Source organism: Telmatherina bonti, assembly GCF_933228915.1.
Source record: "Telmatherina bonti genome assembly, chromosome: 14".
Lineage (NCBI taxonomy): Eukaryota > Metazoa > Chordata > Actinopteri > Atheriniformes > Telmatherinidae > Telmatherina > Telmatherina bonti.
The window spans coordinates 34,728,757-34,780,788 of record NC_136612.1 but is presented as its reverse complement, the minus strand read 5'-3'; the positions used below and the strand labels follow the sequence as shown (position 1 = coordinate 34,780,788).

The following is a 52,032-nucleotide window of genomic DNA, read 5'->3' as shown; positions in this document are numbered from 1 at the left end:
AACACAAGTATTCCATTCTAAAACCTGCAATGAAGTGAGAGAGTTTCTGCAGGGAACAACATTTTCAGACCCATTTTAAATCTAATACCTGGAAAATAGAGATTTTCAGGAAGAGAACTTTTATTTTATTGAAATCCCATTTTTAAAATCTAATCCGAACCCCAAATGTAGCAATAATTGAACCAATATCTGTCAGTAAAACACACACAGTTTCAAGTGAGGGTTCCACTCCCTTTTCTTTAAAACATCCTGGAAATCAACATGTGGACCTCAAGCTGACAGTATATTAAGATTATTAATCCCAGTGATAAGAGACCACAGAGTGTCTAAGATGTTGCTTATTATAGTGTCCAAGGTAAGTTACAATATAACAATCAATATGAATTTAGAGCTAAATTGTGGATTGAAATAAGACAATTCCCAGCTGGGTTATCTCTTGGTGAGCCGCGGTCTGGTTCATAAAAACTGATCTTCTTCGGTGGCTTTCCCGCTCTTTTGGCCGTCTCTTTTTTATTATTTTCACATGCATTCATCCTGGAAAATAAAGAAGACATTTTCATTATTTAAACTGCTTTCACTGCATGTCAAATCCACATTTTCCATGCACATACAATTTATGGAAGTGTCTAGAGGCCGCTGTAAACGCTCGCCATCTAAAATTTACCCAAACTGCGTTTAACAAAGATGCTGCTTCCCTTCTTTTTCCTCCTGCAAGATTCATTTCCTCCATTCCTTCTGCCAAAGACTCCACACGTTAAGCAAACAAAAAAAGAAGAAACGTACCACACGACCTGACGTCGTTAAGTCGCCTCACTACGTTGTGAAGTAACCAATCATGATACAGCATTAGCCACCGAGTAGCTCTCTTAACCAATGACCATGCAGCATTTGTGACTGATGGCTCTCTCCTAAATACTAAAGTTGGGTTGCATTACAGGGTTCAAAGTTCCGGGGTTTTGTGCCAAATGCAGTCAATATGATATAATATATTATAATATAATATATTTTTTATGAGGTTGATGAAACAAAATATGAATTACATGCAATCTACTTCAAATTCTTTGTGGAAAACTGTTGGTTAATATAAAAGCAGATGCTATTTGCAGTAATTTTAATCAATTCATTCTGCATACAATCCAATAAATTTGGATACAATCCAATACAATTCACTGCTAGCTTAGCAGCAAACAGATATGAGGAGAAAAGGGAGTTCTTTTGGTTTGGCGCTGTTGTCATTTCTCCTTTACGAGGGGGGACGGTGGCGCATGACGAGGCACGTGCAGCCTGTCCAGACAGCTTAGCTTCCACGTGTACAAGCTTTAAACACAGAAAATAAAAGCACTCACTGTTCTTCGGCATAGTGCTTCATGATCAACATTCATATAAAGTAGGTCATTTAAATAAAGCTCACGTCATGAAAGCCCAGCACTCATGTACTTGATAAAACACGCTGACTTTTCTTCCCAAGTCTTCACTGCAGCTTGTCTTCACTCCTACTGATCCAGCAGCTCTGTCTGAATACCCATGATGCACTTCACGGTAGGGCTGCACCATTCATCGCAGTTTCATCCTCATCACGGTTTTGGTGGCCACCATTAAATAAACCTGATGGTCAAGAATATTTCCATTCAGAAGGCCAGCTCTGCTGCATGCGTCTCTGATCAACTACCCCTGGCTGCAGTGTGCAGAGCGAGGCGTGTCTCAACGTGGGCGGGGTTAAACGCCTTCAGCTCCGCCCACTGGATGTGATTCTTCTTCCTCGCCGCAGTCGCCGTCTTCTTCTTCACATTTTACATGTTTTCCTTTCACTTCAGAATCCACTAGGAATCATTTGGTGCAGAAATGATGGATGTTCACAGCTTAAAGCTGTGTGTGTGTGTGTGTGTGTGTGTGTGTGTGTGTGTGTGTGTGTGTGGGGGGGGGGCAATAAATCCAGTGTTTGCCGTTTCTGTTCCTTGAAAAAAAAGTCTATATTATGTGTGTTGCATTCCAATGCTCCAGTCATTCCAATCTGTGAGAGCCTTTCAAATGTGCCTGTGGGACGGTGGTTAGATGTCCAGCATGGGGTGAGGGCTTTTACTGCTACTTTTACTGGCCTGAGACCATGCACTCCTTGCTCAACTCAGCTCAAATACAGTTTGAAGGCCACAGAAATGATGACACAATATCTTGGTGGAACCTGGGTGTAATATAGGATCTATTTTATATTGTGATATAATTTTACATATAATACCAGTAAAGCATTGATCAATAACTAATGTTACAGTCAGCAGTTTTGTTCAGTCTGCCTTTCTTCTTCCTGTAGCCGTGTAGAAATGGGAGCATTTAAAAAAACTTCTTAAAGCAAGAGTGTTCACATCCTAAAATGAAAATAACTAATCATGTCCCAAATGATAAAAGATGTACATGGCGAGCCTTACTTTAATCATCTCAGGATACACTCCCGCATCGGGTAGGTGGCGGTTTTACATGTGGTCACGTGGAAAATGGGAAGAAAAAGACGGCCATGGTGGCGGCGAAGAAGAGTCAGAAAGTCAAAATAACATCATTTCCCACTTAAATCCGGTAGGTGGCGCTATTAAACGTGGAAAAAAGGCAAAGAAGAAGAAAGCAGTTGCGGCGAGGAAGAAGAATCCCATCCAGTGGGCGGAGCTCAACGCGTTTAACCCCGCCCACATTGAGACACGCCTTGGTCTGCAGGAAGCTGCGTTCAGGACGCAGCTGGTTAACATGTCTGCCAGCTGCATGTGATGAAGCTGCTTAGTAAAGACTTTTCCTGCTAAAAGCCACACCTGACACACCTGAAGCCGTTTCTCACCTTTCAGGCTGGCGTGGAAGCTGAGCCACGTCAGCTTTGCGTGTTTAAGCTCCATCCCGCAGCAAACGCAGCTTTTCTGCATGTTTTACTGTCCTGGAAGAAGCGCAGCTTCCTTCTCCACGCGGCTGTTTGCGCCAATGAGGAAGAAGAGGCGCAGCTGCTGCACATACCTGCTGATCAGCAGCACACCTGTTCTAATCAAGACACAGCACCAGGCCTCAACAGCCAATCAGGCTTCATCACTGCTTCCTGCATCAGTCGTCCATTTCATTCCATTCAAAGGAGAAATGAATGAAAATGAGAAGAAAAACACAACAATCAGCTTGTTTTTCATTGCGTTCATGTAAAGGAGAAACTTTGTGCCACCAGGAATCTGAATTCTTTCTATCTGAATATGAATTGTTCAATGTGAATCTGAACACGCCTGTTTGAAGAATTGCTTTAAAAACTGAATCTGAATGACTGGATTGGAAACTGAATCTTTCTTCTTTTTTATCTTTATTCAACTGAAACTTTTCTTTCCTGAATTCATTCTCATCATTCAGTTTCAGTTCAGATTCAGATGTGAAATCCAGACTTTTGTGCCGCACATCCGGGACCTGACATGAGGCCAAACTAGTGGATGGCAGATGGCGGAACCTCAGTTTGAGAGGCTGACATCCAAAAGCAGCCAACAGCAAATGCTCTTTATGTTTCAGTAACATTGCTGATAAAATAAGAAGAAGTTGTGTCCTTGTAGTTGTTTTAGCTTTAGCATAGCCCGCCCTGGGTGTTAATCCATTTCCATGTGAGTGATCAGCGATGGATCTATCCATCTATTTGGAGAAAACAGGATTTGCTCTTCTGTATCAGCAGCACTTGCAGTTGTCAAACGGTCAAGCCGGTGGAAACGGGTCAGACACTTGTTTTCTGCTAGAAAGCTCCAGATGCATTCCACTTTATTAGTCAGAATTCATCAAGTTATGGTCTCATTTATTTCTAGAAGAAAGAAAGAAAGAAAGAAAGACAGAAAGACGGGGACAGACGTGCTTTTGGATTTGCCAGCATGACAGAAGTGACTGAGCAGTATCGTCCTCAGTTCTTCCCAATATTTTCTAAATTCTTCTCAAAGTTGAAGCTCTTGGTGAGCGAGCTCTGTCACATCTTCCAGCTCAGTATGATCTCTTTACTGTAGTGCTACAACATGGCATGCTTCTTCCACTTCTTCCACATATGAACCAGCAGCAAATATTTGAATGCAAGCTTGAAAAATCCAAGCAAATAAAGAATGAAAGCTTTCCTGGGATATATTCTGGAAGCCGAGAGCAGCTGTGCTGCTTCTCTTTAGAAAAGAGCTGTTCTGTCCTCAGCACAGTCAAGCCAGCAATGAAGCCAAGCTGATGTCAGATGGAGGAACATTCATCACTGATCAATACAAAAGGCTGAAATTGTCACATGTCTGACAAGTAACTTTTACAAATCACTCCTTCACATCCAAATCTATGTGTCCAATCCAATGAAAGGGAATGATGTCTTTCTCTATTCCTGCTACATTGTCCCACATTTTTCCATCATGTCCAGAAAAGAAATTCACCCAAATGATTCAGAAAATATTGGACTAAAAATTCCACATATCAAGTCAGCTGGAAAGTCCAACATGTGATGGACTGGCGACCTGTCCAGGTGGACCTGCCTCTCGCCCAGTGCTTGCTGGGAGAGACTCCAGCTTCCCCGCCACCCTTAATGGGACCAAGCGCTTGGGAAAATCAACCAATGAATGGAAAGTGAAACATTTGGAGATGAAACAAGTTTGATGGAAAAATCTCCCAGAAATCCCATTTTAATGTGAAATATGCAGCTGAACATGTGAGAAAGAGGAAAAGCCCAAATCTAAACAGCATGAGCCAAACAAACATGTGAATGTTGGAAGAATGCACATTTAAAGACATGCATTTGGGGAGGGGGGTGCTGTTGTGTTCCTCATGCTTAGTGACACCCCCATTCTGTGGAGCAGGACGGGGAAAATGTTTGTGCCATCCATTTGTCATCTCTCAGTGTGGCTGAACACATTCTGTGTGACTGTTCCAACCTGGAGTCATTATTGATCCGGATCAGTGCAGACTAGATATTTATTGTGCACAATCACGCCTCACTTATTGACAGGAGCATCATTTTTATTGCTAGATGAGCGTTCATCTTCATCTCAACTCCACTCAAACCAGCGTGATTTCTAAAGGACTTGAACACAACGGCAGCTGCAACAAAGTGCTGAACAAAGAAGTAAAACATGGAGAAAGTGCAGAGTGAAAAGAGTGGAAAGTGAGTCCATGGCAGGAAGAAAAGGAATTCTTCTTCTTTCTTCTAGTTTTTCAGCCATTGCAGCCATCAGTCTTTATTGGGCCCTTGTCAGGGGGCCGGTGACATGCAGGGGCCTGGGGCCCCGCTACAGCTTTGTTCCGTTGGTCCCAGCTCTCTGCAGCTCTTCACTCGCTCCCCCGTGTGCTTCTGGGACTGTTCTTGTCATCATTGTGACCCCATGGGGTGAGATGCTGCGTGGAGGCCCAGATGGAGGGAGATTATCAGTGCTTTTCTAATAATTGCTCCCACAGCTGATTTCTTCACACCAAGCTGCTTACCTACTGCAGATTCCCTCTTCCCATCCAGCTGCAGGTCCACCACTGGCTTTCTGCTGTCCTTTGGCAGCTCTTTGCTCTTGGCCACAGTGGAGTTTGGAGTCTGACTGGTGGAGCTTGTGGACAGCTGTCTTTTATACTGGGAACCAGTTCAAACAGGTGCCATTAATCCAGGTAAGGAGTGGAGGAAGAGGAGCCTCTTAAAGAAGACGTTCCAGGTGTGTGAGAGGCAGAAATCTTGCTGCTTTGTAGGAGAACAAATCCTTATTTTCCAGAGGAATTTACCAATGAATTCCTTCCAAATCCTACAATGGGATTTCCTGGATTCTGTCTCTCATAGTTGAAGTGGAGCCATGATGAAGATTCCAGGCCTCTTCATGGTTTTCACTGGGAGAACTTGCACAGTTGCTGGCTGATGGAATCTTTTCCTGCTGTCTGAAGGAAAGACTAATTGCTGTTCTGATCAGATGGAATCAAGTGAGATGATGAAGTACAAGGGCTGCTTCCAGCTTGTCTGGAGCTGCGTCTGCTTCATGTATTGATCATATTGATACAAATGCCAGTGAATTGTGTCCATCCAGTGGCTTTTAGTGATCCCAGCTTAGCCGCCACAGGAAGGAAACTAAAGTCCAGACGTTTGTGGCTCAGATCATCATGCAGAGATCTTCCATGGATTTCAATGAAGATCCATTTCTAGAGGACATAAAGCATAGAAAGTGGGAACAAATTGATGCTCTGAATGATCCCAACATTGCAGTGAATCAGTGGAGAGAAATGCCAGAAAAGATGGCTGATAAACATGCAGCTAGAAAAAGCATGGAGAGAAAAGAAGATTTGCTCCGTGGCTTGATGATGAAATAAAAACCTGGATGATCCAGCAGGATGTGACAAAACGGGCGGCTGGAAAAAAACTAGCGCTCACTTAGAAACAAGGCCGGTAAAATGCAGAAAGAGAAGAAAAAAAGCTGCTTCCAAAACAAATGACATGAAGTAAGGCATGATGGGAAGAAGCTCTGGCAGACCTTCAGTCATAGTTTGTGGAGGATTCCTGATAATATTCCCTCTTTCACTGAAGCAGAAGGAAGTTTCAAAGTAAAGCAGCCGACACTGCAGATTCTTTCCAGAAGGTTTTTATTGAGAAGGTAAAGAGCATTAGATCCAGTATGAAGGATTTCACTCTGAAAGGAAAGTGAACTGATTGAAAAACATCTTCTAGCAGATAGAAAGTGGAACGTCCCATTTGGGCCAATAGAAGTGGAAGAGGTGGAAAAGCTCCTGCAGACACTTCAAACTGATGAAGAGTCTGGACGGATGATCTTGATGGGAAATGAACTGGACGTATCGCGGATTCCATTTCTCAACCTGTGTGTCATATTTCCAAGCTCAGTTTGAAAGAAAGGATTTTTCCTCAGACATGGAAAGAAGCTAAAGTTTTACTGGGACCTAAAAATAATCCCAAACCTTTCCAGGGTCTCTCCAACTCGTCCACATGAGTGGGCCAGAAAACTCCCGAGCCAATCAGAAGTCAGGAGCTGTTTGGAAAAAGGTGAATCCTAAAAGGGCCCTGCCATGATGTTCCAGCTCGGACTTGTTTTCTGACAAGTCTCTGCAGCCCAAAGCACAGAGATGCTAGCTCCTTCCAGAGCCCATAGGAAGAAGACATCCTGGCAGTTTGCAAGCGCTTTTATCACACCTGCTTCCACATCATCATCACTGGACATTTGGAGTCCCTTTCCATCATCTTTGACAGACATTTTGTCGTTTTTTAGCCTTCCTCTCAGCAACACATCATATGTTGACCTGATGGTTTACTAATGATGTCAGCACCTTTAAGCCTGCTGAGCTCCCATGCTATCTGACTGAACTTTCTAACCCTCCGCTCTTACAAAGTCAGCATGAAGAAATGGAAGAAGTGGCTTCTTAACAGAGTAAAACAAATTCTGCAAGCCAACACAATATAACTCATTAACTATCAACACATGTAGCTCACATAGTAATCAATTACTGAAACCGGAGCTTCTTTGTTTTTTTTTCCTTTTTGTCACTCACTTGTCCTGCTAGTTCCATATGAGAAATGTATTGCTTCGCGCAGCTGTTCAATTCAATTCAATTCAATTCAATTCAATTCAATTCAATTCAATTCAATTCAATTCAATTCAATTCAATTCAATTCAATTCAACTCAATTCAATTAAATTAAATTTAATTCAACTTTATTTATATAACGTCAATTCACAGCAATGCCATCTCAAGACGCTTTACAGACAAAGAAAACATAATGAAGCCAATTCATAACAGCCTATATAAGGAAACCAACAGATTGAGTTGAGTCCAACTCAATCTCCCATCCTGAGCAAGCACACTGGCGACAGTAGGAAGGAAAAAAGTCCCTTTTAACAGGAAGGAAACCTCCGGCAGCCACAGGGAGAGTGTACAGACTTCTAATCCTGGATATGAATTTAAACCAAATCTAAAACACTAGAAATTTAAAAAGATCATCCCACTCCACCTGATTAAAGGCTTTCTCAGCATAAAGTAAAATTATAATCTCTCCATTAATGTGGGTGGATGGAGATGGGCAGTATAGAGTATTACACAGGCGTCTAACAGTGAAAAAAGAACAGAGACCTTTTATAAATCCTGTCTGACTGGGGGAAATGGTTGTTGGTATTACCTTCTCAACAACGTGCCAACAATAGCAACAATTTTAGCATCAATGTCGAGGAGAGAAACAGGGTGATGTAAGCTACAGCCAACCAGGACAGATATAACTGCTTCACGCATGGACAGTGGCATGGCATTGAAGGCCAAAGACTCCTCAAACACTGACAGTCGTATAAAGGAAAGTAGTTTTCATTTTTTGTTTGGATTGCTGATGTTATTTCTGTAACTAAAGTGTTGGGGGGGGGGGGCGGGGGAGGGTTAGTGGGTAACATCTTTTCAGGAACATCTGGGCTTATTTCAGCAGGACAACATGAAGCCACATCCTGCAGATGTTCCAGCTGCTTCACAGTAAAAGATTGGGGTCCTGGACTGTCCGGCCTGCAGTCCAGACCTCTCCCTGTGAAAATGTGGCGCATTATGAAGCCCAGAATTCCTGAACAGAGAGCCGGACTGTTGAGCAGCTGAAGTTGGACATCAAGCCAGAATGAGAAGGAATTCCACCAACAAAGCTTCAACAATCAGTGTGGTCAGTTCCCAGATGCTGACTGAGTTTTAAAAGGAAAGGTGATGTAACACAGAGGTAAACATGATCCTGCTGCAGCTTTACTGGGTCCTGTTGCTGCAGGAAATTCCACATGACTCAATATTAGTAAAATGTTGATCAGTTTGAACATTAATATCTGGACTTTGTCGTGTTTTCAGTAGAATAAAACTTTAAAGGGATATAAAACCATTATATTCTGTGTTTATGTTTTAAGGTCTGAAGTTCATCAGAACTGAGGTTGTACCTGATACGATGAGTTGAAACTTCTGAGACAATAAATAGACATAAAGTTGATTATTAACTGTGATTCAGTTGCTGTTTTATGCTGATATCACTGCTGTTATCAAGGGATTTTTCCTTCCTCAGAACTGAGGAATAAACTGTGTGATGAACGCTGGTAACGTCTGCCAGACTGTTTATGACAAGTCGTTTCCAGCTGAGGGGTCTCCATGAGGATAAAACTGATGCCCAAACAAGGATGTGGATGTTGGGATTCTGGTTGCTACTGGTTTTCTGCTGCTGGGATAGTGGTGGTGCTGGTTGGAGGTTCCACTCAGCTGGTGTTAATGGTAGACGCCGTTCAGCTGCTGCTGATTGGCTCAGCCTACTGAAGAGCCAATCAGCAGTTGGCAGATGGTTGTCTTATCCAGGTGAAGGACTCCATGTCCAGTCAGAAAGAAGATCTGGTTGTTTGGTCTGCTGCACTGCCGACACCTCCGTTTGTTGGGACGCCTCTGAGGACTTTGGACTCTTTCTGTCCTGCTGTCTGGTCCGTCCTGCTTCCTGCCTGATTACCTGCAAACCTTAACAGAGGACTCTGGACTCTCCATGTGCCAAACTGGTTTGAGAGACCAAAACCAGAACTAAAGGCTTCCAGAGCTCCAGTTCCAGGTCCAGGATCAGTTTTCTGTCTCTTGGTGGAAACCTCCAGCAGTGCTGAACAGTTCAGCTCCAACAGGACCGTGAATTCCTCCATCTGAAGGTAAAACTGAAGACTTTCACCTGCTTTCATTGATCAGACTGAGGTTCCAGAATAATCCAGAACCACAGGGAGGACAGGAGGTCCAGCAGAACCGCAGGTAGGACAGGAGGTCCAGCAGAACCGCAGGGAGGACAGGAGGTCCAGCAGAACCGCAGGGAGGGCAGGAGGTCCAGCAGAACCGCAGGTAGGACAGGAGGTCCAGCAGAACCGCAGGTAGGACAGGAGGTCCAGCAGAACCACAGGGAGGACAGGAGGTCCAGCAGAACCGCAGGTAGGACAGGAGGTCCAGCAGAACCGCAGGTAGGACAGGAGGTCCAGCAGAACCGCAGGTAGGACAGGAGGTCCAGCAGAACCGCAGGTAGGACAGGAGGTCCAGCAGAACCGCAGGGAGGACAGGAGGTCCAGCAGAACCGCAGGTAGGACAGGAGGTCCAGCAGAACCGCAGGTAGGACAGGAGGTCCAGCAGAACCGCAGGGAGGACAGGAGGTCCAGCAGGGAGGACAGGAGGGAACAAAGACCAGAAGAATCAGAGAGAAGCAGGAAGTCCAGAAAAACAAGTGGATCAACAGCAGCAAAGTAAATGTGAGAAGCTGAAAAGTCGGTCATGTCAGAATCTTCCTATAATGTCTGATTATGTGGAAAAGATGAAGAGTTTATCTGAACGTTTGGAATCCGGCTTTCCTACATGCAGGTACAGGTAGAGACACATTTCCTCCTGAAGTCTCCGTTCAGACTAAACCTCTGACAATATTTTACACTTGGCATCAGATATCGACTGGTTCTGCTTCAAAGTAGGAATTTCTTCTTCTATGGAGGAGTAAGAGCCTCCTTATTAAAATATGTCATGAAATAATCACTTAAATGTCTCATTAATTCATTAAAATAGGAATTAAACACATAAATGTCTCAAACTGTTTAAAATACATTCATCTTATGAAAAAAACTTCATAATTATTTTGCTATTTTATAGTTTCATGTTCTGGTGTTCAGTTCATCATGAATTCATTTTATCTGTCAGTCCATCAAAGTGGGCGGGGCTAGCACTAATCTAGTCCAATCAGAAGCTTTGGTAGAGACGTGGAGAGAAACATGGAGGATGTGCATTATGGAGAGGAGACAGACAGACGGACCAGGTCTCTATACTGGTCACATATGCCAGCATCAAACTGTTGAGTGGACTCAGTGTTTTTCATGGTGTGTGTGTGTGTGTGTGTGTGTGTGTGTGTGTATTGGAAGTGTGCTTCGTCTGCATTTCTCTAGTATGTGAAGTTTCTGAAGTATTTCATTTGCCACACTGGACCAGATGACTGAACAGTAATGCAAGTTGGAAAAGATGAATGATGGGTAAAAATGTTGCTTTTCTTCTAAGTGCTGTTATTATTCCTTCCTTTCTCTCTGTAATTTATCATCATGTTTGTTCCACCTTCATCTGGAATCTATTATAATAATAGCAAGAAGTTTGGTTCCTTGTACTTGTTCGATGGCGATGTGGTTTATTTTCAGGTTTAGTTTTGGATTCAAGCTGATTGAATGTTTTCAGCTGATGATCATCTTTTGGTTTTTGTTGTGTTAAGAACTGGTTGATTTTCTCCAACTCACTGAGTCACAACATTCACCACATTATTTATGACTCTGTTCACTTCAATAATAATAATAATAATAATAATAAAGCAAGTCTATAAATGTATGGCTGTATTTTGAGGCGATGTGGTGTGAAAATGCTCCCAAACTGCTGCGGAGCTTTGCTTTGTAGGTGATTCTCCTCTCTAGGCAGTGCTGTCAGTCAGTCTCCTGCAGGCATTGATCCTGCACGTTGCTTCTGATCACGCAGGACACTTCCGCTTTTTCCCGACACATTTGCAGTGACTCAGATTGCTCCCCGAGGCATCACATGACTTCAGAGAAACTGGAACTCCTTGCTTTTTGGTCATGTGATTATTTTAAAAAAGCAGTCTGGACCTGGAAGCGGGCTCCATTTGGCCACGCCCCCTTTGCTTGATGCAGGTTTCAGACGTGACATGACGAGTTAAAGCTCCCCTCTGCATCTCAGGTGAATGTTTCCAGAGTTTTCCAGCTTTCCAGGGGAGCCGGGCTGTCTGTAGACCCCCTCAGGTTCCTGCTGAACTGAGTCACATGTGCAGTTTAACGGCAACACTGCTGACAGAAACACACCCATCTGCTGTTTGGCTCCACAACCTCTTCATTTTACACACCTGCATTTTAAACACACACCTTGAACCTTGGAGTTCAACAAATCTTCTCTTTTATACGGGATTTTTCTTGAAACCACGCCTGTGTCTGCTTCGCCCTGAGCAGTAAACAGCGTGACCTTCGTCAGGACTCAGCTGCTGTTAGATTGTAGAGAGAAGAGCTGACAGAGTTCAACACCTGCAGTGGAAACAAGACAGAAAGTCCAGCAGCGACTCATCTAAACTGACTGAACCACAACCACTGTTGAAGCTGGATTTCATTTGTTTTGTTTGATTCAAACTTTATTATTTCAGTTTGCAGAAGATTATCGATGAATCATCTCTTCTTCTTTAAGTCGAGCTGCTGCAGGAAGATCTCAGTGTGTGCAGCTGTGATGGAGTGTGTGAAAACCATGAAGACGAGGGCTGACTAACAGGAAGTAGTTTACCGGATCAGAACCTACAGGGTGTGATTCTGCTGCTCCTTCAGTCAGACTTTCCATCCAAACTACAATCACTTCAAACCAATCAGCTGAACCTGCTGGTGTGTGTTGTGTTGCCTCCCTGGAGACCCGGAGTGGACCACGTCTGCTACACACACATCCTCTCCTGGTTTCTGTTCTCGGGCTTCCAATAAACAATCAGGCTGATGCTGATCACACTGTGTATGCTGGTCTGCAGCGCCATCAGCTGTCCTGATGGAAGTCCTGCAGCTGAAGGCAGCTTCCTCTTCCTCACTGCATCCATCTGACTCTGATATGAAGCAGAAACTCTGAGCCAATCAGAGGAGGAGATGATGGAGAGGAGGGCTTCAGCTGAATGATGTGTGTTTCCTCTGCAGGTGGAGGTAGAAAGTGTGTGTGAGCCAATGTGTGTTTCCTCTGCAGGTGGAGGTAGAAAGTGTGTGTGAGCCAATGTGTGTTTCCTCTGCAGGTGGAGGTAGAAAGTGTGTGTGAGCCAATGTGTGTTTCCTCTGCAGGTGGAGGTAGAAAGTGTGTGTGAGCCAATGTGTGTTTCCTCTGCAGGTGGAGGTAGAAAGTGTGTGTGAGCCAATGTGTGTTTCCTCTGCAGGTGGAGGTAGAAAGTGTGTGTGAGCCGATGTGTGTTTCCTCTGCAGGTGGAGGTAGAAAGTGTGTGTGAGCCGATGTGTGTTTCCTCTGCAGGTGGAGGTAGAAAGTGTGTGTGAGCCGATGTGTGTTTCCTCTGCAGGTGGAGGTAGAAAGTGTGTGTGTGTGAGCCGATGTGTGTTTCCTCTGCAGGTGGAGGTAGAAAGTGTGTGTGTGAGCCAATGTGTGTTTCCTCTGCAGGTGGAGGTAGAAAGTGTGTGTGTGAGCCAATGTGTGTTTCCTCTGCAGGTGGAGGTAGAAAGTGTGTGTGTGAGCCAATGTGTGTTTCCTCTGCAGGTGGAGGTAGAAAGTGTGTGTGAGCCGATGTGTGTTTCCTCTGCAGGTGGAGGTAGAAAGTGCGTGTGAGCCGATGTGTGTTTCCTCTGCAGGTGGAGGTAGAAAGTGCGTGTGAGCCGATGTGTGTTTCCTCTGCAGGTGGAGGTAGAAAGTGTGTGTGAGCCAATGTGTGTTTCCTCTGCAGGTGGAGGTAGAAAGTGTGTGTGTGAGCCAATGTGTGTTTCCTCTGCAGGTGGAGGTAGAAAGTGTGTGTGAGCCGATGTGTGTTTCCTCTGCAGGTGGAGGTAGAAAGTGTGTGTGTGAGCCAATGTGTGTTTCCTCTGCAGGTGGAGGTAGAAAGTGTGTGTGAGCCAATGTGAATCCAGCATCATGGATCAGGACAGAGAGGAGGGAGTCCCTCCCTCTAAAACCACTCAGAGGTCAGATATCCATCTCTAACTCTCCATGACTCTTCTCAGAAATCACAAAAACTCACATCAGCAAACATCTGGATTCACAGGAACCAGCCTGGACCTGGACCTGGACCTAAAGCCAGACCTGCATCTGGACCTGGACCTGGACCTGGACCTAAACTCGGACCTGGACCTGGACCTGGACCTGAGCCCAGCTGTGTGTCCATGAAGAGCGACCGGTCGATGGAGAAACCTATTTATTTCAGCTCAGACCAGCAGTGAGTATCAGAGTCCAGTGGAGGTTCTGGATCAGGTTCCAGATGAAAACCAGTTTCTGTTGAATCATTTCTGGACGTCTGAGACGAATCTGCAGCATCATGTTTGTCATGTGATGGATCTGATTTGTCCTCCAGAGTCTTCATCAAACTAAATGTTCAATTTCAGGATTCAGCTGTGAAACCATGAAACCATCTTTATTCACAGGAATCAACCTGGACCAGGACCAGAACCTAGACCTGGATCAGGACCTGGATCAGCACCCAGCTGTTTGTCCTTTAAGAGCAACAGGTCGAAGGATCATCCTCTTCAGTTTAAATCAGATCCAGAGAGGTGAGCTGTGTGTAAATGTTGCATCAGTTTGGTTTTATTCCAGCTTGTGTTTCACATCAATAATACCAGAGTATTATTCCGGATATACGGATCTATATATTAGTCCGGATATCTTCAGTATTTCCAGGTGAAATATCCAGATAAAGCTCTTATAATAAGCAGTTTTATGGGATGTTTCCTGTGAGCTGAGAATAAGCAGGAAGACTCTGTCTCAGTGCAGGAAACAGCATCTCCAGAATTCAGCTTTCTCATCTGTGGAACGTAGAAGCAAACGTCAGTTTTTCCTCCTCACATTCTGGACCTTTCCACAAGTTCTGCACATTCCCTGAAGCTCACTTACTAAGTGACCTGCAGTCACAACAAAGCAAACTTTTACTTGGTGAAAAACTCCAACATCAAACACATTTCTACTGGGAGCTGCCCAGTCTAACCAGTCTCATCCAAGCACATCCTGGCTGTGGCTGCCTTGCTCCAGGGCACCTCAGCACAGAGAGCACATCTCTCTGATACTGATTCCATCTTCCAGACCTGTAGTGTGCAGAAACAAAGCAAAACTAGAGCGTAGGGGTCTGGACCAAGAAGGCCACCGTATCTCTACAGGACTGCTTTGAGAGCACAGACTGGGAGGTTTTCTCTCAAGGATCTGGCTTGGAGGAGCACACCTCTGCTGCTTTGGATGACATCAGCTTTTCCACAGTGGAGCTACTGCCCACTAAAACAGTCCAGATCTTCCCAAAGCAGAAAGCTGCTTTAATGAGAGTGGGAGCTTCATGATGAAGGTGAGAGAGGCTGCTTGTAGGCCAGGAGATATGCTGACCTTTATGACCTCCCAGAAGAGCCTGGCAAAGAGTGTCAGAGAGGCAAAAGGCAGGTACAGGCAGCGGACTGAGGGGGACTTTGGAAACAAGGACCCCCGGGGCATGTGGAAGGGCATCAAACCCTTCATGACTGGAAGGACAACACCAACCTGGCCAGGTATGAGAGGGACCTTCCTGACACACTTCATGCTTTGGATGTTCTGATAAACAGCATTATGGGATGGAAATGGTGGGAGCTTCCACTCCAAACAGGACAGACAGTCATTTGTCCTTCAGAAGCATCAGGTGAGATCCACACTAAGGATTAACATCAATAAAGCAACTGGACCAGATGGACTTTCAGGCTGTGTGCTGAAAACCTGTGCTGACCAGCTAGCGGGGGTCTTTACCTCCATCTTTAACCTCTCCCTGCAACAAGCTGCACTTCCCTCCTGCTTCATATCCACCACCATTATTCCTGTGTCTAAACAGCCCTCCATCACATGCCTTCATGATGATTGTCCTGTTGGCCTCATCCTGCTCATTATGAAACGCTTTGAGAGGCTCATACTGGCTCACATCAACAGCAGCATCCCTGCAGACCTGGACAGTCCTCAGTTTGCATACAGAGCAAACAGATCTACAGAGGATGCATCTCCATCACACTCCACACAGCCCAGAAGCACCTGGACCAGCAGACAGCTACATCAGGATGCTCTTTGTGGATTCCAGCTCCGCCTCCAAGACTGTAATCTCCCATAAACTGCTCCAGAAACTCATCAGCCTTGGTCTCCTCACCTCACTCTGCATATGGATCATGGACTTCCTCACCAACAGGCCACAGGGGTGTGTTCTGGGTCTGGCCCTCTTCATCCAGGACTTGAAGCCCTCCATCCATTCCTCCAACACCATAGTAAAGTCTGCAGATGATAGCACAGTGGTTGGAGGCATCAGCAACAACGATGAGACCTCCTACAGCAGGAGGTCCAGCACCTGGTCGAGTGGTGTGCAGACAACAATCTGGCTCTCAACACGACCAGAACCAAAGAGCTTCTTGTGGATTTTAGAAGGACCAGTAGGACCATTCAGCACCCACTGTTCATCAAGGGAGAGGAGCTGGAAAGACCTGAATCTGTTCAGTTTCTTGGGAGCCACATAAGCAAAGACCTAACATGGTGGATTAACAGCTCCCATCTGGTGCAGAGAGCTCAGCAAAGACTCTTCTTCCTGAGGAAGCTGAAGCAAGCCGGTCTAGCAGCTCATCTCCTCACCAACAACAGAAAGCATCCTTTGTCAGGGCTGTACTGTGTGCTATGCAAGCTGCACGCCACAAAACAGATCTGTCCCGTGTGGTGAAGGCAGCACAGAGGATCATAGGAGCTGCACTCTGACCACAGAGGACGGCATGGTCCATCTTCAGAGACAAGACCCACCCTGCACACACTCACTTTGTTCCCCTTCCATCAAGGAAAAGATTTAGACATTTAAAACCCACAACCTCCAGATTGGCAAACAGCTTTTCCCCACAGAGCTGTTTCCTCCATCAAGCCTCTCCCCCCTCACTCCCCCACTCTCCCTCTTCATCCTCACTGAACTGCCAACATCATACTTGATCTGCTCCGTCTTCCTCTGGCCCACCTCAGCTTTTATTCCTCTCTTTTATTCTGATTTTCATTCTTCTATTGCTGTGTTTTACATTTAATGTCCATTTCATTCAATATGCATGTTGCTGTTTTTATTGCCGAGTGCCAACAAAATGCTGTTGCCATGGTGACGTTGATGCAATGACAATAAAGGTCCTGATGTCCTTACAGAGTGGAGCAGCAGAGCTCAGAGCTTCCCAGTGGTCAGTCTGCCCAGCAGCATCAGACACAGCTGGACTCCATATTTCTGGTGTGTACATGTACAACAACTACTTCTCCATCTCTTCTGTTCACACTCATCTCCACGCTGCACTTTGTAGACCAGTGGATTGTCAGCGTGTCCAACATGGATCTGATGTTTGGCTCCATGCTTTCAGTCTGACTGTGTCCTTCATGTGGTTTTCTCTTCCAGCTGCTGGAGGACAACATCATCACTTTTGTGAAGAAGGAGCTGAAGAAGATCCAGAAGCTTCTGAGTCCAGATTACCCAGAATGCTCAGTGTTGGAGGGTGAGGATGAAGAGCAGAGGAAGAGCAGCAGAGAGGCATTAGTGAAGATCACAGTGGACTTCCTGAGGAGAATGAAGCAGGAGGAGCTGGCTGAGCGTCTGCAGAGCAGTAAGAGGATTTCTCTAAAGATTGAAGCTGCTGATAAATGAAACATTTACTGACGTCTCAACACGTGGAACATCACATGTTCACATCCTCCTTCTTCAGAGGCTTGAAATCTTTACTGACTCGTCTGATTTCTGCTTTTCATTCAGAACTTCTGGCTTCAGTTTGTGGCCGGAAACTAAAATCTTCTCTGAAGAAGAAGTTCCAGTGTGTGTTTGAGGGGATCGCTAAAGCAGGAAAGCAAACCCTTCTGAATGAGATCTACACAGAGCTCTACATCACAGAGGGAGGGGCTGCAGAGGTCAATGATGAACATGAGGTCAGACAGATTGAAGCAGCATCCAGGAAAGCAGACAGACCAGAAACAACCATCAGACTAGAAGACATCTTTAAACCCCCACCTGGAAGAGATGAACCAATCAGAACAGTGATGACAAAGGGAGTGGCTGGCATCGGGAAAACTGTCTTAACACAGAAGTTCACTCTGGACTGGGCTGAAGACGAAGCCAACCAGGACATCCAGTTGACATTTCCACTGACTTTCAGAGAGCTGAATGTGCTGAAAGAGAGAAAGTTCAGCTTGGTGGGACTTGTTCATCACTTCTTTACTGAAACTAAAGAAGCAGGAATCTGCAGCTTTGAAGACTTCCAGGTCGTCTTCATCTTTGACGGTCTGGATGAGTGTCGACTTCCTCTGGACTTCCACAACAATGAGATCCTGACTGATGTTACAGAGTCCACCTCAGTGGATGTGCTGCTGACTAACCTCATCAGGGGGAAACTGCTTCCATCTGCTCGCCTCTGGATAACCACACGACCTGCAGCAGCCAATCAGATCCCTCCTGACTGTGTTGGCATGGCGACAGAGGTCAGAGGGTTCACTGACCCACAGAAGGAGGAGTACTTCAGGAAGAGGTTCAGAGATGAGGAGCAGGCCAGCAGGATCATCTCCCACATGAAGACATCACGAAGCCTCCACATCATGTGCCACATCCCGGTCTTCTGCTGGATCCTTGCTACAGTTCTGGAGGATGAGCTGAAAACCAGAGAGGGAGGAGAGCTGCCCAAGACCCTGACTGAGATGTACACCCGCTTCCTGCTGGTTCAGACCAAAGTCAAGAAGGTCAAGTATGATGGAGGAGCTGAGACAGATCCAGTCTGGAGTCCAGAGAGCAGGAAGATGATGATGTCTCTGGGAAAACTGGCTTTTGATCAGCTGCAGAAAGGAAACCTGATCTTCTATGAAGAAGACCTGAAAGAGTGTGGCATCGATATCACAGAAGCCTCGGTGTACTCAGGAGTCTTCACACAGATCTTTAAAGAGGAGAAAGGACTGTACCAGCAGGAAGAGAAGGTGTTCAGCTTCATCCATCTGAGTCTTCAGGAGTTCCTGGCTGCTCTTCATGTCCGTCGGACCTTCATCAAGTCTGGAGTCAATCTGTTCAGACAGAAGAGGTTTAAATCAATAAAACATGATCTAAAACGTCTCCATCAGAGTGCTGTAGACGAGGCCTTACAGAGTCCAAATGGACACCTGGACTTGTTCCTCCGCTTCCTCCTGGGTCTTTCACTGGAGACCAATCAGAGACTCCTACGAGGCCTGATGACACAGACAGGAAGGAGCTCACAGACCAATCAGGAAACAGTTCAGTACATCAAGAAGAAGCTCAGTGAGAATGTGTCTGCAGAGAGAAGCATCAATCTGTTCCACTGTCTGAATGAACTGAATGATGGTTCTCTAGTGGAGGAGGTCCAACAGTCCCTGAGATCAGGACGTCTCTCCACAGATAAACTGTCTCCTGCTCAGTGGTCAGCTCTGATCTTCATCTTACTGTCATCAGAAGAAGATCTGGATGTGTTTGACCTGCAGAAATACTCTCCTTCAGAGGAGGTTCTTCTGAGGCTGCTGCCAGTGGTCAAAGCCTCCAACAAAGCTCTGTAAGTACATATATAGCAGGATGTGGAGAAACATACTGATGCTGCTTTTAATGGACATCATGGAACACATTACTGCTGGTCTATTTCCTCTCCAGACTGAGCAGCTGTTCCCTCTCAGATGGAGGATGTTCAGCTCTGTCCTCAGTTCTCAGCTCCCAGTCCTCCAGACTGAAGGAACTGGACCTGGACCTGAACATCCAGGACTTGGAAATGAAGCAGCTGTCTGTTGGTCTGCAGAGTCCACATTGTAACCTGGAAACTCTCAGGTTGGTTTTACTTCTTCAGCTTCATAAAGTCTTTGTGATCCAATAATGTGAAACATTTCTGGACTATTTAGAAATGAACAGAATGGAATTTCTCCAGATGAACACATTAGCATGAAAAAGGTTCTTGTTATGTCAGTTCATTCAGCCTTACCTGATTTAGCTCATGTAGCTACTAACCGACTGGAAGATGGACAGAACAAGTCCAACATATCAACACTTATTCATTTAAAGGAAATACTACCCAAAGCCCAAAATGTTGGCTGGTCTCTGGAATAAACTTAAAGCAATATTAGTCTTATATATGAAGAAAAGAATAGATGAGTGTTTGGCTTCATGTTCCTGTTTTTTCCTCCCAGAAGAAATTTTCATCATTTTTCTTTGTTGCATGAGTCTCTCAGCTCATCATCAGCATTTAATGTGGCATCATTTTAAGACAAATCTTCTTCATTTTCAGACTGAGCAGCTGTGTCCTCTCAGGTGAAGGGGTTGAGGTTCTGTCTTCAGTTCTCAGATCCCAGTCCTCCAGGCAGACAAGGCTCAACGTCCACGTTTCAAGGTTCCTTTCACACTCATTTGCATGTAAACATGAAACTAAATGTGTTCTCAGGACCAGCAGTGTAGAAAATCCTAAAATAACACCTACAATAGTTTAGTCCAGTGTTTGTCAGTCCTGGTCCTCCAGTACCACTGCCCTGCATGTCTTAGACGTGTTCCTACTCCAACACACCTGATTCAGATTCCTCAACTTCCTCATCAAGTTCTTTGCAGCCTGTAAATGAGCCGTTCATTTCATTCAGGTGTGTTAAAGTAGGGCTGCCTCTAAAACATGCAGGGCAGTGGAACTGGAGGAGCAGGACTGGAAACACTGGTTTAGATTTACACTGGTTCCCATCCATGTGACCCCACTCCACATCACCATGACAACCATGTAACACCAACCATCCACCCAGTGATGATTCCCCGTCTAAACTACATTTATGGCTCCTACAAATACCATCCTAGTGGGAGAATTTGGGCTTATTTGCAGACAAAAGTCTTCAGATCATTACTTGGTCAGTCTTCTCTATATATGACTCAGTTGCTTCAGCCTCAACATGCTGCCAAAGTCAGACCTCATCTGATCTTTTAATGCTCCCTTATACTTCTTCCAGGACTTGACAAGACCTGTCTTTCCAGGCAGAAGCCCCCACTATAAGTCCCTGGAAGTACAGGCAGTATGTTTCAGTTATAAAAATGGAAATGCAAATATAATAATTCATAAAGATCTTCAGTGATAACAAGAAAAGCAAGCCTTGTGTGGAGAACTTTATATTTGCTGCTTTGTTCGCTGCCTGTCTAGCTTCACATAGTCACGTGTTGTGAGGACAGCACACTGATGTCAGTTTGTTTTGGTTCATATTCACCTCCTATGTCTGTTTCTTTATTTTGTTTTTTCATTGTACTTGAAAAAAAGTTAAAAAAATAGATTTATTTATGTACCAGATTTAAAACAAAACAGTGAAACATTTAAGATCCTAAACAGTAAAACCACAATGAAACTCTGCAGAGTTCAACCTGATTTTCTCTACAGGTGGCCTTTGAGGAGACGTTCAACATGAGTCCTGATCTTGTCATCTTCTTCTCACATGTCTTATTTGCATTTTTCTCTGAAACTTTCTCGCCAGGCTGAGTGTGTGTGGTCTCTCAGAGAGAAGCTGTGAAGATCTGTTCTCAGCTCCCAGTCCTCCAGTCTGACAGAACTGGACCTGAGTAACAACAACCTGCAGGATTCAGGAGTGAAGAAGTTGTCTGGTGGACTGAAGAGTCCAAACTGCAAACTGGAAACTCTCAGGTCAGGATTCATCACACTGAGTGTTTAAAGGAGTTTTTATTCATGACTTACATGATACCTGCAGAAGCTGTTTGTATGAATATCTACGGTGGCCCTGAAGTGTCATTGCAGTACAAAAACCACAACACTCCACAATAAGCAGCAACACAAAGGGAGCAATGTGAGACGAGTCCAGTTCTTCATTCAGCTTTACTTTCACTGCAAGTCTCTCTAGGTTTTTGTGTTTTCTGTTAAATTCAATTCAATTAAATTTAATTCAACTTTATTTATATGGCATCAAATCACAGCAATGCCATCTCAAGATGCTTTACAGACAGGAAAAAGAAAACATAATGAAAGCCAATTCATAACAGCCTATATAAGGAAACCAACAGATTGAGTTGGACTCAACTCAATCTCCCATCCTGAGCAAGCACACTGGCGACAGTGGGAAGGAAAAAACTCTCCTTTAACAGGAAGGAAACCTCCGGCAGAACCCGGCTCAAGGACAGGCAGCCATCTGCCTCTGCTGTGTGGGGGGAAGAGGACAGAAAGACAACAGGAACTGCTACTCCCGGCCAGGGAGACCTGCTGAGACGGGAGACATACATGTTAATGATGCAACACAGTTATTGGGGGGGATAGATAGAGAGAGATAAAGAGAAAGAAGCTCAGTGTATCAGGAAATGTCCCTCAGCAGTCTAAACCTATAGCAGCATAACTAAGGGATGCTAACCATCCCTAGCTATAGGACTTATCAAAAAGATAAGTCTTCAGCCAAGTCTTAAAGGTGGGGAGGGTGTCTGCTTCCCTAACACTAACTGGGAGCTTATTCCATAAGAGAGGGGCCTGATAACCAAAGGCTCTGCCTCCTGCTCGGCTCTTTGAGACTCTAAGAACCACAAGTAAGCCTGCAGTCTGCGAATGAAGAACTCCGCTTGGTATAGGATAAGTATATCTGAGTATCATCTGCATAACAATGAAAGTTTATTCCATGCTGTCTAATAATGTTGCCTCAAGGGAGCATATATAGTGTGAAGAGTATTGGTCCAAGTACAGAACCTTGAGGAGCTCCATGACTTACTGTAGTTTGTGAGGAGGACTTGTCATTTCCATGAACAAACTGAAGTCTATCAGATAAATATGATTTAAACCAGCTTAACGCTGTACCTGTAATTCCAACCACCTGTTCTAGTCTTTGTAACAGAATGTTATGATCGACTGTATCAAATGCAGCACTAAGATCAAGCAAGATAAGTACGGACAGAAGTCCTTTGTCTGAGGCCATAAGAAGGTCATTAGTAACTTTCACCAATGTCGTCTCAGTTCTGTGATGAGCTCTAAATCCTGACTGAAACTCCTTGCATAAATTATTTCTGCTCAGGTGGGCATGTAGCTGAGCTGAAACTTTTCTCCAGAATTTTGGACATCAACGGGAGATTAGATATAGGTCTATAATTTGCTATCACCTCTGAATCCAGAGATTGCTTTTTAAGTAAAGGCTTGATTCCAGCAGTTTTAAATGATTGTGGTACATATCCTGTCACTAAAGACATATTGATAAGATTTAATAGAGTTGTATCAACTAAAGGGAAAATGTCCTTAAAGAGGCTCGTTGGGAGAGGGTCTAAGATACAGGTGGATGGTTTAGATGAAGCTATTTTAGTTAATTCATGTTTTCTGCAGCCTGTCAGGATGTCTGATCACAGAGGAAGGCTGTGCTTCTCTGGCCTCGGCTCTGACCTCTAACCCATCCCATCTGAAACATCTGGACCTGAGCTACAACCATCCAGGAGAGTCAGGAGTGAAGCTGCTGATGGCTGCACTGAAGGATCCACACAGACTCAGGTATGGAGAGGCTGCTGCAGCCACATCATGTCTGATAGAGGAGGAAGATCTGTACATGTTTCTCTGTCCTTCACTCAGTCAGATGGAGTGTTAGATGAACTATTACACACAGAATTTGTTTTTTCCTTCTACTCACAGCAGAAACATAAAATATCCATAGATGGTCTTCAAGAAGAACATCTGCAGGAGCAAGGAACAAGAGAGAAAGGAAGGAGAAAGAACATCAGATAGAAACTATTAAACATGATCAAGTTTAAAATAAAATCAAGTTTCTAATGAAACAGCAGATTTGGACTTTTAAATAAGAAATCTAGAAATGCAGGTGAGAACAGGAGGGTCTTTCACCTGGATGTTCCAGCTGATCTGAGGCTTTCTGGGAGTTTCTTCCAGACATGTGGAGCATAGAAGCTGAATGAAGCTTCTCCATCTGCTTGTGAAGGAAAAAAGAAAAAAAAAACGCCTGCACTAAATAAATATCTACATGCCTACATACCGTTACATTTAATCTGAAGCTGAGTCTCCAATGGAAAACCTTTGCTCAGGTGTAGCAGCACTCCACCTTAACTATTAGTTCCATCCAGTTAATAGATGTTGTGACGCTGTGAGCAGAGTCCCGGCTGCTCTTACTGCATCAGTGTTTCCTGGAACGACTGAGGTTCCACCTGCATGTGTTTATTACATTACATGTGACGGCTATCAGTCACACACTAATGTATAATACAAAATCTTACTTTGTCAGAAAACTTACTTCAAAGTAATCCCACCTGCCCTGTTTCCACCAGTCTGCAGACTGGAACAGGAATATGCTGCACAATACTCTGCCATCTTCTTGTTTGGCTGCTAGCTAGGAATGCTATCAGATTAGCTTCCGGTCCAATATGGCGGCTGCATTTCTCCCTCTCCAGTAGCTAATGCAGCGTCTACAATATATTATGTCTATGCTGCTCACAACACCAGCGCCTTTTAAAGATGTCCTCTGCACCGATACGCCACCACGTCCTCCAAAGCCAAGACGCTTTCATTAGCTGGACAGCGTCAGTGGAGACGGTTACAGGACAAAGTGTAAAATGTGTCAGCGAGTGTTTGCATGGCGCATGGTGGGCTGTCTGATGTCACACATCATGCATCAGGAAGGCAACGCTGCAGACACGTAAGAACACAGAAGTGACCCGGTTCTGACTGATCCAGTGTGGGACATGACGTCCTTTTAGCAGAAGATGTCAGAACATGGTGGAGCTGCTGCAGGAGACTGTTGTGCTTTGATTGTTTACCATGTTGAGTTTTTACAGTTGATTAAATGATCATTTATTTAATATACAGTAGTATTCACCCATCTAAATATTATATATGTCCATTTTAACTATAAGTCAGACTCATGGATTAACAGTTAATAAATAAATGCTGTTCAGAGAAAACTTTTCTATTTTTAATAGAACTTTCATTTTAATAATTTCATTAAGTTCTCAGATTGTTTGGATTCTAGTTTAAAAGTTCATTGTTGCTCCCTCCACACAAGCAGACCTGCTTTAGTTGCTGCTGCTGCTAGGGATGCACCGATACCAGTACCAGTATTGGTATTGGTGCATCCCTCAATACCAAGCGTGTGTACTCGTACCTGGTATTAATAAAAGTGTACCGATACCACAACCGATACTGGTATCTGTATCGGTACCAGTATCAAGCTAGCACAGATGTGTTTGATAACATGTTCCAGATGTGTTTTAAAAGAAATAAATGCCTTCAATGTTAAAATGTGACATTTTTTGTTCCACTAAAACAGTGATCCTCACTATTAATTCAACAAGAGCTGCACTCAATAAACTAAGAAGAGGAGAACCGCCACACCCCCCCAGAAAAACAGCGTTCCCACGCTACGTATCCTGCTATGTTGCCAAATCGGTAACATTCAGCTTTTTAGCAAGGAATGGTTATCCTAAATGTTGCACGGAGTAATGGCATTCTTATGCAACAGTATCTGGTGAAAATACAATAATGCCTCCAGAATGTGGGCGTTTCTTTTTCATTATATATACGGAGCTACCGACGGAGCAGCTCTTTGGTGGAGTTCGCTGCAGCTGAAATCAGCCAGAACTGGCAACTCTGACAGGGTCAGTTAGGGCCGTTAGGACAGCAGAGTTTCTGCAAGCAGCCTGCAGCTCTTGTTTGTGGAGAGAACTGCAGCGTTGAGGATCATTATGACTTGTTTAGATGCATTTTCAGAAAGCCAGAGGCTGCTTCACGAGTCAGTGAGCCGCATGCGATGAGGAACACGGCACTAAAAGCTGGATCTTTGTTTCAAAACCACACATTTATAGTTGTATTTAGGTAAAATATGCCAAATCAGAATAAAACTTGTTGAAACTGTGAGACCTGTAATGTCATTATATTTGTACTGGTGAGGTAACTTCAGAAAGGATGGGTCATTTATTACAACCTCATGAAATCTTACACAGTTATAACAGCAGTAATAACCATAGTCACAATAATGTTCACATAAACACATCTGGTATCGGTAAATATTCAAAGTTCAGATATCTGTATCGGATCGGAACTCCCAAAAAGTGGATCAGTGCATCCCTAGCTGCTGCCAAATGCTCCATCATGCAGCTTCTCAGTAACCAGCTTCACTGATTCTGCAGTTTTTTCTTCTATATTTCCCTGTTATATATTAAATATGGAAGCATGTTATTACGGCTTTATGGAGCCTAATTAACAGCACTTTATAGACACAACATAAAAGCCAGCACTGCTGTGGGAGGGGGGCCGTGGTGGTCATGGCCCCGAGGAGCTGCGGTGGCCGTCCCTTATGTTCACTTCTGAAAGTTGGCAACGCTCGTAGATGTGAAGAGAGACGTTAAAACTGTGTCACTGACCAGTCTACTGGTGCACCGGGGTGTGGACTGGCCCCCGCTGGGTGGTCAGCTGGGGGTCCCAGTCCTCTGTGGGCGCTGTGTGGGCCCCCTACCTGTGGGGTAGGGAGGTTTAGGGGCCTGTGTCCTGTCCACCCTGGGTGCCTGGTACCCGGCAGGGTCTACATCTGCCGGTCTTGGCCCCCTGGGGCTTGTGCCCACTGACTGTGGGGGGGCTCTGGCCGGGGCCTCCCTCTGACCCCTCGTGGCCGGGCGCCGGGCTGACTTCAGGGTGGGGGGCTGGGGTCTGTGGTCGGGGTGGCTACCGTTGGGTCTCGGGGTCCTCCTGGCCTGCCTCTGACCTTTGTGCAGGCGGGGTCACATTGGCATGATGACTCTTGTGCGAACACGTTTCACTCCGTGTGTTCTGCATGTGACACAGTCACTGAGTCGTCCTGCAGGTTTACTCACTAACACACATTTTCCCTTCATTTACTTCTGTGTGTGTTTCTGCTTTTAGTTGAAATCCATTTTTCCACTTTGTTCATCTCTGGTGCTCCTCCAGTTGCTGACTTTGTCTTCCTGGGGGGGCCATGAGATGCCCTTTATGTCTCTGTACAGGTGCAGCAGATGGTCTAGAAGCTGTGATTGGATTGCAGTGTTTCCTTCCTGGTGTATTTCTGTCTCCTCTTTGTCTTCTGTTTACTTTCCTTTCTGTTCTCTTTCTATCCTTGTTCTGTCTTCTTCTCCGCTCAGGTCCAGCTGTACCATGGAAACTCAGTAAAACCAACATTTATTCTACATAAACTAATAAAATAAAAACTTAAATGATGAAGGGGATCTTTATATCTATGAAGCTCCTCTTTGCTCAGCAGAACACAGCAGCCAGACCATCATTCTGCTGCTTTCATGCTGGACAAGTTAAAAAAAACTGTCAGTGAATGAGGCCGTCAGAAAAATGAACTTCTGAACGTGACTTTTTCTTTTCTTTTTTATAAAATCTATAGAATGAAAAGCTGCATGACAAGCTCCTGCTTCTCACCGACAGAAAGATCCATCAAAGCTTGATCAGTTCCTAAATGTGTGATCTGGTTTTTCTGCTCTTCTTTCCAGAATTAGTGAGTTTTTTCTCCAACCTTTCTTCCATCGGTCGGCCTCTGCTGCAGCCTCAGTCCATCATGCTGCTTTTTATTTCCACAGCCTGTATTGTTGCCTGTTGGACACATTTCACTTCAGATTCCTTCTTCTAAAGTATTTCCATCATGTTTCTGTCACTACTTTATCCTCTTAACCTGTTTGCAGGTTTATTCCTGTCAGCTAACTGATCTTTCCATCAATGTGTGCCATTATTTCAGAGCCTGCATATGAGCTCCCGTCTCGTTCACACCAGACCCTCTTCACCCCCGTTCAGTCAGTTTCTTCTCTATACATGTGCTCCCAGAAATGACAAGCTGTCACTTATTTATTAACCTTTATTTGAACTGGTTAGTCACTGAGGTTTCCCTCATTTACAGGGACGATGAGTTTACAGCAACACATCATAAACACAGAACAATAAAATCAAAACAAATCCAGATGACTTCACAAAGATAAATATAAATAAAAGTTTGAAGTCAATGACGTGGTTGTATAAAACTAATAAAAATACTTCACAACAACAAGACCATGATGAATTTAAAAAGTCAGACATGAAACATCTAAAATCAGTAAAAGATGGGATGATCTCCAGTCCCAGAGATTACTGAAGTGTTCCATGTATCTGGAGCGTTAAAAGAGAAGGCCCAACTCAAACAAACGGGACTTTAAAGAGGTCAGGCTACTGGAACGACTGGGATCAAACCCACAGCTCCTCTCTGGTAGGGATGAAATGTATGGAGGCAGTTTTCCAGTCAGAGCCTTAAAAATAAAAAATAGCAGTGTTTCCTGCATCTGTCACTGAGAGAGGAGCAGCCAGCCTTCTGATAGAAGAGGCAGTGGTGGGTGTCATAGCTCTCCCCGGTAAGAAATCTGAGAGCAGAGAGGTAGATGGAGTCCAGAGGTTTGAGGGTTGTTGCTGCTGCATGTCTATAGATGATGTCGCCGTAATCCAACCCTGATAAAAAGACAGGCAACTGTTTTCTTCCTGCCAGTTAGGGATAGGTATGATTTGTTCCCATACAGGAAGCCGTAGAGTGTCGTAGAGCGGAGACAAGAGCATTGACATGGTACCTAAAGGTTCATTTTTCATCTCTCCAGAGGCCGACATACTTCTATTCAGTGACTCGCTGAATGCGAGAGCCATCCCTGCTAGATAAAAATAAAAATGTGTTGCTGCCGTCCATGTTTCTGGAACGGGAAAATAACATCAATTTAGTCTTTTTGTCATTTAAAACCAGCTTTAAGCTGATAAGAGCCTCCTGAAGAATATTAAAAGAAAGCTGGAGTTTCTCTGTGGCCATCGAGTCAGCAGTACAATACAGGATAGTGTCATCTGCATATCAGCGGGCATGACAGTCACTAAGAGAAGGAATTATATTGTTAATGTCACAAGTTGTGACTTCCAGTTGATCCCCGGGCCACACCAACACACACACGAATGACAGTGGAATTTAAAAACAAAGGAGTTTATTCACTCTCTTACTTAAAGCTAAAACGTGAATTTAAAAAGGATAAAAGAAATAAAATAGCCCAACCCAATAAATGGAGGGGACAGGGCACCCGGTCCTTATGAGTCCCTTGTAAGCCCCTGTCCACAATCCTCCTAGAAGGCGAACCAGCATCTTGTGAATGTGTGTGGCGGCGTGCGACGGCGCTAAGTCCTTCCTCCTTCTGCATCAAGCGGAGGATCTCTTTGCTCTGCGGTGTCCGCGTTGCTTGGCCCCGCTGTGCCAAGAGTCTGAAGTCCTGCCAAGAGAAACCCGGAGTGAGATAATCGGCAACTGTTTGTCTCTTTTCTTAACGCATCCACACTATGTCCTAAGGGTTTGGTTCGTCCCTTTACTTATCCTGAAGGAGGCGTTTCCGTTTCTCCATTGCCGGTTGTCCGCGCTCCAAGGGATCTCTTTCCGCTGATCGGTCTCACCTGTTGCTGAATCAGTCCTTTTTATTGTCCACCAATCCACCATAATTGGGAAAGGGGAAACGTAACAGGGCGGAGCTGCACTCCATTGTTCATAATCCATGGCCAAAAAGTCCATAAAAACAAACACTTAAACCACAGAAAAACATGCATTAAAAACACAAAGATAAAAACATGCGTTGGCCACAAACATCTAAAATACAAAGGCAGCTCCTATCGGCCCGAGACAGAAACGGTGAAAAGGTCCCGATACAGACCCTGGTGGTACACCTTTAGTTACAGGTACGATGTCAGAACTTAAAATTAGTAGTGTGACAAAGAAGCCTTGTGACACACCCTGCAGACCGACACCAAACACACACACACACACACACCTGTACCTAGCTGACGGTGGTCCTGAGGACCATCACGCCACCAGAGACACACCCACGGTACCGGTTAGCAGCCGCATTCCCGACGTTCCACCTACTGTTAGCAGATCATTAGGGGAGCACACCCAGTTGTCTCCTTACTAATACTGGGAATAAGCTGCTGGACAGTTACTTACCGTGCATCTCCAGGCCTGCTGGTAGTTTGTGAAAACCGAGGCAACGCTCGGGCCGCGTTTAAGACGTCAACCTGTCGCAATGCGGCAGTGACGTCACCGTCACGTGATGCACTGAAACGCCGTATCACATGAATAATCCTGTTTATTTTGACCTGTGTTATGATGATTCTACTGATGTTGGGAATGTTTAAATGTGTTTCCTTTGTGGAATGTTTTGGTATGCATATTTGTTATGGAGAACAAACGGTGTTTCAGAAAAAGCCTACTATCTGTGGTAACTGGGAAGCTTCCTGTTAGGGGAGGAGCTTGATGTTTATAAGGAGCTCATTTCTGAGCTGGCAGGGTGGCGAGTAGGTTGGAATGTGTATTGTGAAGCTGGCATCTAGAGAACTATTGGTGAGATCTTGTACATATTGTAAATATTGTACATACTGGGACGGGACACTGTATATATTGCTGCACTTTGGAGGAGTTAGGGCTGGAAGATTAATCAGATTTTAATCTCAGTGACGATCTGGGTTTCCAACGATGATAAAAATAAAAGGGTGTGATTTCTTTCCTCTCTGCAGTTTCCTCTCCTGCTGTCTTCAGCTGCTAATCGAGCGTCTCTGGCGTTGCAGCGCTGTGCTGTAAACTCCTCCCACAGCCGCTTTGCTTTCATTCAGACACTGTTGCCAACTTGGAGACTTTCTCTCTAAATCTGGAGACTTTCAAACCCCCTTGGTGACTTTTTTGTTCAAAGCGACAAATCTAGCGACTTTTACTGGAGTTATTGGAGACTTTTCTGGTGTTTTGGCGACTGACTTGAAGGCTCATATTGTTCTGCAGTTGCTGTAAGGAAGGAGCAGCGGGAGCCTCTCCCGTCCTAAAGCACCCGGCGGCCAGTCTCCCAGTCGCCTCCGGCTGCAGGTGCAATGTAGAATAATGGCAGTAGGTTGTGGAAGTTCACTACAACATAGTTTATATTTATCTATTGAGTTTACATCAGTATTTGAACTTTGTCAAGACAAAGCTTCATGTTGTTTGTTTTCTAAAAGATGTGGAATCCTAAAGACATTGTTTAAAAGCCTGTTTAATGTTAAATAAATTCATCTTGTTAAAGATAATGGAGAATTGTGTTAAATAATCCAGATCTCAGTTTCAGTCCAAATAATTGTGATGATTATTTTGACCATAATGGAGCAGCCCTAGGAGGAGTTGTAAATAAAGCACCTCAACGGAGCGATGACTGCACCATCATCCTTGTTAAGAGCACAGAACCGCGTGACAACCAGACTTTACACATTGACGCCTCGATGATAAGTAGTCAGAGAACCAATCACAGCCACTCGTATGGAAACCTAGATTGCGTAATCTATTCAGCAGAATATTGTGATCAACTGCAGATCCGGAGTGGGACTCATTTTCAGCCCTGGAGTTTTATGCCTCAGACCAGCCCACTATGACCTTTTAAAACCAACCAATGATAACCTTACATGTTAAGTCTACACTTGCACACTGCTCTGCAACCCCTTTTAATCCAGTCTAGTTTTCTAAAATATCTCCAATTTAGTGCAAGTAAGGATTGTTTCATAATTCAGATTTATTTCAACTCAGATGTTGTTGAACATCTCCAACACATCTTTTAGAACAAAATCAGAATCTACATTCTGTTCAATAAATGTTCATAGATGTCCAAACCTTAAAGATAAAGTCATACATAAAATATTAAACATTAAATAGAAGATAATAGAAAGAGTTTTACTTTCTAATAACACTATAAACTCTTTTTTCACTGTAAGTAAACAGTTTCATCACAACTTCACAAAAATAAAAAGCAGAGTTAAAGGGGAAATCTCCAACTCTATTCTTTACATCAGAATTTCCTTTTCTGAATATTAAATATCAAGCAAATTAGTGTCCATGGAGATCTAATCCTTATGAATAAAGAATAAAAACTGCTCTGTTCTCTGCAGGTTTGTTATTAACAGTCTAATGATGCTTGGTGATAAACAAATGATAAATAAATAAATAGGAAAACCAGCGGCCCTTGCTGCCCAAACATAAGTCCGGCCCACCAGGAATTATCCCGGTCCTCCCGATCAGACACACACAATGCTTTTGATAAGTCAACAAATAAAGCAGCACAATAGTTTGTTCTGATCTAAAGCTGTGATTCTATCAGTAGTGATGAAGGTGATGGCTGAAGCAGTGCTGTGGTTGGGTCTAAATGAGAGACATGTCATGTCCATGTTAGCATGCTCTGACCCCCCTCCTCCTTTCAGGGTGGAGCCTGCTGGAGAAGCATGGTTGAGACCAGGTCTGAGGAAGTGTAAGTGTGTTTTTCACTGGATTCATCACATTCAACCATCTTCACACTGTCCCATCACTCATTCATCAGTCACATCAAAGTGTCAATAGATCAATAAGTGCAGCTGGATTGTGTTTGTTCTCTCCATCAGATTCCTGTCCACTCACCATCGACGTCAACACAGTGAGCAGAGAACTCAAACTGTCTGACAACAACAGGAAGGTGATGTGGGTGGAGTTTCAGTCATATCCTGATCATCCAGACAGATTTATTTATCCTCAGCTGCTGTGTGAAAATGTTCTGACTGGTCGCTGCTACTGGGAGGTGGAGTGGAGAGGAGACGTTCATATAGCAGTGAGTTACAGAGAAATCAGCAGGAGGTCTGTGTTTGGATGTAATGATCAGTCCTGGAGTCTGATCTGCTCTGATGTTAGAGGCTACTCTGTCTGTCACAATAACAGAGAAACACCCATCTCCTCCTCCTCCTCCTCCTCCTCCTCCTCCTCCTCCTCCTCCTCCTCCTCCTCTGTCTCTAACAGAGTAGCAGTGTATGTGGACTGTCCTGCTGGCTCTCTGTCCTTCTACAGAGTCTCCTCTGACTCCCTGATCCACCTCCACACCTTCATCACCACATTCACTCATCCTCTCTATGCTGGGTTTGGGTTCTGGTCCTGGTCTGGTTCCTGGTCTGGTTCCTGGTCTGGTTCCTGGGTGTCTCTGTGTGGAGTGTAAAGACTCTGCTGGCAGCAGAGAAGCTGATGAACAGATGCTTCAGGCTGTACATGTCTGTCTCTTTCACTCAGAAACATCTTTTCAGATTCAGTTTGTGTGTGAAACTCTTCTAAATGATTCTTGGAAACTTCTTCCTCTTCAGTCCTTTAAAGATGGAAGCTGAGCTTCTTCCAGGATCCACATGTTGTTTTTCTGTCTGTTTCCAGTCAAAGCTTCACACTGAGTATCAGGATGTTGTGTTCAGCTCATGTCGGCTGCAGTTACATGTTGAATTAAAGATGCATTATTGATTTGTGTCACATTCTCCAAATGTTTCCTTTTATCTCAATAAAAACTCTCACAATCATTTCAGTCTTTATTTCTTCTAGTTTGCTCTTAATATCAGAAAGTGAAATGATTTCAGAGCATTTCATTCTAATGTTTGATGCTTCCTGGAATTACTTTCACTTTCATTTCTTCCTTTTTCTCAAATTCTACCTAAAGAAAGAAAAGAAAGGTTAGACGTCGTCATTAGCTTGGAAGTCAAACAAGCCAAAGTCCGTCCCACTTCTGGGACGTCCGTCTGTCCAGTTAGGACCTAACACTGATTGTGGATCAGTTCCACCTGATCAAACTGATCCACAATCTATGAAAGTATGAAACTACAAGTGTTGTGTTGTCAGTAAAAGCAGAAAGATCCAGCTGAAGATCTTAAGTCTTACTATTCCAGTACACATACTTAGTGGCCGATCACACGCACTTATCAATACTTTCCAGATGAAATCAGCAAACTGCCAGAAACATTCAAAGGGCTTTTATTGATTGAAAAGTGTCTTGTTTTAATGAGAAGGACAGGAGAGCGTCCGCTTGTCTGATGGCTGTGTTTAATGTTGTAGAAAAGGTGATCCAGACGCGACACGCTGGTTAGAACACACCGCTGCTGCAGAACACTGCTGCTGACGTTTGGTCATGTCTCAGTAAAGTGTGGGAGGAATTCCCAACAACATGACACAGCTGAGAGTTGAATGTGGACAAGAAGACAAAACAAAGGCCAACATTTCTAGCATCACTGACACAGACGCTACAAGCTGAGGAGCCTCCTCTCTGCTGACGTCTCTTTGTATTTCCAGCAGAAAAACATCCACAAGAGGAAAAGACTGGAAAGCCTTCTGAGAGGCTCGTCTCCTCCAGCTGATAGAAACAATCATAGTGAGCATCTGAAAAGAATCACTTTAGTGTACAAAGCATTGATGGGCCACCAGCTCTCATGTGAACGTGGAGTTGGGCTTTTCCAGCGTTTCCCTGCACGTCATTGGGGAGAGGCGTCCCGCCATGTGGCCTGTTTCTCTGGAACTTTGGCTGAAACTTTTAGCGCATATTTTCCAGGAATACGGCTTCTGGCCGCTGTGGCTTGGCATGTGGACGCTTCCCACTGAGACATTTTCCACAGGTGTGACAGGAAGAAGGCCTCTCACCTGTGTGGCTTCTCATATCAACAGTCAGATGACTTGTAGAAGAAAGCCGTTTTCCACAGGTAGTGCAGCTAAAAGGCTTTTTACCTGCATGGACTCTGCTGGGACAAGTCACTTTGCTACGCTGAGCCAAACTTTCACCACATATTCTGCATGAATATGTCTTCTGGCTTCTGCTGTGGGCCCACATGTTCTGTTCTGTGGAACGTTTAGCAGAGATTTTACAGGGAAACGCCGTCTCACCTGTGTGGATTCTTCTGTCTCATCATTTTAGATCTTCTAAAAACTTTTCCACCATCGTCACAGTTCACAAACTGTTCAGCCACGTCAGTCTGACATGGACTCTCTGTCATTCCAGAGTTTTCCACAGTCCTGCTGTGACTTCCATCACGCTCACTGTGGTTCCTGTCAATGTTCCAGTCCTGTCCTGTTCATCCAGATTCATTCATTACAAAGCCTGTTTCCAAGATTATTTTACGATTTAATTTGATTAAAATTCATTTAAGTGAAAAAAATGTTGCTTTTGGGACAAAATTTGTTCTGCCTTTAAAATGTAATTAATTGAGATTAATTAACTACAAAGTCTGCATTTAATTGGACTATTTTTCTAATCAAGTCCCACCCCTATAAAAATATTTAAACTTTTGGTTAAATGTGTTCATAATTTTATACCTGAAGTTTTCCAGTTTTTTCCATTTCTTTGATTTTTTTTTATATTTATATTAAAAAATTGTGTTTTTGATAATAATGAAACATATAAAGTGTCGTGTTTATAACAATCTGCTGCTTGTGAGTTTTTCAGGTGAAATTTTTTTTCTCATTTTGTTCCAGATTCTGTTTTCTGTAATAAATAAAATAAACTCTTTTTTCTTCGATACAAATGAAGCTGAATCCTAAAGACTCAGGAAAGAAACATGTTTCAATTTATTTTACATAAATAAAAATAAAATGAAAAATACTTAATGTTTAAATATTTAGTAATATTTGATGACGTTACCGTCAGCTGCAGCGTTGATCTGGGACAGAACTGGACATGGTCCCTGCAGACCTGCAGGACCCGCTACCAGTCTGAGACTCCAGTGCTGGACTGTTGGATCCGGTCTGAGTCCCAGGAGCAGAAGGTGGACATAGAAAACCCGTCCAGGGGCCTCATTTATCAAACTGTGCGGAGCAACGCTGTCTACAGGTGGCGTACGTACGGAAAACAGGAAATGCGGCGCAAAAAAACTTCCCTTTACGAAGCAGTGTGCACCACATTCCACACCCGTTTCCCTTCATAAATCAGGATCAACACTAAATCTGGAGCAGGTGAGGAAGTGCATTTCTCTGCCCTCATGATGACTATAAAAGGTCAGTTAAACGCCTCAGATGAATATTCAGTATCTCATTTCCATGGTGGCTCAGCAGGGCAAAAGAACAAAAAATAGAAACTTCATGGAGTATGAGGTAGAGGTCATCATCAAAAACATTGAAAACCGTAAAAAGGTGTTATTTGACGGACATGGGACAGGCATCACCAATGCCAGAAAGGCAGAGAGATGGCAGCAGGTGGCCGATGCAGTAAATGCCGTCTCCTCAGAAGGCCGGACGGTCCCGGAGATTAAAAAAAAAGTGGTCCGACATCAAAGAGGAGGCAAAGAAGTGCATTGCTCTCCACAAACATAGTGTGTGCACCACAGGTGGAGGAAGGGAAATACCGCAGCTCACTCCCACAGCTGAGAAGCTGGCAGGGCTAATCGGAGAGTCCCTACTGAGTGGAGTGGTGTCTGAGGCAGAGGGGGACCCAGAAGCACACGTGCAACAGGCTCCGGATGATGCTGGTAATTTCAAATTATAAAATGAACATGTACAGACAACTTTTATATGAATGCCACCAGTTTATTTAGTGTCAATGCATTTCCACTATAGTTCCTGGGTGTTCAGCTAGAGCAGTAGTACCACAGCTGTGGTTGGAGATGGGGACGCCCCTGACGTCACGGCACCTCATGCGCCCCCTCGTAGCAGCCGTGTCCTCACAGAAGAAGTCCTGCAGGTGCAGAGGGACACAATCAGTGCCATAAAACAGGTGGCTACGGAGTTGAAAGAAAAATAAAGTCTGCCTTGAAAGACATAGGCACTGCACTAAAGAAACTTGTAAATAAATGAAAATTCTTTACCTCTTATGTCATAAGCATTGCATCACTTCCAGACGCTGTTGTACATCTGCAGCATTTGGTTCAAACACAAGGGGATGGGGTTCGAGGTCGGGGACAATAGTAGGGTCTGGTGTTGGCAGGGGAACGTTTGCATTTAGTGCCATGTTACGCAGCACAGCACATGCCCGCGCAATTTTTGACACATTTGCAGGTGAGTAGCACAAGCTGCCTCCTGATGCATCGATGGACCTCCACCTCCACTTTAGCAGCCTGATGGCCCGCTCCACAAGAGAGTGTGTCTGGTTGTGGCGCATGTTACATGCTTTACTTCATAAACCGGACTGTTTTCCCCTTTTTGGGAGACAACTATATGTATCTGTTTTTCCCAATGTGAGCGCAGTTTTCCAGGTCCTCCGCGCTCTGACATATTCCTTACAAGAACTCTATCACCTGGTAAAAGGACAGCACTTTGTCTTTTTTTTATCATAGTACATTTTCCCTCTCGCTGTAGTCTTTTTGATGGTTTTGGATGCAATTTCATATGCCTCTTGCATTTGTTGTTGCCATTTCTGAGCATATTCCTGATGTGAGATGTACCCTTCCTTGTCATTTAATCCAAATATCAGATCAATTGGAAGTCTGGGATTTCTTCCAAATAGCAGATAAAAAGGAGAGTAACCTGTTGCTTCGCTGATGGTGCTGTTGTAAGCATGTACAACTTTATTTACATAGTCACTCCAGTTCTCCTTTTTCTCCTCATCTAGGGTCCGCAGCATAGATAACAAGGTGCGATTAAATCTTTCTGCTGGGTTCCCCTGTGGATGGTAGGGAGTTGTCTTTGACTTTGCAACACCTGTGTATTCTTGCAGTTGTCTGAATAGCTGATTCTCAAATTCTTTGCCTTGATCGTGGTGTATTTTAGAAGGGAATCTGAATTTTAAGGCAAAATCATTAAAGATTTTATCAGCTGCTGTTTTGCCTGATTTGTTACGAGTTGGGTAGGCTTGAGCAAACTTAGTGAAGTTATCTAAGATCACTAAAATATATTCATACCCTCCCCTGCTCCTTTCAAGATGGAGGTAGTCTATTGAGACCATTTCGAATGGCGCAGTTGCATGTACATGACACATAGGTGCTCTGCTATGTACTGCAGGTTTCTTTTGAACGTTGCATTTGCAAACCTGGGTTATGAAAAACTCTACATCTGTTTGCATTCTAGGCCAATAAAACCTCTGCTTAGCTAGATGTAGAACCCTGTCTACCCCCAAATGACCCATCTCAGAATGGAGGTACTTATAAACCAAATCCTTGTACTGCTCTGGAAGCACAATTTGGGAACATGTTGCTGTTTTACGCTTTAATAAACCCTCTTGAGAGACATGCAGTCTTTTCCATTCATGTGACAGCTGCTTAACTTTTTCTGTTCTTATGTTACTGTCTCTCCTGTTTGGTTTTCCTCCCAACTTTTTCATTTGGAGAATATGGGATATTGCAGGGTCTTGCAACTGTGCCTGCAGTAAGTCCTGCTGAGTAACTTTAATGTCCAGATGACTATCCGCTGTCATCTCTTGAACATATGGGCTGCAGGAAATAGCTGAGATCCAGTCCACATCGCCATGATTGTGGGTTTCAGTTGCACTGAAAATGGCACCCAGCACTTCAGGAAGATACTTCTCTGTGCACTCAGACATGTAAGACTCCATACTCACAGGTGTCCGGGACAAGAAATCAGCATCTGCGTTGCTTTTTCCTGGATGGTACTTCAGCGTAATGTTGAAATCAGCTAACTCGGAGACCCAGCGATGGCCAGTTGCATTCAATTTAGCTGTGCTTTAGGACATAAGTGACAGGGTTATTATCACTGTACACTGTTACAGATGGAGCATAAAACAAATAGTCTCTAAACCTATCTGCAACAGCCCACTTGAGCGCTAGAAACTCCAGTTTTCCTGAATGCAGTCTGTAATTTTTTTCTGCTGGTGTCAATGTCCGTGAGCCATATCCAATGACTCTGAGTTTGCCCTCCTGTCTCTGATACAAGACTGCTCCGAGTCCCTCCTCTGAAGCGTCTACATGTAAAATAAATGGATCCTCAAATCTCGGGTAAGCCATTACTGGTGGGTTGGTCAACACATCAACTAGACGATTCAGGGCGTTCTGGTGGATTTCAGTCCACACTATTTTCTGATTTGTGAGGGACTGTCTCACCTTAGCTGAGTGGTAGTTGGTCTTTGAGTCCAAGTCTGGGGCTGCACCTGCTGACAGTAGATCATATAAACATTTTGCATGGCGAGAGAAATCTTGCACGTAACTTCTATAGTACCCCAGAAATCCCAGAAGTTTACGCAGCTCTCTGATATTAGTAGGAGGGGTTGTTTTTAATGCCAATTTGTCATCCATCTTGTAACCTTCAGCTGAAATCACTTTCCCAATGTAGCGCACCTCACTTTTAAAAAGGTCACATTTGTCTGGTCTCAGTTTAATGCCCCAGGCTTGCTGACGTTTTAGTACAGACCTCACATCCTCAACATGTTGTGCAAATGTCTTGCTATAAACTAAAACATCATCCAAGTATGGGATACATATTTTGTCCCTCAAACCTTCTAAGCTCTCCTCCATGCTCCGCTGAAAAGCTGAGGGGGTGTTTGTGAGTCCAAATGGAATTCTGTTCCATTCATACAGCCCCCATGGAGTTGTAAAGGCTGTGTATTTCTTGGAGTCCTCACTCACACTACCTTGATGGTAAGCTTTTCCTTGGTCCAACACACTGAACCATGCGTTTCCACCCAACCCATCAAGTATCTCCTGAATGCGTGGTATGGGGTGTCTATCTGGAATTGTCTTTTTATTTAGTCCCCTGTAGTCGATACAGAGTCTTAGACTGCCGTCTTTTTTCCTCACGCAAACTTCTGGAGACGCATACGGAGAGACGGATTTGCGGATGAAGCCCTTGTTCAGCAAGTCCTGGATGTGGGATTTTACCTCATCATACAACGGTCGGGGTATGGCATTATATGTTTTTGCCACTGGCACATTGTCAGTTAGTTTAATGTCCATTTTGAGGTTTTTAATATGCCCTACTTCGTCTTTGTCTCTGGCAAAAACACAAGATTCCTCTCTGAGCATTCTTTTAACCAGTGTTTGTTGTTCACTTGTCAGGTGGTCAACATTAACAGGTGGATCCCACAATTTGTCCAGGGGCTCATTCTGGGACTTTGCAGAGGTGGAGTTGGGCGTGGCCAATGAACTTTCAACTGTTACAGAGTTAACTTGTTGCTCCTCTGTAAGCAATGGAAAACAGTTTGTTATTCTCTGTATGCTACCAATCACGGTTCTACTAGGCACAGTTATATCATGGTGAGTGGTATTCCTGGCATAGATTTTCACTTTGCGGGACGAAGGTGGAATATCGATCAGTTGACAGGATATTTTGAGCCCCTCCTCCAAAGAAAGGTTCTCATCGGGTTCAAACAGCATTTCAGTGACCCCTTTCAGATCCGTGTTCACAGGACAGCTGATGCATTGTGTTTGACCTCCTGGAACTGCAACAGAAGTGCGTCCCGTCTTTACTGCATACGTTGCATTTTCATCTGTAACTTCCTGGATTAAGCTCAACAGTGTTTCTGCCTTTCTTGTGCCTAGTTTTAGTGAGTTTCTGAGCAAGGCTGGTCTTTCACTGGGCTGAACCCGGTCCTCCCTCTCTTTCATTATCTCTTCAATGGCATTAAACCCTATTATAGGTCTCTGTACAATGTCTCTACTCACTAATACTGGGACTAAAATATTATTTGACCCTGTGGATTTAGCCTTTGGGCCACACAGACTAAGATTAACCTCCACCCATCCCTCAAAAGGAATTTCTGAGCCATTTGCAGCTCTCAAGTCCAGGAGTTGAGTCTCGCTTAACAGATCACTGATAGGAAGGATTTTTGCATCAGGTAAGTTTTGGGACATCCATGCTTCACTCATTATAGTCACTTGTGCTCCTGTATCCCACAGAGCTTGAGTTTTAACATTGTTCATTTTGCACCAGACAAGACACTTCTTACCAATCAGTTGTGCAACCTTCATGTGTCTGGTGTGGGTGTTACATGAATTAGTTGATGGGTCTTTTTGTTTAATGTTCATGTTTGACTGTATGGGGGAAAGATTAACAGTAAGTTTATTTGTCTCCTTTTGAAGCATGTCTGCATTCCTGGTCATGGATTTTGGGATCAGTTTAGGACTTGGGTCACTATGGGACTGCAGCTCTCTGGTTGTGGCACGTCCCTCAGTCACAACCTCCGCCAGTTTCCCGACGGCTTCTGCTCTTTTGCCATCCTGCACCCTTTTGCCCAATGTGTTTCACTACCACACTTATAACAATGCTGACAATCAGTTTTGTCCTGTTGGCATGCTGCACATTGTCTCTTTGGTCTCTGGAAGCTATTTGCACGTGCTTTACTTTGGCTTTCATCAGAAGTCATTTTATCACGGTGGACACTTTGCAACAGGGAAGCTACTTGGCCTGTAAGTTCTCTTATTGCTGTATTATTCTCCTCTATTTTTTGTAAACAAGGGGTTTTCTTTAGTTGCCTTGTTTGGTTTTTCTGAGACTTGGGTGACTTGGGGGTTGTTTTCAACCCCTCCCTGCTCTACAGAGTTCAGACCTGCCTTGTACAAGGCCTTATTTGTGGTCTTTATCTTTTGAGCTCTCTCACTTTCATTATATTGAGCAATCTGCATCTTTTGTAGCAGCAGCTCATCACTGTTGTTCTCATCCTGTAAATACATCCACATCTCTGCTCTAATATTGGCGTTCGCCAAGCCTGTCATGATGGACTGAAAACACTGGCTCTGGACTAGCTCTTTGTTATATTTCAGGCCAGATTGTGCACGACCAGATGCACACAGGACTTTTTGACGCAGATCAAGCACTCGAATGAGGAAGTCAAGTGGTGTCTCACTAGGTCCTTGCACTGCTTTAGTCAGTTGATGATAAAGCATAGTTGCATCTTTCTCCACATAATGTGCTCTTAATATTTGTCTGAGGGTCATCAGAGTGAGATCTGGTTTACCTTCTAGATAGCTCCTTAGCTTCAGACAAGGACTCACAGATTGCTTCCACAATTTCCATTTCCGGATAGCCTTTCTTTAAACCGCTCACAATCTGATGTTCCAAGCTGCTGAAACTCAGGGTGTCTTTAGAAGTCAACTCACCAACATGTCCCTTTATTCTGAATTCTTTTCTGAATCCTGAAGGAATAGCACAGTATTGGTTGTTTAAGAATTCACTTTCTCCAACTCGAACCTCCTCGTTTTGAAGAGTTTCCTGGAGCGTCTGGTGCTCCAGCGATGACAAAGATGCTTTGCGGTCTTTCTGCTGTCCCCCGCATGAGAACACCGCTGACCGCGTCACCTCTGCCGCTTTCGCCGCTGCCGCCTCCTCCCCGGTGGATGAAGAGAAAGGCGCCGCTGCTCCCGCGACTTCACCCGCCGACCGGCCCTGCAGCAGATCCTCGAGCTTGTCATTCAGCTCCAAAAGAACCGACACCCCTTCGTCCTCTCTTTCCAATAGTTCTTGCCGTTCACAAAACTTTATGACGTATTTAACGAGTGCACGACGAGTTTTGCTTTTAATGTCGTCATCTCCCGAAAGTCTGCAGAACTCACAAACATCGTGCAGTTCTTCCACTGACAGTTCAAACAGCTTCTTTTCAATTTCCAGAAGCAAATCCTCTCGGTGCTCCGACATCTCGTCGTTCGCTGATCTGTTCCAAGCTCTCCTGAAAATCACAGAAACGGTTCGGTGTCGTGCTCGGAATTAGCTCTATGCTACTTGCTTAGCTCTACACACACCGGTTGTTGCTTGTATTTCCAGTCTCTTCGTTGGTGATCTCGGTGGAACCTCCAAATTGTTACACCACTCAGACCAACGGCTCTGGGTGTATATATATAGTTCTTTATTCTTCACCGAACGAAGATTAAACATTTGACACGCTGTTAGATGCGACAGCACCGGGAGCATGCTTCAATCACCATTTTGTTCCACAGCGCACACACACACACACACACACGCTTCTCTTCTTCTTCTTCGGTAATTATCACAGAACTGCTTGCCCTGCCCCCTAGCGGTAACATTGGTGAATCACATCACTAAGAAAGCAGATTACTGAGTGCAACAAACAGAAATCATTCTTATAAGGTGCTACACGCACATTGTAAATGCTTTCCTCTGCACTCTGAGGGTTGGGAAATGGAGTGAGCAGCCATCATTTCAGGGGATATCCACTGTCACCTGCAAAGTTGGAGAATGTTAGATACTGCAGTAGTGTGCGGTAGTTATAACATGAATCCTTACCGATCAGCCAGCCATCCTGCACAGCTCCAATCTCAGGTCTGCATCCTACACTGCTGTTTCTTAGAATGAAAGAGTCATGGGTGGACCCAGGCCGACGGGCCACTACATTGGTGAGCAACATGTTTGCATCATATATAATTTGGACGTTTAGAGAATGAAAATGCTTACGATTAACGAAAGCAGATTCCTTCTCAGTTGGTGCCCTTATGGCAACATAAGTGCAGTCAATCACCGATTACATTTGGGAAACCGGACATTTCTGCAAATTGCATTTTTTGTTTGCTTGTTCACCCACAGTGTAAGGAAAGTTTATGTACCGTTGCGATAAGGTGATAATACCTTCCAACACCCCTGGTAGGATACGGCTGAAGGTGGGTTGTGATATCCCCGATCTATCAGCCACTTCCCTCTGGAAGGTGCCAGTTGCCAGGTAGCCCAGTGTTGTGAGCACTTGCAGAGGGACAGGTACTGCATGGCTCCTTCTGGTGCGTCTCTGTAAAGCCGGGCCCAACTCATCACATAGGCTCAACAGCACAGCACGAGGTAGACAAAACCTATGTAAGAGCCACTCATCATCATGAGCCAAAAATTCCTGTTGGTCTCTAAATACTGCTCCCTCCGGAGACTTCCATCCGCCACATCCTCCAGCAGTGCCAGGTATGCCATTGTGCATCTTTACGTTACTTTACGGTGTGTGCCTTTTATATCCAGTGAGTAAATCCTGAACAGCTACAGGTGGGAAAATAACCTTATTGTAGCATGATAAATGATGGGCATTTTGCCAGGTTACCGTGTGATTTAAATTGGATTTATTACCTCCACCAAGGACATTATGTTCTTACCGGTGCATATCTGTTTGTTTTTGTTCAAGATAACTCAGAACGTTATGGATGGATTTTAATGAAATTTTCAGGATTTGTTGGAAATGTGAAGAGGAAAAACTGATTTAAATTTGGTAGTGATCCAGATCATCGTTTGGATGCAGGAATTTTTTAAATGCTTTGGCGGAGGTTTGGGCTCTCCGAGTGTTTGTCTAGTTGTTGATTTAGAACTTAATGTGTACCTTGTTTGGCGTCGAGTTGATTTGATAATATGTACTGTCGGCTTTGTTCCAGGAGGACAGACCATATTTTAGTGTTTCTTGATAACATGTAGGTTTTTGTTGTAAATCTTGATAATTTTTTATGTAACTTTTCCAAATTACTTTTACAACATTTAAGGGAAAACATATTAGATTTTACATTAATACCTTGCATATCACATCATTTCTATGGTTTTATTCCTCTGCCGTTGGTGTTGCCGTTTCCAGTTTCTCCAGATTTTGTGTGTACGCCAGGGTCAGAGTCGGCGTGGAGGTAGGGACATTTTACAACCAAGTCGTGTTTTGATAAATCCTAAAAGTTGACTTCAATTGGCGTGTGCTGGGTTTTGTGCATGTGACAGCTTCATAAATGAGGCCCCAGGTCTCTGAAGTCCTGCATCATGTGTAAAACTGCAGGTGGAAGCTGGATGGTGCGTTTCCTCCTGTGACCAGCAGAGGGCAGCATTTGTCTGAAAAATCGCCTCCAATGTTCCTCCAGTCAAGCACTGAGTTAAAACTTGAACCAAAGTGGCTTCAGTTTTCTTCCATTCATCATATTGGACTGATGTGTGACGGATTTGGGTTTGCAGAGATGCACTCGATGCATCACTTTGTTTTGGATAAATGAGTGTCGGGCACAAAAACGGGAGGGTTTAAGAAAACTGTTAATACTTCATTTTTTATTAAGCTGAATGAAAGAGGACAAAACATTAATTAAACGTCTTATGTGTGATTTTTCCCGGTTCTCTCATTACACCGTGAAACCGTTGCATCAGGTTGGAAGATGCTCGTAATGAAGGATCCAAACTGAAAGCACTGACAACGAACACCATGCAGGATTAAAATCAGGCACTTTGTCAAATATATCAACATGCAATTAATTGCGAATTCATTAGAGCTGAAATGAAGTATAAATCCAAGATTTTATAACATGTTGGAGTTAAATGGACCCACTGATATCAGCCCATGTTTCAATCTGTATTTCTTCACAGAGAAAAGTAAAAATGTGCAGGTTTAAACCTGAATAGAAGCAGAAATCCCAGGTCAGTGGTCAAAAGGATGAATGTTTGGAGAAACATGTCAGTGAGGAATAAAAACAAGCAAGTCAGAAAACATGATGCTTCAAATTTAGCAGCATGTAACAAAACAGAAGATCAATGAGAGAAAAGAAACTGTTTCTGTTGGTATTTAAACCGTTGTTTATCTTCTTCTGCAATGATCTGTTTATATCTACTAGCTGTGGGTCCACATACATGGCAGCTGCCGGATTTATGTCACATTTTCACTACGGTGTCTCTGGATGGACAAAATGTGTGAAGTGAGAACCCTCTGAGCTGTAAAAGTGCAGAACCTGCTGTGTGTGATAGGTGCTAGAGAAGTTGTGGGATAAGGAACCCAAATTAAGGCACATAAGAACATATATACAGTTTTCAGGTCATCATGAAGACTTGAGCCTGGACACAACTAAGAGGGTCAGTGACGGCTTTATTCCCAATAAATCTGTGCTATGATGTTGTCCAGTTTCTGTCCATACAGTTCCTTCCTCAGGTGATCTGCTAACCTGCAGCAGCATCATGTTACGGTCCATGTTTACAGGAAATGTCCACATATGAAGCAGAGGAGAAAGATGAAGACTGGATGGAAAGATGACAAGTCCTTGGCAGCTCTTTCTTTTTCCTTCTTACCTTGTTCTAATGAAATCAAAGAGAAAAGAAAGAGTCAGGTTTAGAACAATGTGATGGGGGGGGGGGGTTCTATTGCTTGGTAAGGATGTTGGACTTTTATCACTATTACTAATTGTGGCCACCACGGGGCGTCTGGTAGAATCTATTGAGATGGACAACCAGAACCAGAGTTAACTTCAGCACAGATAACCTCCAACCTTGTTAGTCATCCAATAGCATCAACAGAACTTTCTCCTTTGTAGGCTGTGTGACATGGAACAGCTCACACACATCCTAAAGCAGCATCATGAACGAACACACAACTGTTCTGAGTAAACGTGTAATTAGATGTCAGACGTTCACTTCCTTTATTTCTAAAATAACACTCAGCCACTGAAACACATCGGTTGAGGAGGAACAAAATCTACTTTGAACATGACCTGAGTGTTTCCAGTTTGCAGTTTGGACTGATCTTCACAGCTACTCTCTGAGAGACCACGTCTTTTATAGTTGATCTCAGCGACTCAAGGTGTTTTTCACACAATACACATATTTCAGCGTAATCAGCGGAGCTCAGGTCCAGATGTTTCAGATGGGATGGGTTGGAGTTCAACGTCGAGGCCAGAGAAGCACAGCCTTCCTCTGTGATCAGACATCCTGACAGGCTGCAGAAAACACAACAACTTTGAGAGAGTTGCATTGAAAATAAAGCTGACTGAAGAACAATGTTGTCTTTGTATTGCTGATAATTGTGGAGTGTTGTGGCCACCATAGATGTTCATACAAACAGCTTCTGTAGGTATCATTTTAGTCATGAATAAAATCTCCTTAAACACTCAGTGTGATGAATCCTGACCTGAGAGTTTCCAGTTTGCAGTTTGGACTCTTCAGTCCGCCGGACACTCCTGAATACTGCAGATTAAACAGTTCAGCAGCATAAAACACGATTCAACAGCCACCTTAGCACAACTTCCTCTATGGCAGCCAAAAGCAGACAGACACATAGAAAATCCTCATCTTACATATCCTGAAGCACAAGCTTTTTAAACGACATTTCCATCTCCTGCAAGTTGATTTTAATAGAAGAGCATCACACCACCAGATGAACACAGTTTTCTTTGAGAAGAAATGCTGAAGTCATTAACAGCGTGCAGAAATAGCAAAAACAAAGCAAACATACCTGGAACAGAATGAGACCAAACACTTGAGCAGCATGAAAAATCTGCTGCAGCACACGTGGAGTCGGCTCAATGGGACACACACTGCTAACAAAGTCTAAAAGTCCATAATTTTGTAGGAAACAGCTTGGAATTATGCTAGCAAAGCAATTTAAGAAATGTTGCTCTTCTGACAGCTTCCAGGTGAGTTAGCAGGAGCTCTGAGCAAACTCCTCTTCCTCCACTGAGAGAATGCAGGTTTACGTTGCAGCATTCGACAGAATGCCAAAGTCATTCAACAGAAAAGCAAAGATTTGAAATCATCTTCAAAGTGAAGCTTCTTTGCAGGCATTGCATCATTTTTCTACATGCTACATATAGAAATCCAGAAATAAGCAGCTGAGAATAGAAAAGTCTCCAGACAGATGAAAATGTTTGCAGTGCTTTAAAATCAGAAAGCCAAGCTGCAGGTTTTAGTGAAACCATCAACACCTGACCTGGACATCAAGAAGGTCAACAATGAGTCCATTGTTCAAGATAAAGCTGTGCTCCGATGAGCTGCTGTTTCCGTCCAGTTCCAAGCAGCTTTACAGTCCGTGTTGATGTGAAATGTCCACGTCTGATGATGACTAGATGAAGGAGGAGGCGGCTCTTCCAGCTGTGGACCACCTTCCTCGCTCCCTGCTGGAATGACATCAAGGAGAGAAAGAAATGGACCATTTCAGCCATGCTTTCTGGAGATGTCAAGTCATTTTACACACCTTGTCAGGTGTGTGTAGGAGCTGCGTCGTTACTGGAGGTGTGCAGATGAAGTCAGCTGAGGGGTCGGAGGTGTTCTGGCTTCGGTGGTCCCATTCTGGATCTCAGAGCGGCTGCCTCATCGCTGTCTGCACTTCTGGAATAAAAAAGACAAGATCTTTATGTCTTGGCTGAAGAAATAATCTGCTTGTTCCTCATCAGTGTCACAATATTAATAAAAGCAATTACTACTTTAAAGTAAAAACTAGGGCTGGGACTTTAACACCTTCATTAGCATTAATTCCAGAAAAGTGAAGACGTTAAAGCATTTAACTGCGGAACGTTTCAGTGCACGACAATTCCACTGATGCACACGGAGGACCTCCGTTAGTACTTTGGTGCTTCATGTTGGGATATTTCACATCCTTCCAGTGACTAAAGAAAAAGCAACTAACAAGTTGAGCAACTTTTTACAGTGTTATTGAAGACTTTTGGTGAGGAAGGTTTAAGTCCGAATGGTTTCCTCTTCTGTTAGCGGCAGCAACGGCTGCGTAAGCTCCTCCCCCGTCCAGAAGAACAGTCTAGAACAGGGGTCTCCAACTCTGGTCCTCGTGAGCTACCACCCTGCAGGTTTTAGTGTTTCCCTGCTGTGACACACCTGACGCAAATCAATGGCTCATTAACAGGCAGGTGCAGAAGATGAGAAGCTGCTGGAGAAGCTTTTCATTTGAATAAAGTGTGTTGTAGCAGGGAAACAGTAAAAGCTGCAGGATGAGCGCAGTTGGAGACGGCTGATCTAGAAGCTTGGTCCTCCTGCAGCATCCAGCTTCCAGCTGCAGGAAGAGCAGGAGGTGATGAGCTCTGCTGCAGGACCAGACTGAAGCCACAACACAGTGGGCTTTACTGTCACATGTTCATGTTTATTAATGAAGCGTGTGGACGGAAACATTTTACACCTTAAAAGTCCTGGAACATGTTTTACACTGGAGCGCTTAGATAAATGACTTCAAATGACTTTTTCATTTGAAGACTGTTCAGTTTTGCCAGGAAGATTTTCCTGTTTTTCTACTGTTGAACTGAAACTGAATGAAATGGATTTCTTTGCAGACATTAATAGAGCCTGAGTTTACAATAATATTTGTGTCTATTTGAGTCAGTCGTCCACCAAAATCCAGTTCTATTAAAAAGATGCTGCTTTTGGGGGCAAGGACAATTTTACTGCTCAAAGGTTGCTCTTTTAGAGCTCAAGAGACAAATGTGAGATTCTCATCTCAGCCTCATTTTAGTTTCTATTTGCTCTAAAATGTTTCTCATATGTTTCTCCTAAAATTCACCAGGAGAAATAGGTGAGACAGAATAACTAGAGGGAGTCATACTGGAGACTTTAGGGAGATTCCTTGCTAGTTTCACTGCACTGCTTTTAATGGCTCCTTTATTTCTCCTTTGAAAAAGAAACTGAGCAATACTGGACACACACACACACACACACACACACACACACACACACACCTGAGGTCCTACTATCAGGATGCTTAAATCATGTGACCTTCTCCTCCCACCTGACTGGATTTACCATCCTAAACACAGACCATGCACTTAATAACATCATGATAGAGCAATAAAACAACGGTGGTGAACTCTTTCTTTACCACACGACAGAGGGATGTAGCAGATGTACCCAACACCATCAGGCTTTCTACTTCTACAGCACATGGCAGATGACTTCACATAAAAAAAGGAAGAAAGAAATCTGAAGCGGAGTCTTCATCTTTATTAAATTCCAACATAGTCATTGTACTTGAAAATTGAGGACTGCTGAGTATTTGAAGTGGTTGCAAAGTTAACAATGACATGAACAACAAATGGAAGAAAGTTAAAGAGCGTTTACTGACAGCAAAAGCTCTTCTAACATTGTCATCATTATAAGATGGGAACTAGAAAGATGCATCTTTTTGGAAAGTTGTGTTTTGAAACAATTCTCTGAAAGCATTATGAGCAGTGTCAACAAGACTTTACAGCAATGCACAACACTGAACAGTCAAAGAGTCTCTGAGGCCAACATGCAGCATTTGCATTCAAGGGCTTTTCTGAACAGGCTCATTAAAAAAAGTCTCAGTATGCCACATTCTGTCATTTACAGTGTTGTGGCCCTTGTGCAGCGTTTGTTTATGAAGACTTTTATCAGCTTACTTTTCTCATCCGGTGTCCAACCATCCAGTGTACTACAGCGCATGATGTAAGCTGCAAGATTAAAGCAAAGAAAAAACACAAAGGACTCATTTTATCATGGAACAGCAGTTTCCACTAAGTATTAAGAACTTTTTTCCTCCATAGATCCAAAATTCACATTCTAATATGTTTCTGGTTCACACAGAAGGAAATCCAGTCAAACTGGGAGGACACTGAAACAATCCCAACATTAAAAGAAATATCACTCATGACGCCATGCAGACCATCTTCTGAGACGTTTTAAACTAAAGCAGTTGCCACGGTAACCAGTGGTTCTAGATGAGACTAAACTAAAAGTGGCAGAGTGAAACTATCAAGAATCAAGCTGAATAAAGCATTTGGAGAATGGTGACACCCCTATATGTAGGGCAGTGAAAAGCCATAGACAACTTAACTTCTGATCCCATGAACTTTATCAGCAGTTCCACATTATTCATATCCCTACAAATGCTTCCAGGATTAAAGAAAAAAGTCAGGTGAAACGGGCCAGTAAACTAAATGTAATCCTGCACAATATGTGTGGCAGTCTGGGAAAAGCTGTCAGATGTGGCTGATGTTCATTTGTGGCAGCGAGACTAAATAGTTGCATGGTCACCACCAGGCATATATCATCCATCAGCATTAGCAGCCGAGCTCTGACGTGTTGATGCTGTGACAACTATTCTTTTTCAGCTGAAGCAAAGAAAAAACAGGGCTCAATGTGACCACATGGCGGAACAAAACACACAGGGTTTAGCGTTAACACTTGCTTCAGCAGCTCTGGGAAGAATGACGTTACTCAGGCACTTCTTGAGTGTGTGCTAACGAACTTTTTTACTTGTAAATGTAGATTTTAAACTGAGAAATACGTGCCTGTGATGGACTGGCGACCTGTCTGGGATGAACCCCGTCTCTGGCCTGATGACTGCTGGGATAGGCTCCAGCTTAACTGGACTAAGCCGTGTAGAAAATGAAGGAAGAAAATCTAGATGTGGAATTCATGACAATTCAAGCAGGATCAAAACATTAGTTGTCTCATGATTCACTGTCACACAGTTTTTTTCCACAATAAGATCCCAAGGGATCCTCTGTGGGGGGGACTTTGGCTCTCTATATTGGCTTCCCAGATATTTCTGCTGATGAATTTCCACTACTTTTCCACAACATTTCCAGAAATCATTCACTACCAAATGAACCATATTCTTCCTTCAAATTCCACTGAGTTTGAACTGGTCCAGGACTGTCTTCCCATCTGGCACCTTTCCGTGTTTCCCAAACGCCACAGCATGTCGGCACTCCGCTTCAGGAAAGAAGTTCTTGAAAAGAAGGTGGAATAAGCGAAGGCAGTCCTTTGCTTCTGCATGGATTGCAGACAGGTGAGTGGAGGACAAGAAGAGGCCACTTCCTGGACACAGCTCTTGCTTCCCAGACCTGTTCTTTGGAGCCCAAGGACCAGCCTGAGGTTGGATCTGTTCCACTTTGTCCAGAAAAGCTTTTAATGCCTCCAGGTGCTCACCACCTGTAGCACAGCAGATGTTTTACCTTACAGGGACACAGCAGCAAGCACAAGTCAAGAAAAGGAAGAGACACGTTTAAAAAAGAAAAAACATCCCAATAATTACAGTTTTCATTTGTAAATAATGAGCAACTAAAACAGTTCAGCACATTGTCAACACAAGTATTCCATTCTAAAACCTGCAATGAAGTGAGAACAGAGTTTCTGCAGGGAACAACATTTTCAGACCCATTTTAAATCTAATACCTGGAAAATAGAGATTTTCAGGAAGAGAACTTTTATTTTATTGAAATCCCATTTTTCAAATCTAATCCGAACCCCAAATGTAGCAATAATTGAACCAATATCTGTCAGTAAAACACACACAGTTCCAAGTGAGGGTTCCACTCCCTTTTCTTTAAAACATCCTGGAAATCAACATGTGGACCTCAAGCTGACAGTATATTAAGATTATTAATCCCAGTGAAAAGAGAACACAGAGTGTCTAAGATGTTGCTTATTATAGTGTCCAAGGTAAGTTACAATATAACAATCAATATGAATTTAGAGCTAAATTGTGGATTGAAATAATAAGACAATTCCCAGCTGGGTTATCTCTTGGTGAGCCGCGGTCTGGTTCATAAAAACTGATCTTCTTCGGTGGCTTTCCCGCTCTTTTGGCCGTCTCTTTTTTATTATTTTCACATGCATTCATCCTGGAAAATAAAGAAGACATTTTCATTATTTAAACTGCTTTCACTGCATGACAAATCCACATTTTCCATGCACATACAATTTATGGAAGTGTCTAGAGGCCGCTGTAAACGCTCGCCATCTAAAATTTACCCAAACTGCGTTTAACAAAGATGCTGCTTCCCTTCTTTTTCCTCCTGCAAGATTCATTTCCTCCATTCCTTCTGCCAAAGACTCCACACGTTAAGCACACAAAAAAAGAAGAAACGTACCACACGACCTGACCTCGTTAAGTCGCCTCACTACGTTGTGAAGTAACCAATCATGATACAGCATTAGCCACCGAGTAGCTCTCTTAACCAATGACCATGCATCATTTGTGACTGATGGCTCTCTCCTAAATACTAAAGTTGGGTTGCATTACAGGGTTCAAAGTTCCGGGGTTTTGTTCCAAATGCAGTCAATA

At 43.8% G+C, this 52,032-nt stretch overlaps 1 protein-coding gene across 1 annotated transcript; it reads left to right on the top strand.

The window, feature by feature from the left end:
• Positions 1-13,580: 13,580 nt before the first annotated feature.
• On the top strand, positions 13,581-35,892 carry LOC306765667 (NACHT, LRR and PYD domains-containing protein 3-like; the record flags this gene model as incomplete). Its single annotated transcript, XM_079253151.1, is given in 16 exon segments — positions 13,581-13,630; positions 13,711-13,881; positions 14,934-15,187; positions 15,242-15,315; positions 15,403-15,626; positions 15,742-15,993; positions 16,824-16,902; positions 17,065-17,269; positions 17,416-19,204; positions 19,300-19,470; positions 21,135-21,169; positions 21,172-21,301; positions 22,967-23,128; positions 31,847-31,893; positions 32,024-32,551; positions 35,735-35,892. Coding segments are annotated over 16 exon segments (4,329 nt in total).
• Between the last annotated feature and the right edge of the window lie 16,140 nt (positions 35,893-52,032).